This window comes from Crocodylus siamensis, chromosome 4, assembly GCF_052110815.1.
Source record: "Crocodylus siamensis isolate JL-2025a chromosome 4, ASM5211081v1, whole genome shotgun sequence".
Taxonomy (NCBI): domain Eukaryota; kingdom Metazoa; phylum Chordata; order Crocodylia; family Crocodylidae; genus Crocodylus; species Crocodylus siamensis.
Window position 1 is genome coordinate 62265527 of NC_143398.1, and position 72089 is coordinate 62337615.

General features: G+C 44.9%; 1 protein-coding gene across 1 annotated transcript; it reads right to left on the bottom strand.

Annotated features, from left to right (window-relative positions):
* Positions 1-15359: 15359 nt before the first annotated feature.
* Positions 15360-22266, bottom strand: LOC149865773 (uncharacterized). Its single transcript, XM_090041006.1, has 3 exons — positions 19843-22266; positions 19406-19487; positions 15360-16514 (listed from the first exon to the last, which is right to left on the bottom strand). The coding sequence occupies exons 1-3, from the start codon at positions 21389-21391 to the stop codon at positions 16160-16162; spliced, it is 1986 nt and encodes a 661-aa protein (XP_089897132.1). The 5' UTR covers positions 21392-22266; the 3' UTR covers positions 15360-16159.
* Between the last annotated feature and the right edge of the window lie 49823 nt (positions 22267-72089).

Here is a 72089-nt window from a genome sequence, read left to right on the forward strand (position 1 = left end):
TGTCTATATATATTACATAAATACAGATTACATAACAGAAGAACACACAGATTTTCCAGCACACCATGGCAAACACACTATGAAACACAGCATGAAGTATGCTGGAAAGGCAGCTGGCAAGCCTTCAGGGAGGTATGGAAGTAGGGGTAGGGGGAGAGCTATAATTCACCCTTCCCCCCAACTGAGATGCCGCCTTTCTCCTACAATTATCAGGCATGAGGCTTCCAGTTCTACAGGCAGCAAGGAGAGGGGAGAAGTGCCATGGCCTGTGCCTGAGTCCTCCAAGAGCACCAGCCATAACCCCCACCATGACAAGCAGCACCAGCATGACATTCTCCTCCACCACCATTTCACTTCCCTGGATGGAAGGAATAGTAAAGAAACCAGATGTTTCATTCCAGTGCCAGAGGAAGAGCTGGAGATGGATCTGGATCTGAGTGCCATAGCATTTGAGCTGGAAGATGATCCCACATATACTATCTGCCTGCACTGCTGAGCCAAAACCAGCCAGGGCAAGGAAATGAAACACATGAGCACCATGGGGATGCTGGTGCATCTCCTCAGGCACCACTCCCTTGCCCTTGCTTCTCCTCAGCCTGGCACCAGTGGACACATGCCTGAAAAGAAGTCCCCCTCTAACTCCAAAGCACCCGTCCCCCCAAAGCAGAGGCAGGCCACCCTGGAACAGTGGGGGAAAGGCAGACAGAAAGGGGGGTACTTTGCAAAGGCAAGCGAGATCACCCAGACAACTGGGGAGATGCTTGCTGTGGATGGCCAACCCTTCTCCTTAATTGAGCAGACAGGGTTTAGGCGGCTTATGCTGCCCATGGCTCCATCATACCACGTGGCCACATGCACCACCTTCAGCAGGACCTTCAGCAGGACCTTCAGTAGTGCCCTCCCTGTATGAGGCATTCAGGGAGTACTTGAGGGAGGAGCTGTGCAAGGTAAGTCTACAGATGGCCTTACACTTCACCTCGGACATCTGAAGCAGCCAAGGTGGAGATCATGCATACCTCTCCCTCACAGGGCACTGGTGTGATCAGTCAGGCTGTCAGTGGGCTCTCCTTCAAGCTGAGGTGATGGATGAGTCCCACACGACAACTGAGATCATGGGGGCCATGTACCGCTTGGTGCAGGGGTGGCTTGTTGGGTAGGGTGAGCCCAAGGGTTCATAGTCAGTGACAACGGGACCAATATGGTCAAGGCTGTCTGTGATGCCAACTTTATTGGCATCCATTGTGTGGCACACAAGTTGCATCTCATTGTCAGGGATGCCAGTGATTGTGCCAGAACCACCAGGAAGCTCATTTTGAAATGAAGGAAGGTGTCAGACTACTTCCATTGGAGCATCAAGATGGCCAGATGCTCTGGGACAAACAGGCACAGCTGAATATCCTACAATACAAAATCATGCAGGACGTGGAGACTTGCTGGAACTTCACATACCTGATGTTCAAGAGGTTGGTGGAGCAACAGAAGGCCATCCATGAGATGGCCTTGCTCGGTGAGATTGGGAATAGTAGCCCCCTTAACAGTGCTGAATGGGATACCATTTCTCAAATCTTGGTGGATCCCAAGCCCTTCCTCGAGGTCATCTACAGCCTCAGCACTGAGGATGTCCTCCTTAGCCAGGTGATCCCTGTAGTAAAGGACCTTCAGAAACAAATGGAGAAGTTCTAGGGGATCAATGTTCTTGGCTGGGGCAAGCCACTGTCACCAGATGTGCAGACACTGGTGCAGCAGCTGAAGGAGGGCATCAGGAAACAGTTTGATCTCTTGTGGTCCAGTACGGTCTACATGCTGACCACCATGTGTGACCCAAAGATGAAAGGGAGCATCAGCATATGTGGCAGCAAAACCCTGGATCAGTGGACATAGGTGCTGGTGAAGAGAGTCAGGGAGGCAGAAGGCGGAGGTGGGGGGACATGGAAGAGGGGGATCCACTGTCCTGTGCCAGCATGCCATCTATCAGCCAGTCTCCTTGTCCACCATGGATGCTGCCAATGTGGAACAAGGGCACGGCTTCCATGGTGGGGTCCAGGGGGACCAGACCCCACCATCAGGTAGGTAGCACTGAGGTCTTGGTGACTGCCTATCTTGCTGAGGATGTGGAGCCACTGCTGTGCAACCCCTTGGCCTACTGGGCCAATAAGCACCTGTCCTGTCCACTGACCAGTGTTCCAAGTGACAGGGTGTTCAGCATTGCTGGTGATGTAGTGATACCCCAATGCACCTCCTTGGATCCTGGTTTGGTGGAGTGAAAGGGGGAACCCCCTCCCTCTGGTGAGGTTCCCCAAGCTCCAGGTGCAAACAGAGTGAGTGCCACCCTCCTCACTCCATCCACAGCTATTTTCTTTTGGTTTCTGGTGTCTGAACCATTTAATGCTCTGGTCTCAGAGCTGGAGGGGGCACTCACTGCATCACCAGCCAGAAGGAGAAGAACGCATCCCTGATGAGCTCCCATGCCAGAATGAACTTGGAGGTATGGGCAGGGTCTAGGGGAAGAAGGAAGCCATAGGTCCTGGGCATGCCCACTAAAACTGCACTCTGGCAGGGTTGGGAAGCCTGGTGGCACTACTGGTGCCTCAGGAAATGCCAGGACCTGAGTTTCTGTAACCACGAGGTTGATGATGTGCAGTTCATAGACTCATCTGTGAAAAGTGGTTTGAAAATTCCCTTTGAGGATCAGGCCTGAGAGATTGGAGACAGGGAGTTGGGTATTCCTGTCTTTGACAGATTTTAGGTGTGCGCTCATTCTGGTGCGCAGTCGTTGTCTGGTGTCTCCTACATATTTATGTATTCTGAAGATATGTCCATAATGGAGATATTGTTGGTAGGCTTTGCATGTCCTGTCATGGCATGGTCTGGATCCATTCGGTGTGTTTTGGGCTGTAGGAAGTTGGCTTTTGGTGATGATGTTAGTGAGGTTCAGTGCTTGTTTGAATTAGAAACTGCTTTTCACAATTATTCAAATAAGGGTTTTCTCTTGGTGATTTAAATCAATCCCCTCAACCCCTGATGCCTCCATTTCCATTTTCACTGACTTTCTTGCCTGCTTTGCATGCCAACATCTGGTTTCTTTACTATTCCTTCCATCCAGGAACAGCACACACATACACACCAACTGCAGGTGCTTCTTCAGCCTGATGAAGGGTTTGTCAACTCAAAAGCTTTCTACAACTATTCAGTTGGTCTACTAAAAGATATCAGATTGACCCAAACAACTTTGTCTCCCAGTGCCATGTCCTTAGATCAACATGGCTACAACCTTCACCCCTAACACCTGTCCCAGGTCAGCTGACTGGAAGAAGGGCTGGAGATGGCAGGAAGAGTTCTCTGGCAGCTGCTGGAGAAGAAGCTCCTGCAGGAGAGGAAAGGAAGGCTCTGTGACAGTTTGGCTGCCTGAGATGCTGCTGGTGCTACTGTGCTGCTTACTTACCTGTTGTTATTTAAAGTGGTGGGTTAGACTGATGCTATAGGGGAGTAGGAGGCCTCATTGGGGCACACTACCATGTCATGTACAGACTGCAGCACCAGTGGGGGCGTACCTTAACACACACACAGTCACACATGTCACGAGTTTTGCTTGTTAGCAGCTTGAGGTGCAGTTTCCCAGAAACCCCTGCACCTATTTCCTTGAAACCTGGCAGACTTCACTGCCTCAGCAGAGGCTACTTTGCCTACTGTTTTCACCCCCCAGTGCCTTAACACACCCACAGTTACACGTCACTGTCACAGTGCGAGGTCCTAGGAGTGGCCGTGCTCTCTCCAACGCCCCCTACCATGCCAAGTTGGCGATCAAGCACCCTCGTTCTCGCCTACCACGTCTTTGATGATATCTATTTTATAAGGGAGGCTGCCTTTCGTCCCCTTGGACACGGTGCTCTTGTTTATCCTGGCCCCTGTTCTGTATGGATTGACTTGGTGCACCACAGCTTTATGGGCTATGTGTGGCTCCAACCTCCCCTGTAACACGCCTCAAGCCTCGCAGAAGTCCTGGACGTTGTTTGGTCAGTTTCCTTTCTGCGCCCTCAGTGGCACTCCCGGGCTTGTCATGCAGCCGGAGCCCCTTACTGGCGCCCCCAGTCTTGTCACGCAGCCAGCGCCGCTCACTGGTGCCCCCAGGCTTGTCACGCAGCCAGCGTCCCTCACTGACGCCCCCCCTGGCTTGTCACGCAGCCAGCGCCCCTCACTGGCACCTCTCACAATTGGGGCTCAGGTGGCCGTAGCCAGGTCTGGCCCCCAAATTCCCTCCTTGGGTCTTAAAGCAAGTACCCACTCTGGGGTTTCTCGCCTATGCCCACCCTGGGGCTTCTCACCATTGGGGCTCAGGTGGCTGTAGCCATGCCTGGCCCCAAATTCCCTCCTTGGGTCAACAGTTCCTGTGGGACTCGGGCAGCCTCATCCTTACCTGGCCCCCAGTCCTCTGCGCCCCTCCTCAGGGCTGGGGTCAATGCCCCCTGAACGTCGTGCCCTCTCTGGGCTTCTTGCCTGTGCGCCCCTCCCTGGGGCTCTGCCTGCACTAGGGTCTCCTCTCACGTTTGCCCTTCCCTGGGGCTCCTCCCGCACTAGGGCCTCCTCTCACATTCACCCACACTGGGGCTCCGCCCGCACTGGGGCCTTTCTTCATGCTTGGGGCTCAGGTGGCTGTAGCCAAGCCTGACTCCCTCTCATGCACTGTGCCCCTCCTCAGGGCTGGGGCAGTGTACCCCTAAATGCGGTGCCCTCACTGGCACTGGGGTCCCCACCACTGTGGAGCCCCTCTGAGGCCTCCTCCAACCCCTATTAACCTCACCTGGTCCTCCAGTCTTATAAAACTACAGACAGAAAACTCAAGCCCCTGGGCTACAATATAAACTCTAAGCCATCTAGCTAACCCTCATTCAACTCCCTACCAGGGCTTCCTCCACCCGGTATCCTTGACCAGAAGCTGCTCAGGCCATCAGGCTTCCCTACTTTGCTTACTCCAGTAGAGCTGCTTCTTCCTTGGCTGCCAGAGGGGAACTGCTTCCCTGGCCTCAGCCTGGATCACCTTTATATAGGTCAGGCCTACCCCCTTCCGGTCAACTGACCAACTGTGGTTGCCCCAGCAACCGGCACCTGTATCTCTTCATAGAAGCAGGGCACCAAAGTGCCCCTGCGACAGTCACGAGATTTGCTTGTCAGCAGCTTGAGGTGCAGTTTCCCCAGAAACCCCTATAATCTATCTCCTTGAAACTTGGCAGGCTTTGTGGCCTCAGCAGAGGCTACTCTCCCTGCCATTTGCATTTGAATCAGGCAAGAAATGACAAATTTATAGGCATTTTAGTGATTCCCCATTATAGCCTATGTGCGAAATGCTGAATTGAAACAGTGAAACAGTTTCGATTAAATGAAATGGAACAGTGCTTTGAAACTAAACGAAACTTCAAAACAGAACATTGTCCCTTCAAAATGGTGAAATGGAAGTTGAAATGAAATGGTGCTGTTTCGCACAGTCCTAGTGTTCAGGGCTCTCTTCCAGGATCTGAGTTTCCTACTTCCTGGACATGTTCTCTTACCAATAAGCTACTGAGCAAAAAGGAACACCACCATATCAAGGTTTTATACTACCTTGAAGATATTTTTGTAACTATGTGGGTAATACAACCACCACTTTTGTACCATCAGCCTCAGAAAGTTCCTAGTCATTTTCTGACCTTGTCTAAGGAAGTGGGGATTTCTGTGAAATTTATAAACTTCCCAACATTAATTTTCCTCACAATAGAGTTTAGGTGAGAGTGTGGCATTATGTGACTTGCCTGGGTTGCTTCAAGCTTTTGAGCACAACTATTACTCCAAGTTTAGGCATCTGGGATTCTTTCTAGGTGACAATGGAGGAGCATAATGGATTTAGATACATAAAGGTGTTTATGGACATTGAACAGAGAGCATCAGAATAGGTATTTATGATACATTTGTCTAAATTCTCAATCCTGTTTATATGCCATAGAGGTCAATTTGTCATGTATATTAATCTCCTACCTATTCTTTTTCCTGAGCTGACGGAACCTCCTACTATTCCCTCTCCAACTTCCTGTCCCTTTGACCACTTGTTTAGCAGATATCTTCTATTTCATAATATTCAAGAGCATGGTCTAAGGATTAATTTGTAATAGTTTTTATGATATAATACGTAATACTAAGAATTTCAGGTGAATTTTCCTGAACAATTAAAATCTCTTTTCCTTGTCTCCTTGCTTGATGTATTTTTTTGCCTTAGCGTTTCACAGTAGTGGGCCTTTCACGCTCTTTATCTTAACATTATCTTTGAACACACTCCCTCTTTGAAGGTTGCAGATGTCACAGGCTATGGTCAATTAAATAACTTTACCTTATCTTACACGTGTCATGCCATATGATATTAATAATTTGATTTCCTAGAGCATAAGTTTTGTTTTGAAAAGATTCTTAATCCTTGCACTTCTGGAAACTGATTTCAATTGCCTTCTCTTCTTTCACATACATACATATCGGAATTATATTATAATCTGTGCTTCAGCAAAGTTATATGAATCAGGAATATCAAATGAAATAAAAGTAGAGACTGACATGACAATTTTAACTGCTATTATTCTTATGTATGGTGGGAAGGAGACGGATTTCTGAACTAGGTGGTAAGTAGTCCTGGTATAGAGCTGTTCGGCTCCTCTGTTCATTTGGTTTTGTTCATGGATTTTGCATTTTATTTGCCTCATATCTTTCTGGGGTAATTTGAATTTTTGGTTGAGAGAAAATTCAAGCTCTTGGAAGAGTGCTTAAGAAAAGACCGAGACACCTGTCAAGCTGGCTTTATATGACTGCTGCTGAAAGTGGGAGGATGGTGCCACACTCAGCACTTCATTCTTGAAAGCAGGACTGTTTTATTGAACACAAACAGCTATGCAAAGATTGGATTTGTTTCCTAAAGCTACTGTTTCTATAAGATTCTGTTCACACCACCTATAAAACACTGTATATTTTCTCCAGAGATATAAAGTAGCTGGAAGATAAACTAGTTGATTTGTAACACAGCCCTCTGCCCCTCTTACTGGTTACAGTAATAGTATAGGGGAAAAATACAAGAAACATGAGGTGGCTTATAAAAAAGGAGGGGGGGTATTTTACCAGAAAAAAATAGAAACTGGGAAGTTCAGTGTTTTGCTTCTCCTGTGGAAATAAAATCTTTTCAATTAGCAGGAAGAATTGTTTTCTTTGATTTCTGCTAGGAGGCTTCTGAGTAGAGTGGGCTGATTTTGTTTTTATAAAGAATAGTTTATTGCATGGCTAATTCAGATTTTGGGTTGTTTAAATGAATTATTTGATATTATGTCAAATTACATGAATATTTTTATCAAAAAAATTAAAACATGCCTACAAGTCAACCCTTCCCCTAAAAGCCCCCTCTATACTTTGATATATGCAAAGTAAAATGTTTGGATATTTTGTATTGAAACTTTTTTTATTTAAAAAATTGCAAAACCTTAACAATAAAAAGGATTTTAACATTTTCAGACAATTAGAACAATGAAAAACACTACTAAACTGAAACATTTGAAGAAAACTTTCAGAATTTTTTTATGATTGTCGTTTAATAAGGTGGGGAGGGGAATGATTGTGTTCAAATTGCTACACAAAGGAAGTGTGTTTTATATTTCCAGTGACTGCACCTTTTGACAAATTAAGTTGGTAATCTACAACCATTGCAACTTGTGATACAACTTCAATGAGGTGGTTTAGTTCGCTACAAATTGTTTCAGGTGATTTTGACAGAGTTGCACCACTATTAAACTGAAGTTATGCTGTGGTGATTCCAGATTAGGTACACAGTCAGGTATGTAGTTAGAGCTATGCAGTGTTCAGCTGGAACTAGAAACAGATATGTAATCTGGGATAATCTCTTCCCTATGTAGTGCTGTTAAACATATTTTATTACCATATTTTTTTAATACAGCACATATCTTTCCCCCAAAAATCAACTTCCCAAAGTTAGGGTATGTGTGTTAAACCAAGAAGCTTAGGTTTTTTTTGCCAAAGACAGAAACACCCTGCTTAGATCACTGACCCACAGTACACCATCCCCTGTATTACTCTTCAGGCAGATGAGGGAGTCAATGGCCTACTGTTCTTCACTTCACAGATATTTCATAGATTTCATAGATTTTAGGGTCGGAGGGGACCTATTAGATCATCGAGTCCATCCCTGTGCTCTGGGCAGGAAAGAGCGCTGGGGTCTGATGACCCCAGCCAGGTGTTTGTCCAATCTCCCCTTAAATACCTCCAAGGAAGGGGACAGTACCACCTCCATTAGAAGTGTATTCCATATTTTGGCAACCCTTACTGTAAATAATTGTCTTCCTGATGTCCAATCTAAATTAGCTCTCCTTCAGTTTGTGGTCATTTTTTCTAGTTACCCTGATGGGCTCCCTTTAATACATACAGGCATACCTCGTTTTATTGCGCTTTGCTTCATTGCGCTTTGCAGATATTGCATTTTTTACAAATTGAAGGTTTGTGGCAACCCTGCGTCGAGCAAGTCTATTGGCGTCATTTTTCCATCAGCACCATTTTTCCAACAGCATTTGCTCACTTCATGTCTCTGTGTCACATTTTGGTAATTCTCGCAATATTTCAAACTTTTTCATTATTATTATATTTGTTATGGTGATCTGTGATCTTTGATGTTACTATTGTAATTGTTTTGGGGCACCATGAACCGTGCCCATATAAGACGGCGAACTTAATCGATAAATGTTGTGTGTGTTCTGACTGCTCCACTGACAGGCCATTCCCCCGTCTCTCTCCCTCTCCTTGGGCCTCCCTATTCCCTGAGACACAACAATATTGAAATTAGGCCAATTAATAACCCTACAATGGCCTCTAAGTGTTCAAGTGAAAGGAAGAGTCGCACGTCTCTCACTTCAAATCAAAAGCTAGAAATTATTAAGCTTAGTGAGGAAGGCATGTTGAAAGCCGAGATAGGCCAAAAGCTAGGCCTCTTGCACCAAACAGTTAGCCAAGTTGTGAATGCAAAGGAAAAGTTCTTGAAGGAAATTAAAAGTGCTACTCCAGTGAACACACGAATGATAAGAAAGCGAAACAGCCTTATTGCTGATATGGAGAAAGTTTTAGTGGTCTGGATAGAAGATCAAACCAGCCACAACATTCCCTTAAGCCAAAGCCTAATCCAGAGCAAGGCCCTAACTCTCTTCAATTCTATGAAGGCTGAGAGAGGTGTGGAAGCTGCAGAAGAAAAGTTTGAAGCTGGCAGAGGTTGGTTCATGAGGTTTAAGGAAAGAAGCCGTCTCCATAACATAAAAGTGCAAGGTGAAGCAGCAAGTGCTGATGTAGAAGCTGCAGCAAGTTATCCAGAAGATCTAGCTAAGATAATTGATGAAGGCGGCTACACTAAACAACAGATTTTCAATGTAGACGAAACAGCCTTATATTGGAAGAAGATGCCATCTAGGACTTTCATAGCTAGAGAGGAGAAGTCAGTGCCTGGCTTCAAAGCACAGGCTGACTCTCTTGTTAGGGGCTAATGCAGCTGGTGACTTTAAGTTGAAGCCAATGCTCATTTACCATTCCGAAAATCCTAGGGCCCTTAAGAATTATGCTAAATCTACTCTGCCTGTGCTCTATAAATGGAACAACAAAGCCTGGATGACAGCACATATGTTTACAACATAGTTTACTGAATATTTTAAGCCCACTGTTGAGACCTACTGCTCAGAAAAAAAGATTCCTTTCAAAATATTACTGCTCATTGACAATGCACCTGGTCACCCAAGAGCTCTGATGGAGATGTACAATGAGATTAATGTTTTTTTCATGCCTGCTAACACAACATCTATTCTGCAGCCCACGGATCAAGGAGTAATTTCGACTTTCAAGTCTTATTATTTAAGAAATACATTTCGTAAGGCTATAGCTGCCATAGATAGTGATTCCTCTGATGGATCTGGGCAAAGTAAATTGAAAATCTTCTGGAAAGGATTCACCATTCTAGATGCCATTAAGAACATTCATGATTCATGGGAGGAGGTCAAAATATCAACATTAACAGGAGTTTGGAAGAAGTTGATTCCAATCCTCATGGATGACTTTGAGGGGTTCAAGATTTCAGTGGAGGAAGTAACTGTAGATGTGGTGGAAATAGCAAGAGAACTAGAATTAGAAGTGCAGCCTGAAGATGTGAATGAATTGCTGCAATCTCATGATAAAACTTTAACGGATGAGGAGTTGCTTCTTAAGGATAAGCAACGAAAGTGGCTTCTTGAGATGGAATCTACTCCTGGTGAAGATGCTGTGAACATTGTTGAAATGACAACAAAGGATTTAGAATATTACATAAACTTAGTTGATGAAGCAGCGGCAGGGTTTGAGAGGATTGACCCCAATTTTGAAAGAAGTTCCACTGTGGGTAAAATGCTATCAAACAGCATCGCACGCTACAGAGAAATCTTTCGTGAAAGGAAGAGTCAATCGATGGGGCAAACTTCATTGTTGTCTTATTTTAAGAAATTGCCACAGCCACCCCAACCTTCAGCAACCACCACCCTGATCAGTCAGCAGCCATCAACATCGAGGCAAGACCCTCCACCAGCAAAAAGATTACGACTTGCTGAAGGCTCAGATGATGGTTAGCATTATTTAGCAATAAAGTATTTAAGGTATGTACATTGTTTTTTTAGACATAATGCTATTGCACACTTAATAGACTACAGTATAGTGTAAACATAACTTTTATATGCACTGGGAAACCAAAAAATTCGTGTGACTCGCTTTATTGCGATATTCGCTTTATTGCAGTGGTCTGGAACCGAACCCGCAATATTTCTGAGGTATGCCTACAATAAAGATAATATCTTCTTTTTAATGTTCTTGACATTCTACTAATGAAGCTAACCTTGTTTTGGGGATTTTTGCTTTCTGCTAGGCTTTCTGATCTCTTCTCCTATTATACTGATCTTTAGCACTTTTGAAGATCAAAGGTCCACCCACAGGGCACCTGTACACATGATGCCATTAACATGTACATGTGATAAAAGTGTCACTTTTTGTGGCTTAATGGCATCATAGTGTACACATGCAAGAATTTGGGGGGTTTAAAATGACTTTGCATCATGGCAAACTAAATTATATCTGGATGTAGTTTAGTTTGCAACTTTGCAAGTTGCAACAATGTAGCTTTCAGCTCATCCCCGCCCCCCCCCAGTCATGGGAGAGGTGGGAAGGCTTTGTAGAAAAAAAGGATCAGGCCCCACAACACTTCTCCCTTCAGCGTGTGCCTGCTGAAGATAGAAGCGGCAAGGGGCCCAATCCTTTTCTCTTTTCTGGTGGGTTGTTTTTTTTTGGTGGAGACTACCTGCTTCCAAACTGGGGAAGCACCTGGCCTGCCAGCAGACTGCCCAGGCAGCTCCAGATGGTGCTGCCACCACAGAGAGAAGGACCGGGGCCCCCCACAGCTCAGGAATCACTTGGCCTACCAGCAGCTTGCCCCCGGGCTGTGGGTAGGCTCCAGGTCAGACAAAATATAAAAAAGAATGGGGCCTGTCACCATAATGTGATGGAAAAATTGAAATGGTTTAGTCCTGGGGGTTTTATTCTATGCCCCACCATTTCAATTTTGGGGGTATAGAATAAAATTTGGGGGATTAAACCCCCGTCATGTGTATAAGTGCCAATAGAGATCAGTCTGCAGCAGAAGGTAGGCTTTTAAACTTAGCCAGAAAGGGACATTAGGCTGAAGATTAGGATTTGTCCCTGCTCTCTGAAGCCATAAATCTGTAAACAATATTTTTCTTCAAAATGCTTTCAAAAACAAGGTTCATATTAAATTTGGAGGCTTGCCGTATGCAAGAAAATACAGTATTTTAAGACTTGGTCTTGACACCTGTAGTCAGGCAAAATCAATACCTAGGCAGGATGGGAACCAAAGGTAATGAAACTAATAACATTTGACATCTTCTCAAGGAGAAATGTAAAGGACGAGAAGTTCATAAGCACATTTACACCCTTTTCATTCCTGTTTTTATATCTTGAAGAGGAATAAATAAGTATTTGACGGTACAGGTAAAAAGCTGTTAAAATAATCTATTTATAAAATCTATCAAAACAGACAGAAATACTGTGAAGCCTTTTTAAAGCAGCATATACTAATGGAATAAAAAAACTGTGAAAAGAATAAACTCCCAGTGCACCAAAAGGTAAATTGCACTAGAAAACTAGCTTGATGAAATACTAGATCTGTTAAATGGAAATATTTGTTGTGTACCTAACCAGAATGCAGTTCATGCAACAGAAGAGCCCTCTTAAATAAATCCACCTATAACAAGAACAACATTTTGGTGCAAAAGGTTATCGGTTTCAAAATTGTGTGCTGCAATTTGAGATGTAAGCTAGGGTTGGATAAAAACAGGACAAAATTAAATTGAAATAGGCTTCTTTCTTTTATCCTTGAAGGTTGGGGCAAACCTAATTTTAGAAGCAATATCCCATTTTACTGACCATTTTGTAGGTGAAAAAAAATGTTGCCACATTTTTCAGGCACAATAGATATACGCAAAACTGATGTTATGTGCACATTTAACTACCTGGTTCCAATTGCAAATCAGGTTATTGATAATCTAAATGACATAATTCCTGCCACATTTATATAAGTCTACAGAAGCTACCCTGCAGCTATTTGTGTCCGCATAATTGCAGGTACATAATTGGATGCTGGATTTAGCCCTGTCCAAAAATCAAGACCAAAACATGAATGTGCCTTTTAAATTTAATCGAGCGGATTTTTTTTTTTGTGCTTTTTCAATCTTTAATTTGACAACTGTGGCAGTAATTGTTTGTTAAAGGGAGTTTATTTGGGCCTTATTCAAAAGCAGCTGAAGTCAAGTATGTCATTTAAAAGTCTACATGTAGAAAATGATTTGTAGTCATTCATCATGGCAATTTAAGTGCTGTGTTTGCAAAGCTCTTGTAAGGTTTATTGAGAATTCTCTGTGGTCCAATATCAGAACCAGGCAGCAGTCGACTTTAACTTGATAACATTTCTTTTTGCCTGAAGTAGGCAGTTTTAAGGTTTCATTTTCCAGTTTTTTAAGTATTTGCCACTTGATCAAAAGCAAAAATATTCTTCCAGCTTATGTGAGGAAAGGACTGTATTAGGACTGAAACTATTTTGAAATAACTCTTTTGTTTTCAGTGAACATCATTGACTAATTGATAATAAGACCCTATGGGAAAGAAAATAAAATAGACTTTTAGCATTTGCTTTGAAGAACAGCTGACAACATAAGGTAAATAAGAGTCGTGTTGCACATGCGTGGCGGGAAGCACAATTGCAGGATTCTACGTTGGATCCCATAGTACCATAATGCTGGTGCAGGAGCAGCTCAATCTTAGCCCCACCCTGGACTGGCCAGTAGCAAATTTAGCTCTCAACCATGGGAGCACACTATGCTTTCCCCCAGCTGGAAGCCCCGATTATCTGAAGGGGTTTCCAGGCAGGGGAGAGCATGGTGCAGTGATGGCCCAGCTGATCAGCTGACCATGTGCTTCCATGGCTGGGAACAAAGGTCAGCTGATTGTGCTCCCAGTCACCAGAGTGCATGCTGTGCTCCCCTGCATGGGAGCCCCAGTCACCTGATGGGGAACACACAAGAATCTTGAGAGATTATTGTGTGCTCCAGAGTTTGGGCCCAGGCTACATGCTGAATTAAAGGCGTGATAGAAACTAGCCACAAAGTTATTGCATATGTTTTCTGTAATATTGTATTTACTCATTTCTAAGACAAGGTCTCCCCATTTAACAGCGGGGAGAGAAAACCCTTGTCGTGGAATCAAGTACAGTGTAGTGGGGAAGGAAAGCGGGGGGGTGGGGACAGACATCTGCTGTGGCTCCAGCTCTGACCCTTAACCTGACCCTGATGATATAAAAATCGTGGTTCGTTTCTCGGGAGGTGGAAAAAGACCTTCACAGACACACTCTATTAGCAACACAAAAGGTATATATTTGCAAATAGGGTCAGAGAGAGAGACAAAAGATCAATCACTCTGCCCCCGAGCACAATCATTAGCAGGCTTTTATCCCCCCTCTCCTGACCACGTGTGTAGAAGGAGGAATTTTTACAACTCATTTCCGGTTCATACAAACATATATGTAAACATGTCGCTTCATACGTCCCATGTGCATTATAATTAACTACTTAAGTATGCGGGGCGGGTAGGCTTAATATGCATTAGGCTATCACGCGTGCGTGGATGGAACCCAAGGTTACTCAAGGTTCAACCTGAAGGCAAAAATGGCATTTGCTCTTATCTTAGCCTTAGGAATGTGGGGTCATGAAAGAAAGTGTGATTTAGTGTAACAAAGAGATAGTAAATTTGCAGGACAGAGAGGGAGTGATACCTTAGTACAATGGGCTTTTGGTGGTTTTTCCCATCAATTTCCAACCCCCCCCTTCCCTCTCCCATTAAGGAGACAAGGAGGGGTAGCAGCTGTGTTTTTTTTTTTTTTCCCTAAATCTGCTATTGATAATGCATTTTTAATAATATTTCTAACAATATCCCCCCTCGAGATGCTTTCTGATCTTTACTTCATTCGGGCATATCAAGATAATTACGAGGAATTTTTCTGAGGACCATGACCTTTGCAGCAGTCTGTGCTTTTAGAGGGACTGCTGCAACCTGCATTCCTTCCACTGTGGTGGTTATCAATCTAGTGAGACAAGGAATAAGGCAAGGGATAAAAATCAAACCAGTTAGAGCACACAAAAGCACAAACCCTACCTTTTTCCACCAGGGTCCTCCAAATAATTGAAACCACCAGTCCTTATTCCATGTGGTTTCCCACGTTTGTATTGGTACATGGGCTATTTTTCTAATCTCTTTGGCAATCTCTAAGACTGCTTTCCCGTTGTCATCTATTTGGAGGCAACAGTTAGAAAGGTTGAGCTTTCCGCAGACTCCGCCTTCCTGTGCAAGTAAATAGTCTAAGGCCATCCGATTTTGGTATATGGCTGCTCTCATCTGAGAACTTTGTCGGGCCAATAACTCGAGAGCAGTGGCGGTCTGGTTAGTAATTACTTCCAAGACTGCCTGCAACCGGATGATTCTATTCAGCATATATATTGGTGTCCGGTATCCCCAACTCCCATCATTAGCCCATGTAGCTGGTCCATAATACTCAATAATCCTCTGAGGGGGCCACTCATCCTTCTTCCACTTTTGGGAGCTACCCTGTGTCAAACTTACATCAATACTTCTCTTGGCCCTTTTCCAATCATCATACAAAGAGACTCCTAGCTTATTTCCAACCTCAGACGGTAACAAAAAGAAAGCTGGTACAATTACTCCCATATAGCAAGTTCCCGTCCACCCCTGTGGTAGTATTGTATAGGCCCGTCGTCCGCAAATCCAATAGTATCCTCTTAAGGCCCTATTTTCTCTATTGGTGGCATTTGGAGGGGCCCAACCATAGGGCATCTCGGGAAACCCCAAGCCTCCTTCTGGACCCAAAGGACCAGCAACTGCGTGGCCTCCTTTCATGGAACATTCCCATAGCCCATCCTGGTTCTTGTCTGTACAATCTGTCCGATCATCACTTTGATTTGTGGCACTCCAATATTTATTAAACCACACAATTGTTCCATTGGGATGCTGCCACACTAGCCGATTATACCCTGGGCTATTAGGATAATAAAGCCGTTCTAATCTTGTAAGGTTCATCCACCTTACTTTTAAAGTCCATATGCAACGGCTGTGTCCCAACCTTTTTCCTGTACCATTATTACTGATGCAATACTCTCCTAACGCCACTTGGGAAAGTTCCCAACTGTGGTTCTCATCCCATTTTTGACTAGTACTTTTAACATCTGCCTTACTACTTACTAGCCATTTCGGGGCCAAAGGAAAAGCCCTCCAAGGCCACTGGCCTCTGGCCTCCCGAAGCCCCCCACAGGCCCAGCAGTTGGTAAGATTAAAAGTACCTGCAATTCTTTCCATCATATCAACATACAAATTTGTCCCTGGGGGAGCAATTTGGGAAAGCGAGGGTGTGAGCCAGCGGTTAAGGCTGCTCAATTCTGCTTCTTTCATTATGCAGATAACAACAAGGCACATTAAGATTCCCACCATATTTTCCCTTTTACTTTCTTGTCTAATTTTCTGAGCTTTGATTAAGCCGTCTCAGGCGCACTTGGAGATCACCAGTAGGTTCACAGCTCCACTTGCTGGCTTCTTGTTCCGAAGACGACTCAGCTTCCGGAGTGAGTTCGTCTTGGGAGTTGTTGTCCTCTGACGCTTGTGGATGTCGTTTCACACGGGTATGGTGTATCCAACGATCATGGCCAGTAATCTTTACAGCGGTGTGGGTTGTCAGAAGTACCTGGAAAGGGCCACTCCACCTCTCAGTCAAAGGCTCCTTTTTCCACCGCTGCACCAAGACCCAGTCTCCCGGGGAGAAGTCATGTACCGGTACATCTAAAGGCAGACGCTGAAAGGAGGCTGCATACCTGTGAAGAGAAAACAAGACAGACTGCAAGGCAATAACATATGTATGAAGTTCACTATTACCTAATTCAAAAGTTACATTCTCTCGCATCCCAGGAGGTAAGACTCGAGGCGGCTTGCCAAACATAATTTCATATGGGGTCAATTTGAGGCCCCGTCGGGGAGTGTTTCGAATACAAGTAAGAGCTAGCGGCAATGCTTGAGGCCACTTAAGGCGTGTTTCAATACAGATTTTGGTGAGCAAAGTCTTTAAAGTTCTATTCATGCGTTCCACTTGTCCTGAACTCTGTGGTCTCCATGGTGTGTGTAGTTTCCAAGTAACCTTGAGAGCTTGTGCGACTTCTTGAACCACTCTTCCCACAAAGTGTTGTCCTTGATCCGACTCGATGGACTCAGGCAGGGAATACCGGGGAATGATCTCCTGTAACAAATACTTCACTACTGCAGCTGCAGTGGCAGTCCTGGTGGGCCAAGCCTCGACCCAACCAGAGAGCTGGTCTACCATGACAAGTAAAAACCCATGATGTCCGGATCGTGGGAGCTCGGCAAAATCAATCTGCCATGCCTGTCCAGGGTACGCTGCCCAGGGTCTACCTCCCATTGGCACAGGGGGTTTCCTTCGAGGGTTTACTTTCTGGCATGTAATGCACCTGGTAGCAATGCGCTGAGCTTCTACATATAGCCCTGGGGCTACTGCTTGGCGGATCATTAGATCACCCATGGCCAAACCTCCCATATGGGTTCTTGCATGGAGCTGTTGCAGCACCTCCCGAAGCAATGGCCTGGGTATCATGACTTTCCCTCCTGGTACTATCCACCACCCCTGGGAGTTCTTTTCTGCACAAGCTTTCTGTGCAAATTTATCTTCTTCAGGGGAATACTGTGGGACTAAATCCTGAACGTATGGCCATATGGCATGGGACATAGCCTGCTTGGATACCTCTTCCGCTTCTCCCCCAATAAATGCAGCTTCCTTTGCTGCTGCATCAGCCTTTGCATTTCCAAGCTTATGCTTTTTCTCAGCAGCCTTCCCATGGGCCCGCACATGAATGACTGCTACCTCTTTAGGCTGGTGGAGTGCCTCTAGTAGTTTGATAATCTGGGGGCCATTAGCAATCTTATTCCCAGAGGCAGTAATGAAACCCCTTTCTTTCCACAATAGTCCGTGCGCATGGACTGTAGAAAAAGCATAGCGAGAGTCAGTGTATATATTAACTCGCTGGTCTGTCCCCAGCTGTAATGCTCGGGTGAGCGCAGTGAGTTCTGCGGCCTGTGCCGACCATGAGCTCGGCAATGACTCCCTCCATACTACCTTATCCAAGGTTACCACTGCACATCCTGTTCGTCTTTTTCCATCGATGACAGAGCTGGAGCCGTCCACAAAGTATTCAACATCTGGGTCTTCAATTGGGTCCTCAGCAAGATCAGGTCGCACCTGCGTGGTCTGATTCAGGACCTCAAGGCAGTCATGCGTCGGTTGCCCTGGCTCTGGCAGCAAGGTTGCAGGGTTTAAGGCTGTAGTATGTTTGAAAGTAAGTCCTGGATTAGAGAGCAAAAATATCTCATACCGTGATTGTCTGGAGGGGTTAAGAAATTTCCCTCCCTCAGTCCCTAGGATCTGGGGAACTCCATGAGGAGTGAGTATTTCCATATCCGCACCCATGACTATCTTCTGGGCTTCTTCAACAACCACTGCTGTGGCTGCCACAGCCCGAAGACAGGCTGGCCACCCGAGTGCAACTGGATCTAGAACCTTTGAATAATATCCCACGGGTCTCCAGGTCGGGCCCGATGGCTGTGTCAGCACCCCTGATGCAACCCCTCGATTCTCATGAACATACAGTCGATATGGCTTTTTACTGTTTGGGATGGCTAAGGCTGGGGGCTGGGTTAATGCTGCCTTCAGCAGATCAAAAGCATGCTGCATTTCTTTATTCCATTTCCATTTAGTGAGACTCTCCTTAGTCAGGGATTCATACAGTGGTCTAGCCTTCCCACCGTAATCTGGTATCCATAGTCGACAGAACCCAGTTAGCCCTAGGAATGCTCGCAGCTCCTTGGGTGACTTAGGTGGGGTTAGACCTTGAATCGCCTGTATGCGATCTGCACTCAGGGCTCTGACTCCTTTTGAGAGCTTATATCCCAAAAATGTGACTTCAGGCTGACATATTTGGGCTTTTTCTCTAGAGACTTTATATCCTTTTTTCCCCAGAGTGTTTAGGAGTGACCTGGTGGCTTCCTCGCAGAGCTGCAAGTTTGGGCTTGCAACTAGCAGGTCATCCACATACTGGAGGAGAGTCACTGCGGGGTGTGATCCCTTCCATTCCCCCAAGTCCTTCTGAAGGGCAAGTCCGAAAATATGGGGGGCCGCTATAAATCCTTGTGGAAGAACTGTCCACATGAGTTGGGCTTTATGGAAAGTATCTGGATCCTCCCATTCAAAAGCAAACAATTTTTGACTCTCTCGGTGAAGAGGAATAGAGAAGAAAGCATCTTTCAAATCTAGCACTGAAAATATTTCAGCTTCCCCCGGTACTTGTGTCAAGATCGTGTGAGGGTTCGGGACTACAGGATGGTCTGAAAGGACCTTCTTATTTACTGCCCGTAAGTCTTGGACCAGTCTGTATGAGACCCCATCTGCCTTTGGCACTCCAAGAATGGGGGTGTTATAGGGTGAAGACCCTTCCACTAGCCATCCGTACCTCTTGTATTTCTCTATTAACGGCTTGAGTCCAGCTCTGGCCGCTCGGCTGAGTGGGTACTGCTTTACCCGAACGGGCCCCTCCCCATCCTTGAGTACGATCCTTACCGGGGAGACGAACTTAGCTCGCGCAGGGGTTCCATCAGCCCATACCGAGGGGTCTACTCCGGTCATGTGATCTTCTGGACTTACTGCAGGGCGTCGGTCCTCCAGGAGAGCCATCTGATAGTTCGAGCTCTGCTTGACAGGTAGCTGGACCACCATCTGATCGTCTCTGAAAAAGATTTCAGCTTGCAATTTTGTGAGTAAGTCCCGCCCAAGGAGTGCAACCGGGCAACTTGGAGAATACACAAAGGAGTGCTCGAGCAAATGGTCTCCCACCTTGGTGAGGAGTGGTTTACAAACAGGGAGTTGAGTTTGCATTCCCTCAATCCCTTCTACAAGTACATGCTGTTCACTAGTTCCTGCACAGGGGGGTTTTTCTGGAATCATTGAACATGTAGCCCCAGTATCCACCAAGGCTTCAAAGTTTTTGCCACCAACCCTAATAGTTACCATGGGATCTTCTCGGGCTCCAACCCGAAGGGTAGTGGTCTTAGATCCCTGTCCCCTTCATTCTGAATCCTCACCCTTGTCTTCTGCCCGCATGAGGTGACCTCTCGGTTCCCCCTCTCTCTTCTCCTTCAACTTCGGGCATTCTCTCTTCCAGTGTCCTTTCTCCTTGCAATAAGCACAAACATCTGCTCCCACTCTTTCTCCCTTCCTCTTCTGTATCCCAGCCTTTCCAGGGTTCCCTCCAGTTATAGCAGCTGCTAGTGCTGCCATCTGTCGCTGAGCCTTTTTATCCTCCTTGCGCTCCTGCACTTGCTCACGATTCCCATACACCTTATATGCAATTTCCACCAGCTCTGAAATCGGTTTCCCAGCACCTCCCTCAGTTTTCTGTAACTTCTTACGGATATCAGCAGCAGATTGACCAATAAACATAAGATTTACCATGCGCTGGTTATCTGGGGCTTCTGGATCCAGATCCGAAAACCTGCGAAACGCCTCATACAGCCTCCCAAGGAAAGCTGAGGGATCCTCCTCTCTTCCCTGTCTCACCTCATACAATTTAGACAGATTGGTAATCCGAGGCACTGCCTTTCCCATTGCTTCCACTATAATTCCCAAATACCGTGCACTCAGCTCTCTGCCCTCTGCAGTATGATTGTCCCATCCCGGCTCTTCTACCGGGTAGGTATCACGCAGAGTACGACCAGCAGCACCCTCTGACTCAACTCTGGCTGCCGCAATACGCTCTGCTGTACCTAACACTAATCTCCTCTCCTCCGGGGTTAGGAGGGTCTGGAGCATCATCTGGACATCAGCCCAAGTGGGTCGATGAGTCTGCCCAATAGATCGAAACAAATCCCTCATCTTTTCAGGGTCTTCACGAAAAGAGGGGCTCTGATTTTTCCAGTTAAATAAATCTGAAGTGCTAAATGGGGTGTAGACAAAAGTTGCAGTGCCTCCTTCCCCAATAACCTCTCGCATCGGACAGTTCAACACCGGCTGTGACTCTACAGGCTTGCGCAAATAATAACCCTTATTTCCTGATTCAGATGAGGCACTTGGCTGAGGCTCACGCTCTAACTCATTAGGTATGCATTGGTACGTCGGTGGTGGTCTCTCTGAGGGAGGGGGCGGTGGTGCAGAAGGACTGGATGCCGAGGAGGCGTCTGACTCATCTTCGCTACCCGACAGGGCAACCGGAGCACGGGTCCGGTACTCAGCCAATTCAGAATTCCCCCCCTCATTAGACTCAGGAAGTACAGGCGGCCCCCCCCGAGCCTTTTTCTTAACAAGCATCACATGAGACTTTGCTAAGTAATTCTTAATCCAAGGTGGCTGATTTTGAACCACCCACAACCAACAATCAATATAAGGAAACTGATTCCAATACCCATTTTGCATAACAATTTCATGGATAGCTATCACTTCTTTTAGCACAAAGGATCCTTTCGGGGTCCAGTGGACCCCAAATGTTGGCCACTCGAGTTGACAAAACTTAGTTAAATCACCTTTTTTCATTTTTATTCCATAATCGGCCGGCCTTGCAAATTTATTAAAATGACGTAATAAGACTTTTAGAGGGGTATCAATATTGTTTTCTACACGAGAGCTATTCGTACCCATTTGCCCACAAAAATGCGCCCAATGCACACCAAATACCAAAAAGATCTCAACAACAGATGATTTACAATGAGAGCTAAGCCTAGAATTTCTCAGCAAACTTACACATCCTTTGTTTTAGATCCGTACACCAGATTGGGCAAAGGGAATTCGTATACTCACTCAGATACCCCAGAGATCTCGATCCAAATTCCAAAGTGTGTCTGCCTCTCCAGAAACTCAGAATTTACATAGGATACTTCCTTTAACTTCCCGGATATTTGGACTTAAACCTCAAATACCAGGGTGAGTCCAAAGTCGGCTCGGTGTGCACAAATCCCTGGTACCGGAGGTGCTCCGTCACTGAATTCCGGGGTAGTCCTCGAGAAGCCCCACGTTGGGCGCCAATTTTGATATAAAAATCGTGGTTCGTTTCTCGGGAGGTGGAAAAAGACCTTCACAGACACACTCTATTAGCAACACAAAAGGTATATATTTGCAAATAGGGTCAGAGAGAGAGACAAAAGATCAATCACTCTGCCCCCGAGCACAATCATTAGCAGGCTTTTATCCCCCCTCTCCTGACCACGTGTGTAGAAGGAGGAATTTTTACAACTCATTTCCGGTTCATACAAACATATATGTAAACATGTCGCTTCATACGTCCCATGTGCATTATAATTAACTACTTAAGTATGCGGGGCGGGTAGGCTTAATATGCATTAGGCTATCACGCGTGTGTGGATGGAACCCAAGGTTACTCAAGGTTCAACCTGAAGGCAAAAATGGCATTTGCTCTTATCTTAGCCTTAGGAATGTGGGGTCATGAAAGAAAGTGTGATTTAGTGTAACAAAGAGATAGTAAATTTGCAGGACAGAGAGGGAGTGATACCTTAGTACAATGGGCTTTTGCTGGTTTTTCCCATCAATTTCCAACCCCCCCCTTCCCTCTCCCATTAAGGAGACAAGGAGGGGTAGCAGCTGTGTTTTTTTTTTTTTTCCCCCTAAATCTGCTATTGATAATGCATTTTTAATAATATTTCTAACACTGTTTTAATGTTTTGCCCATAGGATATAATGTTAAGGAGATATAACCTATCTATCTCCTTAACAGCTGGCAGGCTTTGTGGCTGTAGCAGGGCCTAGCAGCCAGGCCTGCAGTAGTTCCCCACCTCCCTGCCCCCCGTGCCCCAAGACAGACACAGTTGCACATGCACCCATAACACAAGTTTTGTCTGTCAGCAGCTAGAGGTGCAGGGCCCCAGAACCCAGAAGCCCCTGCACCTGTCTCCTTGACAGCTGTCTGGCTTCGTGGCCTCAGCAGGGACTAGCAGGCCTGCAGCGCTCACCCTGCTGTGGCTTAATACATACACATGACATGTTTTGCTTTCAAGAATTTAGGGTGTAGTATCCTCCAAACTCCTACACCTATCTCCTTGAAACTTAGCAGGCTTTGTGCCCTCAGAAGGTGCTACTATACCTGCAACTTTCATCCAAATCAGGCCAGAAATAATAAAGTTATAAGCTGTTTTGTCCTTCCCCATTATAGCCTATGGTCAAAACAGCGTCGAAACAGCAAAACGTTTTGACTTGCCTCATTTTGTTTTGAGGCTGTTTCGACTATATCTGTTCCATTTTGAATATGCTGTTTCAATCTTGAAATGAGTTGAAACAGCATTGAAACAAAACTAGCAGCAAAATTTCACACAGCCCTAGTTACTAGGTCCCCACTTCAAACCACATCTACTTTTTTATGGTAACTGCACAAAACAGTGCTCTTAACTATGTCACATTCAGTGCTTTTCAACCATTACAGTAGATGGGGCATCTATAAAGGACCAAAACATAATTGGATCAATGGCTAAGTTACCATCTATCATAAAAAAAACTTTATTTAATGACTTTTTAAAATAGCAATGATGGATCTAATTAACAGTAACCATTGTTCAGAGGTGCTGCGATCTACCATCTATGTAGTAAGGAGATCCTTAAAACACACATTATTGACTCAACGCACCACAATGGGACTGAAGGAACCATTTTGGTCAATTGAGTAAATGTTGTAGTGTACATGTCATTGACTCAAGTTGCATCAGCACCCTGGAGCTTTTATACCACAGAAGATACTGTGTTTGTGGAGTAATATCACTGTCATTGGAATGTGGGAGACAATTATTTTACTTGGAAAAATATTCACACACACACACACACACACACATATATGCTAAAAATTAGTTATGTATTGTCATATTATAGCCATAAGTATATGCCTCAATTGTCTGCAGAGGATTTGAGGGACAGATCTGGGTTCTGCTCCTTGCTCCCATGGTTTTTAATTTCTGGTTTTTAACCAGTGATGGCTAATGTAACACATTCATGTGGCCATGGCAGTGCCATTCCTGACATCAGGAACCATAAGCCAGGATCCCACCCTCTCCCAAAATAAGGTTTAAATTACTGAGCTACAGATTCATGCTCCCCCTTGCCTGTTTGTCTTCTGGACTTCTTGTCTGCCACTAGCCCAGTTTCACCAACAGGCATAGAAATGTCATCACCCACCTTATCCATTGCCCAATGGTTAAGGTACTCCTGGGAAGTGGAAATATTGGTTTTAGTCATCTTAGACTGAGGAGGTGTGGAATCTCAATCTCCTATTTTCTGGGCAAGTAACTGTAACTAGGTTATCGGGCAATAGTCCTGTTGTCAGCTATGGTCAAGAGTCAAAGTTATATTGGATGCTACAATTTGTACTGAGCTTATTATGAGTTAGGCATTCTTTTCAGGTTGCTCCACTCCTTTGAATGCTTTGGATAAAAGCACCTGCCTTGGGGCCAAGAGTTAGTTTTCTTAAACTCTGAGAAAGAGGAGGAATTCAGGCACACCCTAGTGCCTAGATGTTTATATTTACTATTTGCTCCCTCAGTCACCTTGTGAGATACTTAACTGTCTCCTTTGGCTGCATGGCAATCCTAGGTGTTTGGATCGCCCATCCAGGGTGCAATGCCTAAGTAGAAGGGTCTACAAAAAGGGTGTGCATCTCTAGCACTTACAGTCTAACGCCACAAGCAAGTAAAACAATGTCATACAACACAGACAAACTACAGAATAGGGTGTGGATTTACAGAACACATTACACTGAAGATGTCAACAATGCATTTTAGGTATATCAGGGAGATGAGAGAGAAACTGCAGAGGAAGCACACTTCAAGGTCTGTCATAAGTTTATTGGCAAACTGAGGGTGCCATACATGTGCCCATGGCAGTGCCATTGTGTGTAGATATAGAGAGTCCCCAGTCTGAAATAGTTATGTGTGAGGATAAAGCAGGAGAGTGCAATGGGAATAGAGGCAGGGATAATGTTCATTATGGTTTGCAGTCTGTCCCCATGAAGGATACTGGTGCACATAGATGTAATACCCATGGTAGTTAATATGATTGTAACTGGAAGCTTGAGAATAGAGGCTAGTTTCTTTATGAAATTTGTATGATCATTCACAATAGCTGGAAGCTCCCATAGCATATAGAAATAGGATTGAATCAACGTGCCAGAAATTCTGTCTGCATTGATGTCAGAGACCATGGGATACCTTGGATTAATTATGAATCTAAAAAGTTCAAATCTTCCTTGCCTTCTGCCTACCACTACCTCTCTCAGACCACCTTTCTCTGCACTATTGAGGACACACACCAAAAAGCCCATAGACTTTCAAATGAACACCCCAATGATTTCCGTGTGAAGCTAAAGACCTTTCTGTCTAGCTTCCTATCAGAATTTTCCAGTTTGTCCTTTTATTTCACAGGCCTTGTAGATAGATTAAAAGTAATGATGAACACTGATTTCTGCCATAACCATCTCTTCTGATCTTTAAAGTTTTCCTTACATGAGGGTTAAGGAGATTCAGATGTGGAATGAATGAGTTTCCAGAAAAGATTAGCCTAAAACAGAATATGATGCCTTTTGGCCATCCTGCAACATCCTCCACTTTGAAAGAGCTCTCCCAATGTAATTTCATAACTTGACTGATATACAAGAAGAAAATGAAGAATCTCTAGCTCTTATACATCTGTTTTCATCCACTGATCTCAGCATACTTAACAAAAGAAGGCAGCCTCATGATTTTCGTTTCATTATAAACAAAATGGTATATAAAACCCAAGCAAAGCACACTATAATCAGGAATTTGACCTAATGAAGTACTACATTAGATACTTCATTGTATAGATTTTATTTACCTGAGAAACATTTATATGCTTCAGTAATAGGAGGTGTAGATGAGAGATAGGCAAGAAGGTCAGACAACAAATAATGAGTAGATAGGATGCAGGAGAAGATGAAAGCAGAGCATGAGATTGAACTTGATGTGAAAGGAAATTGGAAGCCAGTGAAGGGATTAAAAAAGGAGAAAGATACGGTCAGAGTGGCAGAAGGAGATATAATCTTGACAGCAGTGTATTTGATAGACTAGAATAGGGAAGCAATTTAGGTTTACAGTATATTAGACCAGAGATGGATGTGAATCAAAACCCATGATCTAAACTCCCCTAGGAAAGTTCAGATACAGATACAAAGTTTGGGCCCTGATCCTGCAAATTCTTACCATCAGCCATAGCCAGTATGTTTCAGGATCAAAGCCCTTTGCATGTAGTCTTTTGCATTACTGGAACTGTATCAAATTTTAGCACCAGAATAATCAGAACTGCAGGAAAATTTCAGATACAGTCAGATTATATATGAGCTTTGACACCCTAGTGATGATATGGGTTGATTAAGCAGGAAAAAATAGTTTAGCAGTAATGATAAGAGAGAAAGTTGTAACCAGGCAAAACCTGTAAAATGAACTTGAAAGTCCTTTAATCTGAAACAAACTAGTCTTGCTTTAAGCTCTGTTAAAACTCTGAAAAATAGAAATTAACAATGGCAGAACTGACACTCCTTGAAGCAACACTATGAAAAGTATACAGTATAGGTCAGGGTGGGCAAAATATGGCCTATGGGCTGGATCTGGCCCACAGAGGGATTTTGTCCAGCTTGTGGTGGGTACCTTAGTCCCACCCAACCCAGACATAGAGGGCAGCCTGGGCTAGGACACCTGAAGGCCCTAGCCATGCCCTCTATGAGTGTAGAGCCGGAGCCCCAGCACCAACGTGACTGCTCCCACCCACCTGCCACAGTGATCAGAGGGTGGGACCCCACACTGTGTACCTCAGGACAGGAGCCCAGGAGTGACCAGCTGCATTCATGGAGCTGCTGCTCCTGATTGCCAGTACTGTATGGCATCTCTATCATGACCCCCATTGTGCAGCTCCTACACAGCACATGCAGTGTGCCCTGTGTAACCCTGCCCGACCTCTGCTCTCCCTCCCCGTGGCCCAGACCCTCCACTGCTTCCCACCTCAGTGGTAGCTATATCATCTCCCAAGCCATGACCCACTGCCAAGCTTCTGCTTCCACTCAGCCCTTTGCTGCCATCCCCAGCTCCTTCCAGCCACACACAGGGGTGCTAATGGCACCTTCTCTGTCCCAGTGCCATTTGGACTGAGCTAATGCTCAGCTCCATGCAGCACTGTGAGTTGGGGTGTCTACAGAAAGAGCCAAGCCCTTGCTGGGACTGCAGAGCTAGGAGGAGCCCTTTGCATTCTGCCAGTTCTGGGGCCCTTCAGCTCCAAATGCTTTCTCCCATTAGCCGTGAAGCCACTACTTACTGCTTGGGTTCCATGGCCTGCTGCCACTTAGCCGTTGATCCCAGCCCCAGCCAAACCTTTTCCCAGATGCCGCTCCCCATCTGAGCAGGGAGCATAACCATGATCCACTGCCTATCCATCCCTGCAACAGGCACCAGTTCTGCAGGCTGGGGCCAGGGACCAAGCCGCGATCCACTCCCCACACACCCCTGCCCAGGATCAGCCACTTAGAGAGGTTTCATGAGCTGTTGCAGGGGGATGAGAGAGTGGAGCAGTGCTGACAGCCCACAACAGTTCACCAAAACTCCCTATGTAGCCCACAGGCCCAAATAATTGCCCACCCCGACATAAGTATTGTACACTTCAATCAAAGCCTTTTAAAGTCTAGATAAAGTATTACCAATCTTCCAGCTGAAGTGACTAAAACTATTGAATAATCTGACCTTTAAACAAAATAAATGGTAAGAAGTCATACTACTGAATTCTTGAGGGGAAAATTCCCATTGTCATAAACCCAAAATGGTTTATAACTGAGCAGGAATTTTTCATACACATTAAACTTAATATAATAAGCTATTAATAAAAACACTATGACTAATCAGAGTTCAGTTTACTGTGTTCTATTTCATTTTGGCATTGGTATACATTCAAAGCTCAAATGGAGCCCATAACATCATCTGGGCACACTACAAGTGCAAAAATGAGTGGTGTAGTTATCAATATTTAAAGGATTTTTATATGGTCTCTAAACAGATAAAGCAAAGTTCACAGGTTTTTCTCTCTTCCCCTATCCAAAAACAAACAATATGTGTCACAGGTACAACCCAGACATGGGAGAGTAGGATACAAGGAGCAACAATATCATATATCCAGAAGCTGAAGTAAAGGTGTAAGGAACTGTAATAGGGGTCCCACCCTTTTACTAGAAAGGGGAGGGAGCCAGGCACCCCTGGCCCATTATCCCTTCCTTCAGCCCCTTTCCCTTCTTGCACTTTTCCCTCCCCTACCTTGCTATATGCTTGCTGATGTCTTTCCCCTGGTGGAAGTACCTTCCCCCTCCTGTGCCCCTCACCTTCTTCCACTTCACTTCAGACCTCCACTTTTCCCCTTCTCCGCCTGTGCCCCAGGGGTAACAACTGGCAAAGGTGACCTGAAACAATGGTCATTGGGTCTAGGTACAGGCAGAGCTGTAGGACCCAGGCCAGGAAGCTGGAAACAAGATAGCCACTGGATTCAGGTGCAAGCAGAGCCTGATGATCCAGGGATGGGAAATAGAGGAGTCATGTGACCCAAAGAGCCCTGTATAAACCCATGTTTTGGGCTAGAAGGGCAGTCTGGGTGTAGAAGCTGTTGGAGATGGACTCCTCTTTGAGAGGCATGAGGACTCTGGAGACAGTCTTGAGTGATGAGAAACTGGGTGCCTGCATAGAAAGCAAGTTAAGTACCATGGAGAAATGAAACAGGAGCTCCGGGTGGAAGACAGGGCCACAGGGACAACAGAACTCACCCCAAGAGATGCGGAGTTCTGGAATCCAGCCAGGATGGCACAGTAGCATTTTCAAAGCTGGTGCTCCCTCTGGATTGGAGAAGGGAGCCCATGACTGGACACTTTAGGCCCTGGGAAGGGGCAGCAGTGGGGATATAGTGGTGGAGCAGGAGACAAAGTATTTCCAGGATTCACCAGGTCTAAAAGTAAAAGATCTCCTGCAGGCAGAAACGAACACCTGCAGCACCCAGTGATGATCAGATGATATCAGCGAGTGCAACAGCAGAGTGCTGTGGACTTGGAGGACTAAGAGGGTCCATGGTCCAATCATAATGAAGCTTAAAGCTGTTCAGCTTTGAGGACCCTGGGCTGGTGAGTAAGTTGTCGGTGGGCCACTGAGCTACTGGGCTTTATTTTTGCTTTCGGGGGGGGGTCCCCCTTTTTTGACATTTCACCCTTGCCTTCCTTGGGGGAAGATCCTAGGAAGAAAAAGGAGAGGGGAGAGCCTTCAACCCAGCAAGCAATGCTCATCCCAGCAAGCAAGGCTCAGCTTGTGAAGATCTGGGGTAGGACTCTTGGAAGGCAGATGTTGGCACACCTGGTACACTCCAGCTCCCAACAAGTAAAGCATCCCATCGAGTCATGGTAGGTGGGAGGGTGATCCACCAGAAATTGTGGATTGCCACATCACTGGAGAGACCTTCATGATGCAACATGCACACCAGACCCCATGGAGATATGGGCACAAACCATACCAGATGGCTACTTGACACGTATCTTGCGCATTTTCTGTTTTGTTTTGGGGAGGGGTTTATGTGAACCCTGCACCAAGGGGTGCGGTGAACCCCATGCAGGGCACTCTTTTGTACTGGGACTGGTGATTATATTCTGGGGGTCTCATTCCCTCCTTCCCCCCATGAAGGAATGGATTGTGGCTGTAGTGGTGGAGAAGGCCACAGAAAGGGGGTGAATGAGAGAACACCCCAAATTGGAGATTGTGCTGTGTGAAACTTAAAGCCATGAAGGTGACTAGAGCCACACTTAAAGCCATGAACATGTGACTCATGTTCTCTGGCCACATGAGACACAGACTTAAGGCCAGTGGGCCTACAGGCTGAGAAGGGCAGGACTTGGATTCTGAGGGCAAAGGCCCCAGTGCCTGGTGGAGTAGAGCAGACTGCCGGGATACAGCCGGGGCCTAGACAGAGACAGAACCCAGGGTGGCTCATAAGCCCAAGAGGGGATGGAGATAAAGGCCTTTAAGGGTCAGACCAGAACCTGGGAACCACAAAGCTTGGTCTGGTCAGAAGACTGAAAGTAGAGGGCCAGTGAGAGAGAGGGCAGAGTCTGAGAAGACCAAAGCCCAGCACGGGAACGACTGCAGGTTCACTCCAAGCTCCTCAGGCAGCCTCCTTTCTAAACATTAACATAAAAGGTGTGGTGGGCAAATAAAGGAGGCATGAGTCCCTAGAGCTACAGCTGTGGTAGGAATTGCATGGCCACCAGGGAGTGTCATGGCCACCCCGGGACAAAAACCTGTCACAGGAACACATTAGAGTCTTTAGAGACAATTATGCCGTCTTGTATAGATTCTTTATTATATAAAGATTGGAACTGTATGTTGTTGCTGTTAAGGTATAACTAAAAATAGACATTCTGGTTTAAATGGCAAAAGTATGGCTAAAGCAGAAGGCCCCAAAAGCCTGTTTCTAAGTCACAACAACATAAATCTTTGCAGACAATTAGTTTAGTTGCAATTAACCAGATCGGATTTAACAGCACGTAGGCTTAAATTGGATCACTGAAACATACTTTATCATAGTTTATTCATGTCATTTGGAATAACTGATCTAACCAAATGTAACATAAATACATCTGTTAAAACTGCATCTAATATATTTATTAGGTTGTAAAAAAAGAGCAGCCCTATCACTGAAAAGCAACGTTTGTTTAACCAATTTAACCAAAGCAAACTGGCATTATTTAACATGCCATCCTCATGAAAGAAAGAGATAAGGAATCCTTTCTTTCAGAAGTATAACTTTCACAGAAACATAAATCCCAATGAATTGACACCCTTCATGTCCACAAGAGAAGTGGTTCATTCTAGTTCCAAAAGCTTCAATGAAACAAACTTGAATGTATCCAGTTAAAAGTGTAGATGAATGAATATCATAAATAATTGTATACCTGTAGATTTATACCTAGAGAGTCAGCGGAACAATGGTTGTTGTGGGAACTGAATAAATAACAAGAGCTCAGATCCTGGATCCAGCCTAAACCCATCCCTCCAGGTGAGTATGTCTTAGCATTTCCATTGCCTGATCTGAATGCTACTTAAGTTTATCTTCCTAATAACATGATTGTCTTGACAAGAGACAGACTTGCTCAGTCTTTATTCCAGAGCTGTCTTTGTGAGCTCCGTTTGTCCTAAGCTGCAGAAAGAGGACTTCCCTTCTCAAAGGTCACAATACTAGGTGTCACTCTGAGTCCAAGATCTCATGCCGGGGATTAAGATGGTTCCATGGTTGAAGCCAAACCAAAAGTCAGAAACCAGAGAGTTTAGAATATATGATCCAGGAAGCAGGAACAAGATGCTGACATACAAGGCAGTAGACAAGGCAGGAACCAGGCACAGGGCTCAAAGGACTGAGGGAGGAAAAAAACTGGAGCAGAGAAGGAGGCAAGGCAAGTGGGTCTCAGAAATCAGTGGTTGCTGGGACAAGGTCCCAGGGGAAGTGGGAATTTTTTTATAGCCCTCCAATCAAGGGCTTCTGGCTTCAATTAGTTTCCCACAGTCACGTGGTCCTCTCTTGGGAACTGCATGGGAGAGCCCAGGCTGGGCTAGGTTCCATCACCCAGCCAGATTCTTGGTGGTACTTCAGCCTAGTTCTCCATCCCCAAACCCTGTGTTTAAGCTCCAGAAGTCCTAAAAGTATTGATACTATTCTTACTGAATAGGTGGTAAAAAACTAAAAAAATTGATTGTAAAATCATGTAAGATTATTTCTAACTTAATGGCATAGCCCTGAGCCTGGAAAGTGACCACATGGGTAGGGGGCCCATGAACCACAAGAGCAATTGCCGTTAGTCAACCAAAATGACTACTGCACTAAGAAGGGATCACATGATTTATTGGCAGTTCTATCATACTCATGAGGGCTTCAGCCCACAAAAGCTTGTACTATATATATCTACTTTGATTAGTCCATAATAGGCAAATTCATCTGCCTTCTACTTGACTTCAGCCTACCATGGTTAACTATGTCTCCATTCTCAGTCCGGACGGGGTTTGGAGCAAAGGCTCCATCCTCATTCCATTACACCTGATCTTTTTAAAGAAACTGGTGCCACTAACTTGCATAGCATCCATCTGCCTCTAAGCCATGAGACCTTCTCTCTTCATGGATAAAATTTGCTAAAGGCATTAAAGGGTGAAAGAGTCCTAAGAAACAGCGTTGCCTTTCTGGCCATACTCCTGAGAGGGTGGAAAAATTCGTGTCAGGGATGGTGCTGAATTACAAATGCCAAGATTTACCTGAGTCTTGAAGCAATTTAAAGGATCCAATAAATAATTGAAGGATTCGTTTTTTTTTTCATTCATGTTACAACAAACCTCGAAAAAAACTTCTGGAGGCAGTATCTGTACTGACGTAAACATTATGGGACATGTGTCAAAGTCAAAGAAACTTTCAGAAGTTTGTTTCTGACTCAGTCCCCTCAATGCCCTATATTTTGTCAGTTGGGTTTCTCCACCTTTATCTCCTCTTGCTTTTTGCCAAAACCACCTTAAAGTTCTCCCCCTGTTGCCAGAACCAGTAGGACAATGGGTAGTTGACTGCCTGGTATCCCTTCCTGTTCTGTCCTCTTCATGAGGTTCTAAGTGAACAGTAGGAGGTGGACTGCACTCATAGTTGCCATCATAATAGCCTTCAGATGTTAAGACGGTAAGGCCCAGGTTGTGGACAGTCTGGCTTAGAGTTTAAAGCACTGGGGAAGGCCTCAAGCCAAACCATAGACTGAGTCAGAGAGTCAGGGATCAAAAACAAATTTACCAGAACCAAAGGAAAATCCAGGAACAGAGTCCAATTCAAAGAACAAATCAAGGTTCAGGAGTCAAAAGCCAGTACTGAAGTTGGGACAAGCTGGGACACAAAACCAAAGCCAGGAAGTAAAACTGGAATCAGGAGTAAGAACCAAGTCTGTGCATGCCAAGGTTCAGAACTATAGTCAAAGTGAGCCAAGAGTCATGCTGAGTTACCAGATCCCAGTGGACTATCAAAAAATCCAGAGCCCAGAGTTGAGCAGGTAAGAAGATTCCTCTTAGCTGAGCCAGTAGGGAGCGACACTCCCGAGCCGTGACACGTGAACAGAGTGTTTGCGTCAGTGGGTGAGCAGGAAGGGCCAGGAGGGAGACTCCTGCTAGGGCAGAGCGAAGGCACTACACTAAGCTATAAACAAACAGCAACTCCTACAATGGTGTCACTGCGGAGTGCTGCTAGGGCCCCTGTCCGGGGTGGCACAGCCTACTCAGGGCTTGTCTGAGGCCTCCACCTAGACAGAGCCCATGGGGGAGCTGGCATCCCCCCACCACCTGGCCTGCGGGGGTTGCCCAGCAGGGCCCAGGAGGGCAGGGATTGGGGACCCCCACACCTGTCCTGCAGGTGCCCACCTTAGGGCCCTGGATGCGCAGGTGAGGGAGCTCCAGGAGTAGGTTAGCAGGCTGAGGGGCATCACGGAGGTGGAGGATAAAATTGATGGCTATTTCCTTTTCCTGCAGGGCCACACACCCAGGGAAGAAGCACCTCGGGAGGTGTCCTCCACTGCAGAGTGGCAGATGGTCACCTCCAGAACCAGGGCTGCTCACAACACAACACCAGTTCCTCCAGTCCAGCTGGAGAACAGGTACGAGGCCCTGGCAATGCTGGAGGAGAAGGAAGGAGAGGAGGCAACTGGAGAGGAGGCAACTCCACACTCCCCATGCTCCGAACAGGACAATGGAGCTAAGCAGTTCCGGAGGAGAAAACGTCAAGTGATCATCATAGGCGACTCCATCCTGAGAGGTACAGAGGGCCCCACCTGTTGCCAGGACCCCTCGACACACGAGGTCTACTGCCTACCCAGAGCAAAGATTCAGGATGTGATGGGAATGATCTAGGCCATGATCCAACCCACCGATTACTACCCCATGGTCCTAATCCATGTGGGTACTAATGATAGGGCCAGGTGAAGCCCCGATCACCTGATGGTGGATTACCATGCTCTGGGGGGCATGCTGAAGGAGATAGGTGCACAGGTGGTATTCTCTTCTGTCCTACCAGTGAGCAGACGTGGAAGATGGCATGAGACGTGCATCACAGAGACCAACTGGCAGCTTTGGGAATGGTGTCTTGAGGCAGGCTTTGGCTTTCTTGACAACGACCCGCACATCACGATGAGAGACATGCTCGGATGGGACGGGCTCCACCTTTCCCTTAAAGGTAAGCGTGTGTTCTCTTCTAGATTGGCAGATCTCCTCCGGCAGGCTTTAAAATAGGCTTGTCAGGGGAAGATGAGGGAGGAGGAAGCCTTGGACCACTAAACCAAGCAGCACTCACGAGTGCAGCCCAGCCTAGACCAACGAGCAGAATATATACACAGGTAAGCAACAGGGGCCAAGGCAATGCTGAGATTAGGGGGCCAATTCACACATTCACAGGAGGCCTCAAATGCCTCTACACAAACACTTGTAGTATGGGAAACAAGCAAGAGGAACTTACCCTCCTGCTAGCTGACACCAACCCAGACATAGTGGGGCTCACTGTAACATGGTGGGACCCAACGCATGACTGGGCGGTGAATATCAAGGGCTATAGGCTGTACAGGAGGGACAGGACAGGGAGGAAAGGTGGGGGTGTGGTGCTCTACATTAAGGAGGAATACACATCCTCATCAAGTAGCACAGAGTCAGAGGAGGGGCACACTGAGGTGCTCTGGGTTAGAACACAAGGCAGTCAAGCGGAAAGAGACTTAATGGTGGGGGTCTACTACAGACCACCCAACCAAGGGGAAGAGCTAGACCAGGAATTCTTACTGAGGTAGTTAGGTAGTTAGGTCAAAGGACGTGGTTATCATGGGTGCCCTGAACTTTCCAGACACTCATGGTGCTCTGGTGTGGTGCCAGAGGACTGGAAGAGGGCCAATGTGGTTCCCATCTTCAAAAAGGGGAACCATAAGCCAGTTTGTCTTACCTTGATCCTGGGTAAGCTTTTTGAGAGAATTATTCTGGCACATGTCCACGAGGGGCCAGCAGGGGAGATTATGCTTAGGGGTAACCAACATGGGTTCTTTAGAGGCAGATCCTGTCAGACCAACCTGGTGGCCTTCTACAATCAGGTCACCAAATCCTTAGATGCAGGGGTAGCAGTGGACATAGTCTTTCTGGACTTTAGGAAGGCCTTCGACACTGTCTCTCACCTCATTCTCATTAAAAAACTGGGGGACTGTAGTGTCGACACCTACACAGTCAAATGGGTCACCAACTGGCTGGAGGGTCGCACCCAGAGAGTGGTAGTGGATGGGTCATTTTTGACCTGGAAGGATGTGGGCAGTGGGGTTCTGCAGGGCTCGGTCCTTGGTCCCACATTGTTCAACATCTTCATCAGTGACTTGGACAAGGGGGTAAAAAGCACCCTGTTCAAATTTGTTGATGACACTAAGGGGGATGTGGGCACACTAGAAGGAAGGAATAGGCTACAATTGGACCTAGACAGGTTACAGGGGTGGGCAGATGAGAATAGGATGGGATTCAACACTGACAAGTGCAAGGTGATGCACCTGGGGAGGAAGAACCAGCACCATACCTACAGGCTGGGGAACTCCCTTCTCATCAGTGCAGAGGCAGAAAAGGATCTTGGACCTATCATTGATGCCAAAATGTACATGGGCCGGCAGTGTGGGGATGCAGTCAGGAAGGCCAACCGCACCTTGTCATGCACCCACAGATGCATCGCAAGCAGGTCCAAGGAGGTCCCCCTCCATGCAGCACTGGTCAGGCCACAGTTGAAGTACTGCGTCCAGTTCTGGGCGCTGCACTTCAAGAGGGATGTGGACAACATGGAGAGGGTGCAGAGGAAGACCACTTGCATGATCAGGGGGCAACAGGGCAGGCCCTACAAGGAGAGGCTGCAGGACCTGAACCTATTCAGCCTCCAGAAGAGAAGGCTGAAAGGGGATCTAGTGGCCTGTTATAAACTAGTCCGAGGAGACCAGCAGGCATTGGGGGAGTCCCTGTTCCCCCGAGCACTACCAAGAGTGATTAGAAATAACGGTCACAAGCTGGCAGAGGGTAGATTCAGATTAGACATCAGGAGGCGCTACTTCACGGTCAGGGCAGCTAGGATCTGGAACCAACTTCCAAGCGAAGTGGTGCTGGCTCCTACCTGGGGGTCTTTAAAACAAGGCTAGACAATCACCTTGCTGGGGTCGTTTGACCCCGGTACTCTTTGCTGCCATGGCAGGGGGTTGGACTTGATGATCTGCTCAGGTCCCTTCCAGCCCTACTAACTATGAAACTAAGAACCAGGACAACAGGATCAAAGAGGTTTACCAGAGCAGACATATGGAAGACTAGCTGGCCTCAGCCTGCTGTCACATATGAAAATAAATGGGAAGGCTGCTTTCCCCAGCAGCCAATCAGGAGTCCCTTCCAGTGGCCAGATGGAATCATTAGCCCCACGCACGTGTAGCCAACTAGGCAATTAGCCCAGGGTGGACTAATCTTCTAATGCACCATATGTGTGAATATCAAGAACAGATAAGTGCCAAGGAAATGTAAGAGTAGTACAAACTATCTAAGTTCCCCAGAGCCCCCTTGTATTAAAGTTATTCTTTACATTGTTTAATAAAGAGTCAAGTCCCAAAACTAACCTCTAAATGGGACCCCAAAAAGTAAACTCCACCACTGGCTGAACAAGACCTACACAGCTTTTAATCCTCCCAAAAACCTTTATTCTCACTGAGACGGGAAGAAGACCAGATGCATGTGGTGGTGGTTGTTTTTAATTTTTTTTGCTGCTTTAAATGTTTATCTCCAATATTCAGTGGTGGTGAAACAGGAGAGGCCCCATGGTCTGTCCCCTCTAGAAGGGCCATGTGCAGCTTCAGACTTTATTCATGGATGTGATTGTGGGGATCCAGACTGTGACTTGACAGCAAGTCTGGTTCCATTAACGTAATTTGAATCAAAGGTTTTAAAGCCTGTCAAGAGAGTCACCATGAGCATTAACACTAGGACAGATTAGTGGAATCCCTCAGGGTTCAATACTCGGACTAGTGTTTTTCAACTTGTTCATCAATGATTTGGATTCAGGTATTAAAAGTGAACTAGCCAAGTTTGCTGATGACACCAAACTGCGGGGGAGCGTGATGACACTCAAAGACAGGCTGGCAATATAGACCAACCTGGACAGGCTTGCGAGGTGGGCGGCCCTCAACCAGATGTCATTTAATATGGAGAAATGTAAAGTGCTCCACCTGGGGAGAAATAATCCACAATACACTTAGAGGCTCGGAAGTGCTATGCTAGCCAGTACCACAGTTGAACAGGACCTCAGTGTCATGACAGGTAACAAAATGAACATGAGTCACCAATACAATGTTTTAGCTGGAAGAGCTAATTAAACACTGGCACAAATCTACCTAGGCATCTCAGGCAAGACTAAGGATGTCATCCTTCCACCCTTCTCGGCCTTGGTGAGACCACAGCTGGAGTGGGCACTGCACCTCAGGAAGGGTGTGGAGAAGCTTGAGAGAGTCCCAAGGAGAGCCACACACATGATTAGAGGCCCTGAGACCAAGTCATATGAGGAGAGGCTGAAAGACTTGGGACAGTTCAACCTTGACAAGAGAAGACTCAGAGGGGATTTGGTGGCAGCCTATAAGTATATCAAGGGTGTACATCCTGCAGGAGCATCTGTTCACCAAGGCCTCCCAAGGGGAGGACAAGAAATAATGGGCACAAGCTGATTGAGGATCGCTTCAGGTTAGACATGAGGAAAAACTTCTTTACAAGTCGAGTGCTGAGGGTTTCAAACAGGCTCCCTTCAAAGGTGGTACAGTCACCCGCCCTGGCGATCTTCAGAAAGCATCAACACCCACCTTTCTGGAGTCATCTGAACACAGCAGTCTTTCCTACCCAAGTGCATCGGGGCTAGACCCGATGATCTGTAAGGTCCCTTCCAGCCCCTAATAACTATGAAACATGTACTACTACCAGCTGCCATTTTCAGAATCATGAACTAGTACCCCAAAATCATGACATTGCCTTAAAACACCATTAGATTTAAACAAAACAAAAAAAATGTGGGTTTTTTTAGAGGGTAATATTCTCTTTCCCTCCCTTTCCTCCCCCATAGGTCAGGGTTATCCACATAACACATGAGGCCAGAGAGTGTGGCCCATGCTTCATGAGATGTATGCCATGCCACACCAGCAAGACAGTCCTGCTATAGATATTCTTAACAAACATTTTCAAGAATAAAGAGAATGAAATTGAAAACCTCATAAAACCACTGGACTTAGTAAGAAACAATCAACTTTCCAATATTCAGTGGCATGTAGTTTCCATGGAAAAAGGCATGACAGGGCATCATGCAAGGTGCACAGAGAGTAATGGGTGGAAGGTTGCAAGGTGTTCTTAATAGGGTGGAATCCTTCAAGTCAGTGCATGCTTTCAGCTCCTACTGACTTTGGTTGTAGTTCCAGGATGGACAACAGTTCATGGGATCAGTGAGCATGTGCAGCTTATTGGACCCCATTAACTTCTAGATGGCAATACTGGACACACCCAATTCAGCCAACAATGTCAAACTCATAACAAAAAATGCAGTAAACTTCTACTGCAAGAAAGCATAGCTTGAAACAAGGGGGCCCATTCAGGACACTGGACCCATATTTAATGTATCATGCAATGAGACCCTCACAGACCTCTGACTATACATGGAAATCACCTTTTATCTTCTTAGGACCGGAATGAGTTATCCTGAATTCCAAATAGATACTTACAATGGGCTAAGAGACCAGAGGTTTTTCTGGAATATTGCCTTAATTTCAGAAAGAGCTAATCATGTATTCCTCATCACAGAAAGTAACTGTAATACAAACTAGGAGCTAGACTACATTCCTAATTAAAATCAGGACATAGCCTTCATTTTGTGTGTGTTTGTGCATTCTGCCTGTTTTGTTTTTAAAAACGTGTTAAGTTCAATTTTTCACTTGGGGAAGAAGCATCGTGGCAAATCCTGCTCATTTTATATGCAGGTGCCATTGAAGACAATGGAACCACTACATAAATAAGGTATGCATTTTTTGAATTCCTAGGAGAAATTGGAGAAATGAAGAGATAAAAGAAATAAGGAATGAAAGAGAGCGAGCAGATGACAAGAAAGAAATGAACAAGAAACTTAGCATTACATCTGTTCACACCATAACACATAACTAGGGACTTAACTGAGGAGTCAGCATTTTATTTTTAGTAAGCCTTTTCTTTTCCTGGCGATTCCATGCAAAATCAGGGAAACTGCTGTTTTTCGTGGTTTCTGCAAAAAATGTAAAATCGATTTGAGTAGGTCCCACACATAACTTAAGGTATGGAGAGACATAATGCTGAATTACATGGAATTCTAAATACACTCTAAATCCCAGTGGTACAGGCCACTGAAGACCAGCTTAATCTTCCTGGAACATTTCAAAAGCAAAATGATAAAATCAAGTACTATTTTGAGTGGTGAACTGTCAGTGCCACATGAGGACACAGGATATTCAGTGCCTTCCCTCTGATCAGTCTTCCAGGCATCTAGAACTATACCACTTCTAGTCCTCTTCCTCCCCCTGCCCCCCCTCCAATACACACAGGGCAAGATGCTCCTCTGGAATGCAGCCAGGACTCTGTAGTCCAAACCCCTGCTCCCATCTTCCTTCTCCAATGAGGCAGGGAAGTAGAAGCAAGGACTTTTGAAAGTCCCCAGATCAAGTAAGAATCCCATCCCCCCACCTTGTCTCTTGCCACCCCTCCTTTTCCCTCCATACTCAGCAGCATGTCCCCTTCCCTGCCATTTCTTCTCTTCCCCCACTGCTGCTCTCCCCAGCTCATCCAAGGGCTGCAGGGCGGTTCCAGAGGCACTCCTGCCCCACTCCGCCTGGGGATGGCAGAAGCAACAGCAGCAATGGCATTGGCTGTATTCAGTTGCTCAGCCTGGTTTTCCCTCCCTCCCTGCATTCCTGCCAGCCCAAGAGTAAGCATAAGCAGGGGGAACCTGCCAGCTGCTGCCATTGCTCTGCCCAACTGAGTCCATCTGCATCAGGCAGGAGAGGGTCTACATCCCCCCGCACCCTCACCACCACCACAACACACACCCTCAGATCAACTAGGGACTGCAGCAGCAGCAGGGAGGGAGGGAGGGAAGGGAGGAGATGCCGAGGATGGAAGGGAAGGGAGAGGAAAGATTCCTACCTGCTCTGGGGACTGCTGCTCCCATGATGTGGTCCAGCAGAGGAGTTAAACTGTGCCATTGCACCCCCTCTGGTTATGTTCCTATGTGGCCCCTGCTTGTGGTTCCCAGGGAGCTAATATTTCAGGACAACCCAAAACCTCAGTGACTTGTCACACCCTTGCCTTGAAAGTGGTGCTGTTAATTACATTTCCCTGCTAGCGACCCTGTACTCCAGAGTGCAAAACTCATTGGAGGCGAGGGAGAGGAGCAGAGGGGTTTCTGGGTTCTGGGGAGTTGTTGCTTGCCTTCCCCTTGCCCCAAGTAAGCCTGGCACTGCAAAGTTCAGGGTCTGTAGCAGGGAGGTACACTAGCACAGCTCTCAAGTGGGAGCTGAAAAGCCATGGTGATCAGGGGTGGGGGGAGGAGTGGGGCCCTGAACCACACAGCCCTGGAACCTGCAAGCGGGGGGGAGGGGGGGTGGCATAAGCCCTCCAGTACCTAAGACTCCCTCAGCTCCTCCCTGATCATCTGGGTACTCTGCTGGCATGTCAGCAGCAGTCCTTAGAAGCTGAGAGTTCTGCTTATAACCCATAGCAGTGTACATGCAGACACTTCTGTCCAAGGATAACTGTGAAACAGTTTCCAACCAGTGACAGAAAATCATAGAAGATTAGGATTTGAAGGGACCTCAAGAAATATCTAATCCAACCCCCTGCTCTAAGCAGGACCATCCCCAACAAGATCATCCCAGCCAAGGCTTTGTGTAGCCGGGTCTTAAAAATCTCCAGGGATGGAGATTAAGCAACCTATCTGGGTAACCTGTTCCAGTATTTTACTACCCTCCTGGTGAGAAAATTCTTCCTAATATTTAACCTAAACTTTCCTGGCTGCAACTTGAAATGATTGCTCCTTGTTCTGTCAGCTGCCACCACTGAGAACAGTCCAGCTCCATCCTCTTTCGAACCCCACTTCAGGCAGTCAAAGGCTGTTATTAAATCCCCTCTCAGTCTTCCTTTCTCTAAACAAAATGAGACCAGTTCTCTCAGCCTCTCCTCAGAAGTCATGTCCCCCAGCCCCCTCACCATCTCTGCTGCTCTCTGCTGGACTCTCTCTGACTTGTCCACATACTTTCTATAGTGGGGAGGGGAGCCAAAATTGAACATAGTACTCCAGATGTGGCCTCATCAATGCTGAACAGAGGGGGAAAATCACTTCCCTTGCCCTGATGGCAACACTCCTACCAATGCAGCCCAGTATGTTGTTAGGCAACAACAGCACACTGTTGGCTCGTATTCAGCTTATTATCCATTGTGTAACCCAGATCCTTTTCTTCAGAGCTGCTGCCCAGCCAGTCAGCCCCTAGCCTTTACTGTTGTATGGGACTGTTCTGTCCTAAATAAGGACTTTTCACTTGTCCTTGAACCTCATGATATTCTTTTTTGGTCCAAGACTCCAACTTGTTGAGGTCACTCTGAATCCTAGCCCTCCCTTCTAGCATATTTACTACTCCCCATAGCTTGGTGTCACCCACAAACTTGCAGAAGGTGCCCTCTATGCCATCTTTCAGGTCGTTGATGAAGATATTGAACAGAATTGGCCCCAGAACCAACCCCTGGGGCACTCCACTTGATACCAGATGCCAACTAGACATAGAGCCATAGATTACCCTCTCAGCCCAATGCTCAAGCCAGTTTTCTATCCACCATGCAGTCCATTCACCCAGCCCATACTTCCATATCTTGTAAGAATTCTGTAGGAGACTGCATCAAAAGCCTTGCTAAAACCACATCCACTGATTTCCCCGCATCCACAGAGCCAGTCCTTTCATCACAGAAGGCAATCAGGTTGGTCAGACATTATTGGAATAGTTCAAGTGTTATGTCTGTCCACACTTTAGAAGCAATGAACAAACAAAAAAGGCACTAGCAAATAAAAAGTTAGAAATCAGATGGTTTGAGAAATGATAATAAAAATGTCAAAAAGTGAAGGTAAACATAAAGGTAATGGCAAAACCTGCCTCTTGGTGCATGCTAACTACTATTCCAGCTGTTATAGCACAAAAACCAACAGGTAAGGTAGCCTTTTTTTCTGTTTGTATCTACTTATTAAATAATCATGAAGTAAAAGGAATTTGCATTTCAATTAATTTTTGGTGTGCTACCACTTGTACTCATTTCATACATAACTGAGAGATGCTTTGGAGGTAGTGAGGCATATGAGAAGAGGTAGTGAAAACCCCCACACAAGGAAAGCTATTCCCCTGCTTGTCAAAGTGACCTCATGCTATTTTACCTTATCACTTTACATTGAGTATTAATGAGTTTTGCTCACTGGAGAGTAGTATATTTCTTGCATTTGTACATCATTTTAACAATATAAAAGCAGAGAGCAACAGAACCAACTAAAAATAAGAAAGAAATTGAATGTTTAAAGAGATGGATGGCAGTCTGGAAAAATATGGATAAAGAACCAAATAACAAAACTAGAAACATTAGAAGCAGCAGATGGGGAGAATAAGAAAGCAACAGAGTAAAAATCAGGAAGTACAAGGTTAGGATATAATTTGATTTTGTATTTATAACAAAAAAGATTGTTATAGTGCTAGGTTTATTTCTTGTAGTTTTATAGTTTACTCCAGCATCAGTGGCATTGGCTTTTGTTATGTCAAGTAACTAGCCCTAAAATTTATATTTGGTAGGACATGAAGCTTTTTGGTGGGAAGACATGGGAGGAAATAAAAACTAGACTTGCTTCACACATTTGTTTCTCTGCTGAGTTAATAGTGCTACTATATCACATCACCACATTAGTTTTTCAGTGTCTGGATCCAGTGCCAATGCTGACAGTGACAAAAGGGAAATGTCACTCAAAGAGCAAGTGACATGGCAGCCCCAGTGACAGAATTAAATAAGAGAAAACTTATAATTTAAAAATAATTTTACACAGATGTTTCATGATGAAAAAAACCTCTTCTTCCTGTTCTGGGAAATAAAGATGGATATGGAAGCTAATACAAAGTAATGGGTTATAGTGGAGTTTAACAATACAACATTTTTATGGCCACTTTTGGGATTATATTTAAAATGCCTGTCATATTCAAATTCAGTCTATAAAACAGCACACACAAAACTGTGTATTGGCAAGTTTTCAGTTCAAAAGGTTTGCAAGTTTAATACTCAGATCTGTTTATGTGATACACGGACTTGCATATTGCAGAGGTAAAAGGTCCAGTTTCTATAATGTATTCAAGATTCCACTTATCCAAAAAAAGTGACCCTGCAAACACTTACTCATAAGGCTGTTGCTATTAATTTGTCAATTATGACATCCTCTTTTCAGGTGTGATAGTTTTCCTAATTTATATCAATGATAAAAGGAGAAAAGGATGAAACATTAAGTGATGTGGTCTTCTTTTGTCAGTCCAAGTGGTCTGCAGAACGAATTACAGTTTTACATTACTATCTAATAATTATTATTCCAAATTATTGCCAAGGATACCTGGAGCCCTGGACAGACACATTTTTAACATATTAAAGTAAAAATAGATACAGATAGAAAAGAACAATATCAGAAAAGCAGTTAGAATTTTATTGTAGTACTAATTAGCATATTGGAAAGTTATTCTCTAAGGGAAGCAAACAACTATACAAGGAAATTATTCAGTCTTTCAAAACATACCAGCAAATTGTTCATCAAAGAAGAAAGTCCAACACCCATAATAGAATGGAATTTCATAAATAATCATAAACAGGAGGAGCAGAGATCTCTGACTGAAACAATGCCCCTGACCGCTGATAAATTTTGCTCCAGTACCCCATGAACACATTGGGTTTTTTTAATTATGTTTCTCTCTTGGATCTCTAGATACATGCAAATCAGAACCCTCTCAATCATTTCCTCTCCCTTTTTCTCTGATAATAAAGACTATTTTTATCCAGTGTTAACTCAAGAGAATCCATCACAGACTCTGTTTGTGCTGTTCCTCAGGATGCATACAAAAGGGCAGGAAGGCACTTGTGATTGCAGTGTAATTTTTGTGGTTTACACAAAGCACTAAAAGGTACAGCATGATTGAACATAACAGTCATTCAACATTTGGTAGTGGTTGGGGGTGAGGTGCTCAAACTTTCCCTGTACTGGCCAAGGCCAGGAGGTAAGGGGTGCGGTTGTGTGTCTCCCAGAATACTCTGTAGACTCCTCAGTCTGGGGAGGGTTATTTTGTTTGTTTGGTGGGGTTGTTTCTGTTTTGTTTTGTTTTGTTTTTCTACAGACTTTTGTGAGGAAGTGTAGTGTCCTGAGGAAAACTAGGATGAAAACACAAAAGGTATTTCTTACTGACACGGTAAGAGAAGGATACCCAGCAAACAACAACCAGTTATAATGTTTTTTTCTGCCAAAGTGACAGGACCAGACCCACAAGGTGAGTGTTTCAAGAGCAAACCTGTTGTAAGGAAGGCTTAATAAAGAACTAGCAGCAAGCAAGGAGATTGCTCCTGGTGAAGACTCTAGTCCTCTGTACTGCATAACACCACCACATCCTATTTTACAGTATAAAAATAAAGCACATAATGTAATAGCAGAGTATTATTTATTTGCTACATGAGTACCAGTTAGCAGAATGGAGGCCCCCATTCTGAGCTTTACAGAAGCTGGAAACCTATGGCCCCCTGCAATTATAAAAGGATCATTAACATTGTAATGGTCATTAAACAAATATTAAATGCTAGAAGAGAAGTGTCTAGGCATCTGCATGAGCACTGAACCCTAGCACCACAAAATGCTTGACTGGTGCACCCCTACCCCTTGGAAATGTGTGCAAAACTATTGTTATTTCTATTGCAGCTAGGAAGACAAGATGAGCTATGTGATAAGCTACTGTGTAATAGCAGAGCAGGAATACTAGGGAAAAAAGCTTCATATGCAATTCCATTTCAGCTTAAGCACATATACAAATAGGCCCTTTTCTTCAGATAGGCACATTAAAGAAACAGCATTAGGGTCCCTTAAGCATTGAATAGGAAGAGTAAAGAACTTCCCAAAGGCAATCCAGACTGCCTATGGGCCTAGCAGGTAGGTAACTAGAATTAGCCAACAGGAAGCTCTCAGCAGCAATAGAAAATTAAAGCAAAAAAAAAAAGAAGAATTGAAAAATTAACCAACCAATTGATAGAAGAAAAGGCTGTACTGATAATTATTTCCAAGTTTGTGAAGAATGGCTCTGAATGCATAAAATGTTTCAAATAATTTATTCAACAAATCTCATCTCATTTTCTCTGTGCCAGCAGATCAGGATTTCCTCAGATATATTAATTATTCAAAAAATATTTCAAACGATTTCTCTGAATAATTCTTGGTCAATAGGATTGATTGCAGGCAGTACATTGCCAGTGTTTGACATCTGATATTCTAGCTGTGTCTGTTTAGTCTTAATTGGGCACATCAGTCATATGGCACATTTCTCTTCCCTGACTGGGCAGATCTAATTCAGAGAATCACAGGTGCCTGATGAGTGAAACTAAATTCACCAAAGAGTTAGAATGAAAGATGAGCATGAATGTGAGGAGGGAGTAAATAGAGAGAGAGAAGGAACACATCTATGTTAGAGTATTCTCATAAGTTTCAAGGTCCAATTCAGAAAAGAATCCTTATTCTGGACAGCACTTACACATGTAAGCAACTATGTGCTTAATAGAGACAAGGTACTTGTGTATCTACAATGTAGCTGGAAGGCTAAAATAAGGAACCTGGACCTAAAAGTAATTCAAATAGAATAAGGAGCTTAGGCCTGCACTACAGTTGATGTGGAGAGTTAAGCAACTCCAATGGATAATCCAGAATGTCTACGTATCTTGGAGACGCCTACAGCAAGCCAAAAGGAAAACTTAAGTAAAAGTTTAAGTTTGAATTCCTATCCCTTTCTGGAGCTTAGGCACCTGAGTCATGACTGCACAATAAGCACTCCATCTACTCAGGACTAGAAAGCTGCATCCTCTTCTGAAGGCTGGCAATGGTTTGCATAATGATTGGTGTTTAGAGTCCTCACGCAGGAAGTGAGAGACAAAGGCTCTTTTCAGACTGATGGAATCCAAATCTATGTATCCCATCTCAGGGGAGAGTGCCCTGACCACCAGGCTGCAGAGTAGTCTAGTTGGAGGCACTCTCCATCCCTACGGCTGAAGTTCAGTCACTGCATAGTTAAATATGCAAGTTTGGGGGCCAGGAAGAGAACAAACCAGATAGAACCAAGACAAATGCTGTAAACTTAATAGCTACTGTACTTAGCTGGGAAGAGGGAGACCTGTGCCCCAGATCCTGCTTTCAGGAATGTGTTTTCTTTAATATCTGTCTAACGTAAAATGTACAAAATAGTCCAAGAAATAGGAGCAGAACACAGGAATCAACCCCTAAAGTACGCTGTCATACTCTCTTTTGCTTTCTTATTCATACCTCAGCCTTCTGATTAGCATTCTGGATTTTCCCCTCAGTTACATATTTGATATTTAGTTCATGTTTAAGTACTCTTATTATGCCTAGTGGAAAGGGCCTCTTTGGGGATTTAGGCACCAGCTCACCTCATGCCTGGAACATAGTGGGGCTTGTGTGCAAATTAGATGGCTAAATCCAACTCCTCAGCCTGGATGACCCTCCACGCACACATGAAAGCCCAAGTTTAGACAATAAAGGATCTTTTCCATCTTAAATGTAGGTGCCTACTGAGTTTGGTAGATACTTCAGAAGAGGAATTTTGGATCAGTTCTTGCAACTTAGGTCCCTAAATTCCACTTATGACCCCAGATGATGCAGAAAAGGCTGAAGTACTCAACACCTTTTCCACCTCAGTCTTCACAGGCAGAGTCAACTCCCAGACTACTGCACCTGGCAGCACAGTTTGGGGAGGAAGTGAGCAGTCAATAGTGGCAAAGAACAGGTTAGGGATTATTTAGAAAAGGTGGATGTGCACAAGTCTGTGGGGCAGAAGAGGATGCATTTGAGAGTGCTGAGGGAGTTCCTACTCACGTCACCTCAGTGTGGGGGGCATGGGTCTGAGGTGTGTAGGTGGGGTGAGGGATGTAGGAGTGTGTGGGTATGTGCGTCAGTATGGTGGAGGGTAGGGGGTGGGAAACTGTGTGTGGGGGCTGTGGAAGGTTGTGTGGGGGCTATGGGAGAGCATGAGTGAGTAGGAAGGTATGGGTGTGTATGCAGGGGGGGGATCTTCAGAGTCCCTGGAATGTGCAAGTCCGTGGAGCCATATGCGGCAGCAAGTAGGGCCAGCCCAAGCTGGCCCCACAGCAATCCCACCCAAGTCCCTGGCTGCAAATGGCAGCAATGATCGGGACCAACCCCGCCAGACCCCATAGCATTCGGCTCCCACCCTAGTCCCTGGCCATATGTGGGGCAGCCCCATAATGCTCCTACCTGAGTCCCTGGCCACATATGGCATCAGTGTTTAAAGCCAGCCCAGTTGGCCCCATAGCACTCTGACTTGAGTCCCTGACCCCACGTGGTGGAATGAGCAGAGCCAGCCCACCCAGCCCTATAACATGCGACTCCCACATGAATCCCCAGCCTCAAGTGGTAGCAGCATGAACAGCCAGCCCCACCCAGCCCCATAGCATGCAACTCCTGTGCTCCTACCCCAGTCCCCAACTGCACATGGTGACAGCATGTGGGGACAGCCCGACCCAGCCCCATAGTGCACAGCTCCAGTCCAACCTAGTACCATAGCATGCACAGCATGCACAGCCAGCTCAACCTAGTACCATAGCATGCAACTCCCCATGCTCCCAGCCCCATTTTCCCCAAAGGGGGAGTCCCTGGCCCCTGGCCTGGTGGGGCCTTTATCTGAATTTCCACAGTCCCAGGGAGGGAGGGTTGGAAACAGCCACTGGTTCTCCAGGGAAAAGCTTCCACAAGGTAGAAGCTTCTCATCTCTCATGCCCCCTAACTTGGGGCTGGGGGAGGGTCAGGTAAGGTTGGGTTGGGGGTTGCTTGCTTAGCCACCAGAGCTGCACCTCCTGCATGGAGGCTTATGTTTTCAGACACACAACTCAGGGCCAGGGCCTGTGATAATTCTTCCAGCTTATGGAGGGGCCCCACAGGCTGGATAGAATTGCCTAATGGGACAGATCTGGCCCAGGGGCCATATTTTGCCTGCCCCTGAGCTACACTGTCCTCAGTGGTGGCAAATAACAAAACAAGGAGTAAGGGTCTCATGTTGCAGCAAGGGATGTTTAGGTCAGATATGAGGAAAAACTCTCTCACTAAGAGGGTAGTAAAAGACTGGAATAGTTTACCCTGAGAGGTGATAGACTCTCTGTCCTTGGAGGTTTTTGAGACCTGGCTACACAAAGCCTTGGCTGGGATGATCTAGTTGGGGCTGGTCCTGCTTTGAGATGGGGATGAGCTAGATGACCTCCTGAGGTCCCTTCCAACCCTAGTTTTCTATGATTCTATGTAGGCATTTAACGCAAAATCCAGATTGGCAAAATAAGCCAAAAGGATACACTTATAAGTAACCGCATCATTCAGTGCTTTCCTCACCCTAAGATTGTGCTCTCACAGACAATCATGCAAAAAGCAGATTGCTTCTGGCACTTGGGCAGTGACTTCCACACTCTCTCTCCTTCCTGTAAAAGATGCTCTCCTATGGTATGGAAACAGTAATGTTTACTTCTAACTTCCATTTAACTTTCTAAATAATTGGGGGGGGTGTTCACTTTTGTTTTATAGAACTTTCGTAGAATGTAAGTGACTAGTTAATTAACCTTCTGGGGACTGAAGACTTATACATCTTCCTAAACCTCCATTTGTCTGGCAGCATGGAAAATGCCAGCATTGCAATTAATACTTAGTTTGTCAATGAAATTTTAAAGTTTAGTTACAATAATGGTCGGAGAAAGCTATCGCCAGCACTGAAGTTGTATAGAGCTGATAAAATGCATTGTAAAACCCAGACCCTTGCAGGCTCAACTTTAATATTCCAGTTTTCTTACATGCACAGATTTCCCAAAGGAAAACAAAATATCGGACTCATGTCCAACAGTAGACCCAAGAGTAGAATTTTTCCTCCATTTTATATGAAACATAAGAATGAATAGTAAACAATTATGTCCATACTGGAAAGGTACAAAATTATAATTTTGAAACTATATACATGTACACAGAAATCACTGTTAGATGAAAGCTTTGGTGCCAAAATATTATTTCCAAATTTAGCACTTAAAATGAAATCCTGTTCCCCTCTACTGTCTTTGACTTCACTGGAGCCAAGATTTCACCCAGTCTTTAGATTTCTATTAAGATTTCAGGGGCACTATTAATTCTATTTGTTTAAACTTGTTCTCATGGAAAGAAAATAAAAATCTTATCTGTGAATTCCATGGCTCAAACATAAAAAAGTCAAAAGAATCATCTAGATTTATTTTACCTATGGAATTCCCCAGAATCTCTGATCTTCTCAAAAATCAATTGCTCATTCATACTTAGGGTATTGCATTTGATATTACAGGTGAATTGTACTTTGATGAGAAATCTTAAAATTACAAGGTAACATAGACTGGCACATGTATATGAAGTCAGACTAACACATTGCTCCAGGAAAAAGCAGCAGGGCCTATAATTAATCATCTCCATGTTAAGCAAAATAACTCCCCATATACTTCAGGGTAGAGTACTTGGACTCTAGAGAGTGCATGGTCTAAAGTTTCATTGACATGGTAGAGTGAAACCAATGATACATTACTATACATTAAAGTGTCTGTTTTATGATAAGAAACATGAGAATATTTAAGGCCTCAGCTAAGCTAGGGACAAAAGTTACACATAAACTGGCTGAAGTCATCAGAAACGGGTTTAAACCTGTAACAGAACAGAAGCTCACTACACATAAACCAGTTTGAAAATGGCTGAAACTGGTTTAAGATAACCCTGGTTAAATGTAGTATCAAACTCAATTGGTTTGGGTTAAACTGGTTTATGAAATTTCTGTCCCAGACCCCTTCCTGCTTCAAGTTAAATCATAGTCCCCCAGCATCCTAGCATACTTTCCAGCCCTGAGTTAGGCTGTGCTGTCTGCTCCAGAGAGCAGGGTTGGCTGCACCCCTCTGCTCCATAGCAGAGCATTCAGGGTTAGCTGACAAGGTGTGGGGACAAGCACAGCTGGGGTTGCAGCCCAGTCTCTGGGGTCTGGGGCCAAGAAGGGAAGTTAAACACCCCCTCCTCCACTCAAACTTACCACTGGCTGCAACTGTGGACTACAAATCCCTGAGGCACCTGAAAGCAGGAAAAGGAAGTGATAAGCAACCCTGCAGAGTCCTGCTGCTGTAATTCTGGACTGCAAATCCAAGAGACCTCAGGGGCAGCAGGAGAAGAAAGTGAACACACAACCAGAGAACCGTGCTCTAGTGCCCCCCCATCCCATCCCCAGCTTTTGGCATGAGTCACTGCAGGCATGTGGCTGCATATGCTGAATCAAAGGTAAATGTCTGTTTGCTTCTGGTACAATTTAATATGTGCAGGTTAGACTAACCTGAAAAGATTAATCAATTCAGCCTCAGACTTTTTAACTGTCTGTACCTAGCCCTAGTGACTGACAGCCAAATCTATGTCTCACTGCAAAGCCAAATTTAGTGGACTCTGTACCAGGGTTCTCTACTTGGCTGGAGATTGATCTCTAGACTGTGGAGCCTTAGCAGAGCTACTTTGTGATTATTGCTATAGACAAAGATTTGTCCAGCTTCTGTAGCTCCTGCACATCCCTGTACTCAGAGATATTATACCTGTGTCACTGATCCACTACATCTTAATCTCATGCAGCGTTCACTCCTTCCCCCACACCTTTCCTGCTTACAAATAACCAAAAAAATCTATTATATTACAAATAGAGTCTCCATGAATGGCAATTCCATTATATTCAAGAAAGGGAAATTCATCTCTGTACAGAAGGACAGCACAAGGCCCGTGAAACACTTCTGCTACAATGCGAGAGCTCATATAAACCTTCTGATGAGTTGTACTTTGGGTGCAGAGAATCAACTAATATACAGTTGGCAACATGCTGCTGGAAATGTTCTGTCTATATAGTTATGCATATAAAAAGGTAAGTCACACTTCTTTTCTTGTAATTTATTCTCATTATAATTATGCTGATGGAAGGTCAAAATTATTAAATCTGCACACCACCCTCCCCTCCACCGCCAACAGTGCCGGTGGCATCTGTGGGAGCTCCCCGTTCACTGCCGCTGGGCTTCTGCCGCCACCGTGCTCCTGCCGCTGCCGGGGGCATGTGCCATTCATGTTTCCTGTCCTTCACTGTCAGTGTTCATGGCCTCAACAGGATCATTTTTCAGATTCACTGGGTTTCTTGCCTTTTAAAAAAAACCACGATTCCCAGCCCCACTCATACATTAGTGTTAAACTCTGCAATAACACATTCAGCTGTCATCTTGGCTCAATGTTTTTCCTTTAGCCATCACAGACTGAATCTGTTTACTTTATATAGTAGTATTCATACACACCATGTATGTGTTCACACATGCATGCATCCAGAATGTTGTTTAAAAAGTATTCAAGTTAAGTTTATTTGAAAAGAGGTCCAATTGAAAGGGCATTTTTTCAGCCTTCATAATTTTTCTTCTTCGGTTTCCCCTACCACAGATTGTTTCCTAGATCTAAAATTTAGGAATCACTTAAGCAAGCAGTGCCTGATTCACATCTAATGACAATGATAAGATGTTGTAATTTATGGACAAAGTGTCTAGTACAACAAAAAATTCCAAAGATACAATATACAGGTTTGTCCTCCAGTTACTATTTTATAAACAGACAGGGATTTCTGGGAGGGGGATATAATTGTTTATTTGCATTTTAATAGAGTGAGAATCTTATTTTGAAGGCTGCTGCAGTTTCATTCTAAGCTAAGCCTTGTCTGAATAGACTCATTTCAGCATTTCTTAAACACCTCTGTTTCCCATTAAATTACTACATACATTTAATTTCCTCAATTGAAACTCTAGTATGATAACAATACACAGTATAATGGTTGAATACTGCACAATTCAGGAAAGAAAGTATAATACTGTGGTAATATCGTTCCATTTCACCACTCTAAAAAGGACTGAATCTGACAGGATAGATTCTTATTCTTTTAAATGGTCAGACTCCAATGAACCATGTACCAACTTAAGATGACAACAGCATATTACCCCTGTTCAGGGAAAGAAGGAATGTTGATTACATCTGCATCCTTTCTGACTGCCATATCTGAACTAAAATGAATTCACTTTGTTAAACATATTTTATTCGAAAAAAGGCTATGCAAAAAATGTTCAAAATGTAAAAGCATATGTACCATACAAGCAAAGTACTATCTTCACAACACCATTGGCAGAAAGAAAGTACATAATGATATTCATTCCCATGTGAATGCAAATGGAATATTAGAATTTACTATCAATCCTGGAAGCACTGTGGCATTAGTAATGCTGCAAAAACTACCTCCAGTTTGAAGTCAATGCTACTTCCTCTTTGAGAAACTAATAGATATATTTCCTAGGGCTGTGCAAAGCTTCAGGTGCTGATTTGATTCAGAGGAGATTCAGCCTGATTTGATGACTGGATCTCTGATTCTGAATTGAATCAGGGGACCAATTAAAAGGTCCGAATCAATTCAAAGTTCTCTGAATCTTCAGAAACGATTCAGACAGCTTCAATGATTTAGACAGTCCCCACCTGCTGCAGCAGGGAGCTGCAGCTGGACTCGGAGCTTGTAAGTAGAGGGCGAGGGGGGCTGAAGAAGGAGGGAGGGGACCATGGGGAGACCGCTGCCTGCTCCCCCAGTCCCCCGCCCCAGCCCCCCACCCCAGCTCCTAGTGCTTTAAAGAAAGCCCCAACTCACCAGGTGCTGCCAGGCAGGGGGCAATCCCCACTGTCCTCTACTGCCCCACACTGCTTGGGGGGCTCTGCATGAACCCCCCCTCAACTGCCCTGCCCACACAGCTCAGCCCCCTTAAGTAACCCATCCCCCTGAGAATAACCCCACACTCACTGTTCCTTCAGTGGCCTGGAGGGGTGTTGTGCAGAGCCTCCCATGCAACCCAGGGCAGCAGGAATCCCCCCCCCCACACTTGTTGGGCAGGAGTGCTGAGTCTGGGAGAGTTTCTCTTTTTTTTTTTCCTTAAAGGGCCACAGCCGTGGTGGGTGGGGCAGCCATGGGGGGCTGGGATGGGGGGGTTGGGGAGCTTGTGCAGAGCCCCCCACACAGCATAGGGCAGTGGGGGGCAGCAGGGATCTCTCCCCCACCCAGCAGCACCTGATGAGTTGGGGCTTTCTACTTTTCCAGTGCTGGAAGCTGACGTGGGTGGGGTAGCCATTGCCAGCCTGGAAGAGTGGGTCGGAGATGGGCCTGGCTGATTCGGAGATTCAGATTTTTCACAGCAGCTGAATCTCCAAATCAGATTTGGCTGAATAGAATTGGGACAGTGATTCAAATCACTGAACCAAATCACTGTCCCCAGAATTGGCAGAAACCAAAGCCAAAGCCAATAGGCCTAATATTTCCCTCTTGTTCTATTCATGCAACTCATGCTAATTATAATTGGATAAGTGAAATATTCTGCTTAATGAGACTGGGGAAGTTTTTGTTCCAACACCTGTGACTCACCTACAAGAAATGTAACAAACACACAGTGGAGAATAAGGCACTAAATCTTCATAGTCAATGATCTACTGCATGGCACATGTCAAATGCAATTTGGATAATGCCTTCATACAATAGGAAGTTACATTTAAGCAAAATTTGTCCTAGCAATTACTTACCATCTAATCTTTATTCCAAATACAGATCTTTCAGACTAACAGAGCTCAGTTCTGAGAGCAATTCAAAGAAACAATTTGATCCTGTCACCTGGCCTGTGGAGCAGCTAACCTAAGGCTTCTAGGGTCTTTGTTCACAGGATATTACTAACTTAAAGGGACAAACCAGTGGTGTATGCTGGAAGCTAGTATTCTGACGGCATTTTATATTTTTATGAACCCACTGGATTATATCTATCTGGAGTCATTAATAGCCTGCAAGATGATGTTATTAACATGAACTGTTAAGACACAATATTTCTTAAATAGAAATACAAAGCAGTCTCTTAAAGAGAAACAAAGGATTCAGACAGAAATGACATTTGTTGCATGATCAGCCCCTTGAAAAACCTCTAAAGCTATGCTGAAACAGAAGAGCATGGCTGCAGAGCCCTCCAATCATGTGACAAATTAACCCTTATTATATAGTTTCATAGTTAGTAGGGTCAGAAGGGACCTAAGCAGATCATCTAGTCCAACCCCCTGCCATGAGCAGAAAAGGATGCTGGGGTCATTTGATGGTGGGTGTCTAGCTTCTTTTTGAAGACCCCTAGGGTAGGGGCAAGCACCACTTCCCTTGGAAGTAGGTACCAACTCCTAGCCACCCTGACAGTGAAGTACTGCCTCCTGATATCGAGCCTGAATCTCCTCTCAGTCAACTTATTGCCATTGTTCCTTGTTACCCCCGGTAGTGCTTGGGGGAACAGGGACTCTCCCAATGCCTGCTGGTCACTCTTGGCAAGTTTATAGGCAACTACCAGATCCCCTCTCAGCCTTCTTTTGTGGAGGTTGAACAGGTTCCCGTAGCCTCTCCTTGTAGGGCCTGCCCTACTGCCTCCTAATCATGTGAGTGACCGTCTTCTGGACCCTCTCGATGCTGTCCACATCCCTTCTGAAGTGCGGCACCCAGAACTGGACTCAGTACTCCAACTGTGGCCTGACCAATGTCACATAGAGGGGGAGGATCACCTCCTTGGACCTGCTGGGGATGCATCTATGGATGTATGACAAAGTGCGGTTAGCCTTCCTGACTGCGTACCCACATTGGCAGCCCATGTTCATCTTGGAATCAATAGTGATTCCAAGATCCTTCTCTGCCTCTGTGCTGATGAGAAGGAAGTTCCCCAGCCTATAGGTATGCTGCTGGTTCTTCTTCCCCAGGTGCAACACCTTGCACTTGTCTGTATTGAAACCCATCCTATTCTCATCTGTCCACCTCTGTAACCTGTCAAGATCTAGTTGTAGCCTGTCCCTCTCTTCTAGCATGCTCACTTCTCCCCATATCTTAGTGTCATCTGCGAACTTGAACAAGGTGCTTTTCACCCCCTCGTCCAAATCGCCAATGAAGATGTTGAACAGTGCGGGCCCGAGTACTGAGCCCTGGGGAACCTCACTGCCCACATCCCTCCAGGTCGAAAATGACCCATCCACCACCACTGTCTGGGTGCAGCCCTCCAGTCAATTTGCGACCCTTCTGACTGTGTAGGCGTTGAGACAACAGACACCTCATTTTTTAATGAGGATGGGGTGAGAGACAGTGTTGAAGGCCTTCCTAAAGTCCAGGAAGACTACATCCACCGCAACACCTGCATCCAAGACTTTTGTGACCTGGTCATAGAAGGCCACCAGGTTGGTCTGACAGGACCTGCCTCTAATGAACCTGTATTGATTGCCCCTAAGCAAAAACTCCCCTGCTGGCCCCTCGCAGATGTGCTCCTGAATAATTTTCTCAGAGTGACTTAGTTCATTTCTGTCTGCTCTGGCTACAAGAGTAGCCCAGCTCAGCTGCTGTCTCTGGATGGGAAGGGGGAGAAGGCAGGGGAGGGAAGTCCCATTTGAGGTTTTCTCAGCCCCACTGGAGGGAGAGTGTAGATGGATCAGAGTCCCTCACCTTGGGGAGATCCAATCTATCCAATCTAGGCCCCACACACACACATATACACTCCTGTGTGCACCCATCTTGACTGTAAGTGCTTATAAAAAGGCACCTGTAAATGGGAAAATGCACCTAAAGACAAATATCTATGTGAGGTGATTATCCCTGATTGATAGTAAGCATTCAGCAGTCTGGAGCCTTCTTGGCTGGATCTGTTAGTCTCACTATTAATTGCCTGCAATGAGATATGACTCTTGATTTTTTGTTGATGTTACTAGTTGGGAGGTATTGTTTGGTCTCTACACAGCTGACTAATGGCAACCTACTCAGGGATTTCTTCTGGGGCTCCAACCTCCCCTACACCCTGTCCTAGTGCCACCTAGATGTTACACCGCCAATTACAATCATAGTCTTGCTTGAGTGATCTCACTTTCTTTATTCTGGGTTTGATCTTTTTAAGTCTCAACAACACAGCAAAGAGTGGACCATCTGGCTTCCTCTCAGCCTCAGGTAAATCTTGAATGTAGTTGCAGGATGGCTTTAGTTCTCCCACTGTCCTGGGGTATCCCACCCCATAATAACTTTCAATAAATAGTTCAAATCAAAAGGGAAAAACCCCATCCATGGCTTTTATTCCCAAGTGATTGATTTCCCCCAGTCTCCCAACCTGTGACTCCCTTGCCAGGTCACCTTGCCCATGACCAGGGCTCTGGCCACAGTCTGTGGCTCTGGGCAATCCTGCCCTTTCCAGGTTTTTGTGTGGGGTTGCTGCCACTCTGGCATCTTCATCCAGTGGACACAAGGAACTCAAATAACTCAAATAACTACTAAAGCAAATGAAAAAAAAAAAACATATGCTGCTGAGACCTGTCCAGGGGTAACCACTTCTCCTGAAGCAAGCCTGTCTCTGGTGGACCTCTCCCACCACTTGTACCACTTCTCCTCATGGCATCTTTTCAGCCACAGTCCCGCAACTCTGTAGAGACTAGCCAAGCTCTCCTCCCAGCTCAGAGCCAGCTCTCAGGAGTTAAAAGGCTCTTTCCTGATGTCCCAGGCCTTGGAGAATGCCTCTCCTCCCTTTGTCTCTTCATGCACCCCTGCCTTTGTCTTTTGGGGCCACTCTATTCTCACAGAGCAGCTGCTCTGGAAACACTGCTCTCATGGTGTGTTTTTTTCTTCCAATGTTGCTGTCTCTTTTTTGACAGACTCGTCTTCCCCTGCAGGGATTTTTTTTCCTATTTTCCATTTCCTTTGCCTGTTTCTCTCCACACTTCATATGTCCCTGAAGTTTCTAAAAACTCTTTCTAAACTACATAGAATATGACCAAAATATGACCAAAATGTAGCTACTATTTAGACTTCATTTATATTACTGTAGTGTCTAAAGACTCTTAGTCATGACACACAACCATTTTGATCTACATTCTATTAAAACATAGTATAAAGAGTGACAATCCTCTGGTAATCCAGCGCCATCTCCTCTGGTAATCCGCATCTTATGTGAGGTGCCCCTGGGAGTCTTCCTTGAAATTCTTATGTCCTGCCCTCTCCTGGCCTGCCACATCTTGATGGAAAATTATTATGATGATGTTCTTGTGAGCGGGAGACTACCTATTGCATTTTTTTGTATGTTGGGGCCTTTCGCCTACGTGAGCCTGACCCCTGTCTTTCTCTATCTAGGCCTCCGCTTCTAAACCCATCAAACAGGGTTTGACTCTGAGGCTCTAGCCTTTTCCGGTATCTTGAGGCTTGTGGCCCCCTCTCCAGCTCCAATCTTGAGCCCAGCCCCCCAGCCACCAACCCCACAGCCAGGGGGTCTCAAGTTCAAGGCCAGGGGACAGACCCAAACTCACACTCTCCCAGTCAAAAAAAAATACAAAATAAAATTGCACCCTAGGTGCACCAGAACTCCCTGTCCTTTTTAAGATTGTGTCTTCAGGCGCTGGGGACAGTGCACCCCAATATCCTGTGCCCCCACTGGCACCAGAGTCCATGTACCCCCAAAAACATGGGTACTCTCACTGTCTCCACTCCATTGTGGGCCCCAAAAATGAGGCTGCCTCCTTCCCCTAATAGCTTCACCCAAACCACTGGTATTATTCAATAACCAAAAAGAAAACAAATAAACAGTCCCATCTGTGGGCAATAACTGCCACCAAAAAAATGTGAGTAAGGAAAGTGGTATGTCAGCTTACATTTGTAGGGTTTGTGCTTTGGCTCCCCACAGTTGGCTCCAGTCCTTGCTGTGGTGTAGCTGCTGTCTCTCTGGGGCTTCTGTAGTTCCCCTCTTCACAGCTTTGGACCACTCACCAAGCCTCTCCCTGGAGTTCTGAGATGCACTCCTTCCCCCATGGCTGCTGGCCCCTCACTGCTGCTCTGCCCAGGGTTTTTATAGTCCTAGCCTGCCCTTTCCAGTCAACTGACTAGCTGGCCAAGTTCAGCCTTTAACCCTTCCTCACCAGTACTCCGTGCCCAGAAAGTTCGGGCCTTAAAGGAGCGGACCTGTCTTCTGGTGACAGGGCTTGGGTTCTTTCTTACAGATAGCATACCAATCCAGAAACTGACAAAGAATTGTCATTAGAGACTCTAGAAAGAGCATTTCAGTGGACTACAAGGGACAAAAGCTGGAATGGAAAAGGTTTATATTAATCTTAGAGTAGAATGACTCCACAAGTAATTGTATACAGCATATTTAGTGAGCTTTGAAATGAAAGGAAGAAAGAAGATGGAGTGGGAGTGGGAGAAGTGGAATTGGAAAAACTACTGCATGCTTGAAATGTGAGAGGAAAGATTCAAAAAGGAGCAAGCAGTTTAACAGAATAAATAAAAGAGGGAATGGGAGTGGTACAAAAATGATCAGGAGGTGAGGTGGGATGGGATGGGATTATTGGGGCAAGTAGAAGGGTCAGAGGAAAAGAACAAGTTGAAAAAGTGGAATGAGATATGAGAGGTGATGGAGGAAAGACAGGCAAGCCACAGGGAGGCAGAATATCATGTTGAACTTTGTCAATTTTCTCCTAAAACAAATTGGTAAGCTCCTGTACAGAAAAAATGTGTAAATAGAAAGAGGGAATATTTTGAGAAGCAAGATGCAGAAGGTGGGATTGTAAGCATGTATTAAATTGAGTTGAGTTGCTTACTTAGGAAAATAGCAGTATAGAAGTGAATGAATGTGTAGTGCAAGAGGTCAGATTGGTTAAAAGGACTGGTATAAGAGATGCTGTCATATCATGAGAGCAGAAATTCATGAAGCAGTTGCAGGGGGTCAACTTGGACTGATCATGGGGGTGGAGGGAACCCAAAGAGCCAAGGGTTGAATGGTGTGAGAAATCAACAACTAAAAAAGAGCATAGAAGAAATGATTGAAAAACAGAATTGACTGGATGCTTAAAGTGATGAAAGAGCTGAGTGTGAGTGACAGGACAAGAGTGGGGGAAGCTTATGGGCAATGTTGAATGAAGCCAGATGATGGTCAAAGAGGGGAAACTCAGCACAAAGAGAAATTCAGGGAGAAATCAGTGCTTGATGAAGACCAAGTCAAGAGCAGTATCCTTGTGGAAACTGGGACAGCTGAACCAGGGCTGCAGGTCAAAATGAAAATATGAGAGCAAAATCTATATATATCATGGGGCCAGATGGTTCATTAACATAGAAACTGAAGACCCCAACGATGAGAGTAGGAGATTATGATAAGAGAGAGATAACCAGGGGTTGAAATCAAGGAAGAAACAAGATGGGGGGAAATTAGGTAGATGGTAAATAATAGTAAGTAGAAAGGAGACAAAAGACAGATGATGTCAGATGTATTTCTATTCAAAAGATGAGAAAGTGAAAAGGAAGTGATCCAGGATGACAAACGGGAGTAAAGCTAACTATGAAACATAAGATAGAAAAATATTAGGCTGCCTACCAGCTAATTGGGCATACCCTAGTCTCCTGAAAAGTGCAATGGAATAGTTAAATTAATTCAAAGTGTAAAGGTTTAAGTCTCATCTGAATGGCACCCACACAATATACAACACAGCATGCAAAGTATAGTACAAAGGGTTGAGGAAAGCTTCTTGAAATACAAAGTACAAAGTAAAGAAAGCCTCATTTTGGTGGGCTTTGCTAAGTCAGGGTTTGTTGGCCTGGTGAGGAAAAGAGTTAGCTCAACAATGATAAATTTTGAAAATCATATCCCAAATATTTAAGTCATTTGTGAATATATAACCACTTCTTAATTTGTTAATTGTTCAAGTATTTAACAACAGTCTGTTTCAAGAAATGTCAGCCTGTGGATTGCTTGTGAAATGTGGCTGAGATTATTCATTCTATAGTTGGAATCCACTCTTTAGGCTGTGTACTTGGGCACCCAAGCAACTTGGAACTGTCTCTTTTTCTGGCTGGAGCCATCTAATTGGAAGGCATACCTGGAGCAGATCATTGGGTCTCCGATTCAGGCAGAAAATAAAACTATGTTACCAAGGGAGAATAGGATGCCTAGTTAATTTAATTAGCCTCTAATGATACACTTAGAAGATTTTCCTTCCTTCTTTTCAAATATATTAAATATATTGAGGTATATGGACCCAGATCTCAAAACATGTAGGTTCCATCCATCTTGTGAGAGACTTAAGAAAAAAGATGTTTAAGCTCCCTGGAACTAGTTACTGGACTGGCTACAATTGCTTTGTAGAGCGTACTTTACATTCAGTTTTAAATAGTTGCATTTCCCTGTATATGCACAACCCTTTTCAGAGTACTTGAGCCGTATTTATTCTGCCTGTGCTCCACACATTTCTGAAAAATAACATAACTCACAGGCCACTTCATCATGTAAGGTTTGTCAGTCCTAGGGTAACTGAATAGACTACTTATAAAGTATAGTACAATGAAGTCAATGTTATAGGACATTGCTTCAGTTCTCTCATCTCATTTATTTTACCCTCTACATACATTTCTAATGGGGGGAAATAGTTACACATGACAATTTTTTCAAATGAGTATGGATTTTAGATTACAGTTCATCAAGATCTTCTATGGCATGTCTACGCATGCAATTAATGCAATGTGATAAACTCCAGTGCAGTTCAAGCCAGAATTTATTGCTCCCAGGAGCGCCATTTGCATGTGTGCCTGGGACTGCAGCACACCGAGCGAGGGCAGAGCAGCCCCAGTTGGCAGGGGGCTCTAGGGGTCAACCTGCTAGCTTGGAGTTGCTCCTGCCCAGCCTAACATGTTTGGGGCCTGGGCTGCCTGCTGGCTAATCCTGCACTGAAGCACCTTTGTATCCTATCACCATCTACACATGCATGGCAATGAAATAAATAACTCTGCTGTAGGATAGTACTTATAACTGATAGTACTACCCTATGGTGGAGTTAAGTAGTTTACTCCAATTTAATAGCACTGCATGCATAGACATTGGCGTTTTACTGTGGAGCTAATTAGTCAGCTCCACATTAAATGTCTCATGTAGACTCTTTAACTGATACAAGTATTAATGAAGTTGAGAGGATAAATAACTGCTTTCAAAAGTGGCCCACAAAGGCCCAGCAGACAATATCTTCTTCACTACACAAAAGAGAAAAAGAGAGAGAAAGAGACACAGAGAGATGAGGCAATATCAATGACAGTGGGGAGTTACACAAGGAGAAAAGAACAGGGAAAAATTCAACAGGAAGTGTGGCCAATTTTATTTATGTATAACAGAGGTTGGAAACAGAGTGGGGTGACAAATTACAACATTATGAGTATTCAACTGGTGGCTGTACATAATCAGAGAGTGCATAAAGTCATTCATCATACCCAGTCTACATTCATGGAGGTCACTTTAACAGCATAAACATAGACTGGGATCAATACTCCCAGGAGTGGGAAAACCAGTGTAAGTAACTCAGAGTGGGTGGAGGGACAGGTGGGATTGGGTTAACCTGATCTAGATCCAAGGGTAAGATATATATTACAAATAGATCATATTAAAAGCATTTAAAACTTGAATGATGATGCATTAAGGCTCATTAGCAAGTGCTAAGTGCCCTGTAGGCATCTTAAAGTTATGCCAGTTGGGCAAGCATCATCTCTGAGATGTGCTACCTACCTTGAGTTAAATTAACTTCTCGGTGTTCACCTGAGATAAAACCACCAGTTTGCAGTTCTGCAGTATCCCAGGAGGTACTGCTTCCAGGTGGACTAGCCATCCTCCAGGATGGTCCTGGGCTGACAGCTAGGAAAGGCTTGGCAACAGGTGGACGAGGATGGTAAGGGTAAGCGGAAAGGGAGGGAAAAGGAGTGAAAGAGGGTTAGGGAATCATGGGGATGGAGGCATGAGGAAGTGGTAAAGGGGAACAGAATGGAAAGGGGCAGGGGAAAGGGAGGAATGGCAGGAGCTACAAGCCTACTGTTCCCTCTGCCTCCAAACCCCAAGATAACTCCTTGCCACCCCAGTTACCTGTCCCCCATCAGCCCCTCCACCCCTGAATCACTGCTGTGCTGCCCCAATCAGTCCAAGAGTGTCAGAGGTGCTGGTGGGGAGGGTTCCTCCTCCTTGCCTGCTCCTCAGATCCCTGAAGACCAAAGTGGCCCTGCACACCCAGATCCAGCCCCTGCAACTGAAGGGGAGAGGTTGAGGAGAGGGTAGGTGGTAGGCAAGGAGCTGCCAGTCAGCTGCAGGGTCTGGATCCAACTACACAGGGGCAGCATGGGCTGCAGAGAGCCTGAGAGCAAGCTGGGAAGGGGAATGCCCCCCTATTGCTGCTGCTGCCTCCACTCCCAAGGTGATTGGGGTGGCAGGGCAGCAGTCCAGAGCTGATGGAGAGGCCAGTTGGGGTGGGGAGGCAGAGGGGGCAATCCAGAGGCCCTTCTTCCCCTCCTCTACAGTTTATACTGTCACTAGAGAGCCAGTGAGCAGAGCAGGAATGGAGCAGACTTGCCATCCCAATCCACACACCTGCTCACCCGCCCTCTAGTGGCAGGTCTGAGCAGTGCACATACAAATGTGACTCAGACTGTGACAAACACTAGCACTATTTAATCTTAACACAGACTAACATTCCTTAGAATTAGCACTTGCTAGCTGTAACATGTCATCTCAACCTAGGCTGGTGAGAGAACTCAGGTGAAATAACTGAGATCAGGCACACCCAACTGGCCTGCATGATTGGCCATTTAAATCAACCTAACCCTGGTTAGGTCAGTCTAAATATAATGCCTAGACTTACCCAGAGAAAAATAGTGTTGGAAGGGACCTCTGGAGATCATCTACTTCAAGCCCCTGCTTGAGGCTGGATGTTTACTTACAAGAGTAGTTCTTCATACATGCATGAACATTCTCCTCCAAAAGTCCTTGTTCGAAAGAGAAACGTAAACCACCTGGGCTAGATCACAGGCCTACACCAAATCACTGGGAATACAAAGGGACTATAAGGAGCCCCTTAACTCTTCAAACCCCGTCTCCCTGTACTGGAGGCAGTCAGAATGTGACTGTATGGCCAGGAGCTCAGGGCACATGGACAAATTAGTATTATTCTGGGGGTAGAGGAGAAAGGAGGCAGGTGCACATGATTGCTAAAGCTCAATGGACAGGATATGGAGGCTGGGTGAATCTTGAATTGATTACAAAGCACCTGATTCGGGGGGGGAAACAGACACACAGAGGTGCATAGATTAGAATTAAGCTAAAACTGAACTTAGATCCACGGCTGAATCAAGACAGATTTGCTTACTGCTGGACCCGGACTTAATTAGTGCCTAATTAGCACCACCCAATTAATGGCTGCCTCCAAGTCCAGTTTAAAATGAAGTGATTTTTTCCCTTCCCCCAAAACTGGCTAACAAGTTGACTGAGTATATCTGTCACCACCCATCAACCCAGCAAATGGTTTACACTTTGACTAAGCAAAGGCTCCCCCCACACTGTTGTATAACTGACATGAATTGATTGGTTTATTAATTAACAACAGGTAAATAACAAATAATATAAGCAATTCAAATAACTGCTTTAACAAGTATCAACACCAAGAGGAATCCTAGTAACTTATTCTACTAAAGAGAAATCTTTATTGAACACTGGATCAATGCCGCTTCGGATCACAACAAGCATGGGTCGCACCAAGAAGGATTACTTGGTTGCAGCTTATCTTCTGCTTTAGGGAAGGGAGAAGGGAGGAACAAAGGAGGAGAGGGTGGTAATTTCAACAAGGGTGGAGGACTGCTACTTATGCACTATGTGGAACAGGGGAGAAAAGGTCCGAGGAGCCAACCCTGGCTACTCTCACAAGAGACCAGCAGTGGTGAGACCCCGTGAAGCCTCAGGAGTCAATGTTGCTGGGGATGACCGCCGTCTCTATAGCAGCCTCACTATCAGTGGTGTGCTCAGCCCATCAAACCTCCATGGTTGCAGCGTGGCTCAACATGCAACGCCACACAACGATCACCCACACCAGCGCACCAATACACCACAAAGCCACTTCCACCTGATTCATTCACTACACTGACAGTCTCTCTCCCTCTCACAGGAGCCTCTCAGCACCTACACTAACAGCAAGCAAGCCTTCACTCACAGGCAGCCAAACACACACACAATTGCATACCCTCAATCACATACCTAGTTCCTGTTAATCAAAGCCCTTTATATGGGTAGTGCACCCAGCACACCAGGGCTCTGCATACGGTACACTGTTGTGCACTAAGCACCAATATCAGTGTCTTCAAGGTGTTCTGTGCATGCTCTATAGCCAATAGGTCAGGCAAAGTTAATCCTCTGACCTACTTAGGAGCTAAGTGAGGATGCCAAGGACTCAGACCCACTTTCTGGCCTTACAATACATATAATATTACACTAAGTGCATCTACATAGTGCTTTACTGCAGAGTAGGCTATCTGGCTCCTCAGTAAAGTGTCATAGTTTACATGTATGCCAGTATTAAGGTGCAGGAAATTAATTAACTCTTCCATAAGATAGTACTGTTGCAGACAGTATTAGCCTACGGAGGAATATTTACATGCAGTCAAATGAATGTGTAGACAGTGATGGGGCTGGCTGGGGCATGAGGGTGCTGAAGTGCGGGAGCTACCTGCCACCTAGCTCCACACTTAAGCACCCTTGTGCCCCATCCAGCCCCTCTGCTGCCTGACACCACCACCTGGAACCTAGGGCTGACCTCTGACATCCCTGCCAGCCAGCAGCTGCTCTGCCCCACCTCAAAGCACTGCTCTCCTAGGCACACATGTAGATATTGCACCCAGGAACAGTTGACTCTGGCATGAACTGCACTGGAGTTTATCACGTCACATTAGTTGCATGTGTAGATGCACCCACTGAAAATCTACAAATAATGGCAGTTTTATTTAGGTGAGTAAGGAAACCTTTTTTTTAAGTGAACACATTTTGTATTTTCATTTTTAATTTTACCTTGTTTCTCCATTTTACCAGGTACACAGGCCTAAGTTTTTTTACTGCATATAGGCACCTAACCCTCATGGATTTCAGTAAAGTGGGAAAATGAGATTTCAATGGGACTTCTATCCAAAATAGCTCTAAAAAGCTTGTTCTCTTTCGAAATTCTATGTAATTTCCTTTTATAAGCTATTGCCTTAAGAGTTATTATAGACATGTTCAACTGCAGCAATTCTCTCTACATTGAATAGGGATACTAGAATTGTGATTGTAGACACTGTTCATATTAGTGTAAGAATCTGGTGAAATGATCCTATTTGAATGTGAGCGCTATTAACATACCACTGGAAGTGCCTCAAACCATGTACAAGTGCAATGTGGAACAAAGGTAAAGCAATATAGTTAAATTGTTGTTTCATATCTTTACTATAACTGTGCCTATAAATGTAATGGTTGATACTTTATTTTTATCTATAATTCATTATGATATTTGTTTCAAACTATTGTGTAAATATCTTTCCACTAGAGAAGTGAGAGAGCATCAAGGCTCTTTTATGTATCTCTTTTATACCAAGCCTGGGAATACTGCTGAGAAAGGCACTCTGCCTACCACTTCCCTCAAAATCCTAGAAATGAAGCAATTTATCTGCCTTAGAGCAGCTATGAATGCACTCCCATTACCATGCCACAAAAAGGAAGCCCAAAAGCAGCACTGGGACATATGACAAGAGCTACATTGCCTTATTTGGCACAGGTGGATATCAGGAGTAAGTGACAAGGACGCATGTCTCCTAAGATCTCCCTAGACATGCTGTAAACTAACCCTAAACATGTACACAGCATGCATAGTCATAGATTCATATATGTTTGTGTTGGGAGGGATCTCAGCAGATCATCAAGTCCAACACCCTGCCCTGGTTGGAAAGTGCTGGGGCTGGATGACCCCAGCAAGTGCATGTCTAGTCTCCTCTTAAAGACCCCCAAGGTAGGGGAGAGCCCCACCCCCCTCAGAAGCCCATTCCAGAGCCTGGCAACCCTCACCATAAAGAAGTTCTTCCTGATGTCTAATCTAAATCTGATCTCTGTTAGTTTGTGGCTATTGTTCCTAGTTACTCCAAGGGATGCCCTGGAAAACATCTCCAGAGCATCTCCTATTCATTGCTGTCCTGCTTACCACCCTCCCCACCCTCCAATTAATTTGTAAGCAGCCACAAGATCACCTCTCAGCCTTCTCTTGCAGAGGCTGAAGAGATCCAGGGCCCTCAATCTCTCCTCATAGGGCTTTGCCTGCAGACCTCTACCCACACGAGTAGCCCTCCTCTGAAATCCTCTCAAAGCTGTCCACATCCCTCTTGAAGTGCAGTGCCCAGAACTGGGTGCAGTACTCCAACTGCGGCCTGACCAATGTCACATAAAGGGGAAGTATCACCTCCCTGGACCTGTTTGTCATGCACCTGCTAATACTTGATAAAGTACAGTTAGCTTTACTGATCGCTTCATCACATTGATGACTCACGTTCAGCTTGGTATCAACAATGACTCCAAGATCCCTTTCTGCTGCTGTGCTGCCACGAAGGCCCTCCCCTAGCCAGTAAGCGTGCTGGTGATTCTTTCTCCCTGGGTGCACTTTTCCAGTTATTGAACTGCATCCTATTCTGTTCTGCCCACATTTCCAACCTGTCCTGATCCTTCTGGATTCATTTCCTACTCTCTAGCGTGTTGACTTCACCCCATAATTTGGTATAATCAAATCAGTGAATATGGGCAGAGTGCTTTCCATGCTCTCATCCAAGTCACTTATGAAAACATTGAACAGCACAAGTCCAAGGACCAAGCCCTGTGGGACTCCACTGCTCACATTTTTTCAGGTCAATACCAACCCATCCACCACCACTCTATGGGTGTGACTGCTAAGCCAATTTACTACCCATCTGACCGTGTAATCATCTAATTACAGCCTGTCAGTTTATCTGTGAGACTAGGATGAGATATCATGTCAAAGGCTTTCTTAAAATCCAAGTAGATGACATCTACCTCAGTTCCTGTGTCTAAACATTTTGTGACCTGGTCATAAAAAGAAAAAAGTTTAGTCAGGCAGGATCTACTTTCTATGAACCTGTGTGTGTTACTCTTCAGCACTGTTTTTCCCACAAATGTGATCCTTAATAATTTTTTCAAAGGTTTTCCCGAGGACAGAGGTGAGACTAACCAGTCTATAGTTACCTGGGTCCTCCTCCCCTTCTTGAAAATAGAGACCACATGGGTCCTTTTCCAGTTCTCTGGGACCTGATCTGAGCACCAAGAGTGCCCAAACAGCCATGCCAGTGGCTCTGCTATGATACTGGCCAATTCTTGCAGCACCTTTGGCTGAAGATCATCTGGGCCCACTGACTTAAACACATCCAGCCCTTCCAAGTGTCCCTTCACTAAGTCAGCTCTAAGAATTTGATAGGCTGGTTTCCCTTTTGTGTCTATGATCCAACTGGGAGACTTGGAGATTTGTCCTGATCCATGTTCAGGAATACAAGGGCAAAAAACTCATTGAAGAGCTCAGCCTTGTCCCCCCTATCTGTCACTAATTGCCCTAGTTTATCCTGTAGGGCTCCTATGCTACCCTGCGCCTTCTATTTACTTCCTTTACCCCATATACCTAAAGAAGGACTTTTTGTTATCTTTAATTTTTGTTGCCAGCCTAAGTTCCATTTCTGCTTTGGCCTTTCTCACTGCCTCCCTGCATGTGTGGGCCAAGTAGGTGTACTACAGTCCTGATGCCCATCCGGCCCCTTAGTACTTATGTGGGCTGTTCCAGTGCATGGCTCATGGTTTGTTGATTCTAGGTTCTCTCTGTTATCTGCAACCCTGTCCCCCAATGAACCTAATTTAAAGCCCTGAGTAGAAGATCAGACAACCTGTAAAAGAACAAATTTACCTTTTTAGGATTAAGCAAATGATAAAGCTTGAAAACCACCACACAATGTTTAGTATTAGTGAAACCTCATACAATACCAGTTTTGGGCCCTGCCCCCCAAAAATATGGGCAAGGGCTGCAGGAAAAAGCAGTAAGAAATTATTAGAAGTCTAAAAAACATGAGATAAAGACAAGAAAAAAAAAGCTTTGGGATTATTTAGTCTGCAGAAGATTAAACTGAAGGGGAATTTTATACATCTGCAAATAGTTAAAAAATGTTGTGATGAAAATGTTTAATCAGTCATTCTGTATCCACTAAAAAAACAGACAAGTAGTAATGAGGTGTATCACAAAAAAGGATGTTTAAAAACAATTTTGACTGTGATTCTGGTTAGGCACACTAACCAGAACTGACTGTCTAGAGAGGTTATGGAATCACTGTCATTGGAAGTACTGGAAATTCAGACTGACAAACATTTACCTGGGATGGTTTAGACGGGTGATCTTGCTTTGAGCCAGCAGTTGAACTAAATGACCTTCTGAGAGATTATTTCCAACCCTAATTGTTTATGAAACGGGGCCTCTTAAGGTGTGCATTTGCCTGAGGGAATTTTAGCCACCATTATAAAAATTAGAACAGCTTTCAGATTACCCACGTAACTACCTGTGACACTTAAGGACCATAGTTAGTATGAGTCTTAAAAACTTCTGAGTGACAGTTGTGTAAACAGCCTACACCATTTTGTCCAGGGCAAAAGCCATTTGGCATTAGGTTCTCTACTCAGCCACAATGCAACCAAACTGAAGTAAAAAAAAAAAAAGGGCTACCCACTGTAAATTAGAGGAGAATTAAACACTGTGTAATACAATAACAACTTGAACTACTTTGCTTCCCAGAAAGCACTGATTAAGAGAAGGCAAAGGAAGGAGAAAAAAATATCACCAGGCAATAGGTTAATTATGAAGCACAGCCCTTGACTCAATAAGGTGAATTAAAATATTCCATGTCAGTGTTATTCCAGACTGTCAGAATCCATAAATGACAATGTAGCAGAGATGCCATTGCTGCACACTTTCCTGACATTGCATGCTACTGCAATATGAAGATTATTTGAATTCCAGTCATAGCCTAGCTACTAAGCTAAAGCACTGAGAGTTCAACATCTTCTGAAGTAGTACAGTCCCCAAATCAAAGTCCAGCAAAAGAGAAGTTTTGACCCACTGGACTCAGATTTTAACCCCCTTCCTTTCCCATAGTCCTTGAATGATATGGTTTGCCTTTAGACACTCACAGCCTCCTAGTACCAAGTCAGCACAGCAGTTTGAAAATCTCTCTCTGCTATGGACCACAGTATAAGACAGAGGGACTCAAGCTAGCCGAGCTACTGGAAGCAAGCTAGCTGCTGCAGTGGAACATCCATGTAGTTAAATCAAGTGTTAAATATTTAGGACAGTTTTACCTCCAAAGTACTGAGTTATCTATTAAGAGGTTTTGTAATCCATTGAGCCTGTATCCAGTTTAACTGCCTGGGTGAACTATGACTTTGTGGTTTTTGATGGAACAGTGGAATAGAAGCTTTGATACTTCCGACTACAGATAGCTTATAGAAGAACGGTCTGTGCCAATTTACCCTGTTTCTCACTTAAACACTCTGACCTTTGTGGTACTGCACCTAGATTGCTTTCATTACCTGAGCTAGCTCAGGTATCTCTGTATAGTACAGCAATGAGATAACACCCAGGTGAGGCCTTCCTGGCTGCAGGGAGGCTTTGGTAGACTAGAGTCTAGCCTTTGCCTTTGCCAGATTCTTTACACAACATAGGAGCTGCCAACCTGCTGTCTATCTTAGTCATTTTCAGCTAGGATGGTGTTCCTTTTTAAATCCCTACTTTATATCTGACACCTCACACAAAAACAGCAGGACACATCAGGCTGAGATTACTGCATCTCATTGACTGATTCTTAGATTCATGAAAGGTAGTATCAGCTCCTCCACATTACTCTTACTTCATAGACATGCCTCCAAAATCTCTGGAGAACTTAAAATCAAAATAACAATTACCAGGAATATCAATATGACTGGCTATGAAACACTCAAATAGAGGCAGCCAATGATGGTGCCTGTAGATATTTTGATGTAAAGTATAACAAGTCATGGAGCTTTTCAAGTTTACAAGCAAAGATTTTCCATCTATAGCTACTACAGCAAATGAATCACTCAGCCAGTGATTCAAAGACAACAACCTTTCTAATTAGAAAGTCACAGCCTAAGAGTTACTCACCCATCCTGTTTGCAAGGCCTAATGCAGTAGGTATACTCAAAACAAATCAACTGAATCAGGCCTCACATACAAGAGCCATGGACAAGAATTTCAAAGAAGAGTGGTTGCTTACCATGGGCTTCTACTACATGGAAAACATCTAATTTAGATATTGCAATGTTTAACCAACATTAGTTAATGGACCTAGCCCTGGGTTTTTATTGGCTAGCTGTACCTGGGAAGCCTCACTGACATGGATTTGATGACAGTACTTTGTCTTGCACTACTCAATATGGAGTAATGCTGACAAAAAGTTGACCCTCAGTCATAAATAATTAGATGAATTAAGGAACTCCATATGGGTGTTTTATTATTCTGCATGATGGAGATGAGTTGAAGTCTGCAAACAAACCATCCCAGTCCCACCAAACCTCACATTTTCCAAAAATGGTATTGGGGGAAAAAGAAAGACTTGAAAGGGAAAGGGTGAGGAACTTTCGGAGTATGGAAAAGACTAAATCCTCATCCAAATAAAATAAATAAATAAAAGTAATAATAAAAACTAGCTGAAACCCACAAAACATTTGTGATTCATTTTTTATTGCAAAACGGTCCCAGGCAGCAGGAAGAAGGCAGGGATGATGCATGAGGCACTAAAAGCCCAACAAGCCCAAGCTTCCCTGAGCACACCTGGCCTTCCAGCACCCCATGCACCATTGGCTCCAGTGGGGTGCTGGCTGCAAGCTGAGGCTTCACCCGCACAAAGAGCACCCTGCCCAGGCAGCCTCAGGGGACATTGCCACAATAAAAGGAAGAAGTGGTCCCCACCTGCAGCTCAGGGGCTGTCAGGGGCAAGATATACTAGTGAATGGCCCATCAAGAATGTTGGGGGGCAGGCGGGGACAGAGCACCCCCCCCCAACTCCAGCCCCACACCACCTGCTCCATGTCCGGCCCCATACCACTTCTGCCCCACTCGACATCCAGTCCCTCTCCATGTCCGGTCCCATACCATTCCCCCCTCTCCCCTCACTCCGCGTCCACCTGGCCGGCTCCAGTAGAGCCATGCCCTGCCCTGCCCATCATTCTTGACAGGCATTCTTGATGCAGCACTGGCTGAAGCCATGTTTTGCTGGGAGCCACACCCCCAAAGAGCGTTACACGGCAGACACACGGACAGATGGACTAAGCCCTTTATACATGCATAGAATTTTTTGCCATTCCAGTGCATTTGTAAACAAGAAAACATTTATCATTTTCTTTTCTCAAGCAGCCGTGACAATGAAAAGGAGGAAGAAATCAGAAGAGAAAGCCCCAAAGAGACAGTTTTAAGGCTGGAGTTCCAAAGAGTTTAGCTATGGGGAGAGGTTATTATCTAAGGATTAAAAGTAAATAAGAAAAAATAAGCAAAACCATCCTAAATCAGCACTTGTATATTCAAATATTTCTTTTATTTCATTATTTTAAAGCACCAAAGAGATAGATGGAGATAGCATAAGAAAGCAAGAAAACCCAAAGCAGCATTTTTATATGTAGGTGTTTTTGAGCATCCCAGAGAGGGATAAAGTGAAGAACACTTGATCAGCACTTTTGAATTAAGTGCTAAGTGTCAGACACTGAGGGAATTGGCTTGAAATTTTCCTCTCAAGTTATATTTAATATATGATCTGACTGAGACTGATTGGAGCAAAATGGAAGGGAAGGACTTGAATAGGAGTCTTGTCCAAAGTTCAGTGATCTGAGAGACAGATTCATTCATAATAAAGGGGAAGTAATGAAACACACTGCCTTTATGAGCAGTTCTAATC

Bases quoted from the DNA above. Each gene is read 5' to 3' on its own strand.
- LOC149865773 (XM_090041006.1), bottom strand. From the start codon at position 21,391: ATGGGTACGAATAGCTCTCGTGTAGAAAACAATATTGATACCCCTCTA. The intron at 19,488-19,842 runs GTGAGGATTCAG...AATCTTTTTCAG, and splicing joins CATGCGGGCAGAAGACAAGG to AGACGATCAGATGGTGGTCC. The intron at 16,515-19,405 runs GTAAGTCCAGAA...TTCTCTTCACAG, and splicing joins TGGAGGACCGACGCCCTGCA to GTATGCAGCCTCCTTTCAGC.